Consider the following 54976-nt stretch of genomic DNA (forward strand, 5'->3'; position numbering starts at 1 on the left):
CTCGGGTTTGAATCGGATATCCCAGTTCCGCCTCATTTTGATTTTTTTCCGGCACGATCTGAGTTCATTCTTTTCTGCATGCTGTTTCAATAATATAAACAACGCCTCTCTGGAATCAAACACCTGAAAAATTTACACAATTACCCAAGTTCTTTGGTCGTACATTTGAGTACTTTAGCATGTCATATTGGAAACTCTATACCAACTTCGTTAGCCTAGGATTTACACTTATACACATAATTGAAATATGTATTGTCTTGTTTGTAAAATTTAATGTTTTGTCTTTTACAGCTGTTGTTGCCATAAGCGACCTTCAAACTACAGTATTTGAGCACAACGGAGATGTACATTTGTCATGGTGTCAACCATTGGAAAAAGTTGAAGATATCGAATACGCTGTCAAGATGAAACTGATGGATGAAGGTCAATGTGGGACTACCAAAGCCAAACAAACTCCAGAACAAGAACTTCGTAACGCCATCAAGGGGACTGACTTGCCTGACGTTATGTCTACTTTTAACTTGTATGCCTATTCCAAATACAGGTTTTTTGTAACGGCTACTAATACCGCATATGAAAGCGCAACTTTGTATATCGATACTATAACACCTGAAAGAAGTAAGTGATAAGAATGAGATGTTTATCCGATCTGGAAACCTTCATCACATCAAAAAATCACAAGACCCCACCCTCAAGCTAAATTTGAAAGTACACTGTTGCTGTAAGTCATATTTTACAGCCATTAAATGTGGTGGAGGGGACACTCGAATATGAAGTGACGTGCCTGTGGATACCGGAGTACGACACTACGGGTCTATCGGTGGGATTTTTTCCAAAAAATGAGGGTCATTCAGTGTGAGCTCCAAGAAAAGGGTGTCATTATGTGTGAGAACGCTAATAATTGGATGTCATTGATCATGTTGATCGTGAAAAATAACTTTCTGGGCCAAAATGTGCAACATTTTACGAGAATGTGCCATTTGAAGCTAAAATTGCTACAAAAGTGTTAAAATTGTTCAACCCAAATTTGCACATTTGGCGTAAATTTCTAAAAAAAAGGGGGGTCATTGGGTGTCTGATGAAAAAATTGGCAGATTTTAAGGGTATCTGATTATAACACAATGGAGTTTAGGTTTCTTGTTTTAATTATTTTTTGATGTATGTTGCTTTGAAGAACCAGAATCCGAGCCACAACATGTCGAACTCTCTGACGCAACAGAGACGAGTTTGTCATTCTCCTGGGATGTTCTGCCTTGTAAAGAAAGCAATGGTGATATCATTCGTTATGAATATGTGATTCAAGTACTGGAGGATTCTGGACAGTATAAGACTGTCTCTACTGGTGGTATTAATGTACCTACTTGCTTAGTTACTATCGGCAATCTGACATGTGGGAGAGATTACAGATTTGAGGTTGCAGGGACAAATAGTGCAGGGACAGGCCCATATGCAAAACTGGATGCAACTACGTTAACCAGACGTAAGTGAATATCTTTTTGTTAATAGTTACAATTTAATTTGATTTTTATAATTGAAATATTGTATAAAAACTAACTAGCGATGTCTTCCCATGTGAAAAAAATATTATGTCCTATAATGATTAACAATATATCACCCAAAATACTTAGTATATGAATTTGTAATCATAGTTCCCGCAACTATATATAATTACAAATACAAACATTTACATTTTAGTGAGTCCGATTATTCAGAATGGAAGTTCATGAAATTCAAATCACAGCACAACATGTCTCTGAATGTGCTATATTCTTCTAAGCAAGTGTTGGCATTCTGTGACAAAATCAAAAAAGTTAAATACTTAAGTGACATACAGATATTATGTGTTTGCGCAAATGTTTGTTATTCATTTTTGTTGTTTTTATATTTGTATTTTAGCACCCGGTGCTGTTCAATCTCTGAGTGCTTATGCAGCTACCCCATATGAATGCAACGTAACGTGGCAAATACCCGCTGACATTGGTTGTCCTGAAGGGATTCTGACTTACGATGTGAGATATGAGATCACTGGCTCGAATTCATGTGGGGGCGAAGACTATCCATCAGTTAATGAGACGCTAACAGGAATTCGAAATACATCTGTTATCATCCGTGGTTTTCAGCCTTTCCCAGTGTACGTTGTGTTCGTAATGGCAAGGAATGGGGAAGTTATTGGACAACCTGAAATGAAGACTTTACTGACTAACAAATCAGGTAACAAGCTTGCTTGTTCTTTCTCCTTATTCTGTCTCCCATTCATTCCATATGTGTTTCACCTTTTATTCTGTCTCCCATTCATTCCATATGTGTTTCACCTTTCCTTCATTGTTTCATTCTTATTTCTTTCTTTTCTAACATTCTTATTCTTTCTTTGTTTCTCATTTTTAGTTACTCATTACATCTTTAACATTGTTTAAAAGGGTGTTTTTAACTCTCTTACATTCTGTACATTTACAGAATATGTAGGGTATGTAGGGTGTAGAGTGTTTTAGAGTAATTAAAGTAGCCCCAACAATGCCCAAGAGCTATTTAGCACAAAGATATTCTTTGCTATTCTTCCTTACCTTCCCCTGTAAACATCAAAAAGCAAGACACAAGCACGGGAGAACATAAAATATAAATCTGTAATAATATTGTTTTCTAACAGCACCAGGTACAGTAAGAGAACTTCGTGTTAATGCACTTTCATCAAGTGATTTGAACATTACATGGAAAGCACCATCTTATCAAGGCTGCCCAATAGAGCTTATCACATATGATGTGAAATATTATGTCATCGACAAAGCTTCTTGTGCAAAAACAAAGTCTTTTGCGGCAAATAACGGAACAGTTACAGAGGTGATAACCACGAACGTCACTATAAGTGGTCTATATCCAAACTCTACGTATGCTGTAATAGTGACGGCGAAAACAGATGTTACAGGAAAGTCTGTTATGAAAAACGGATCTACCTTCGCTTCTGGTATGTTAAAAAGTGTGTTTGTTTAAACGGTCGTTCCACGAGGTGACACGCTTGTATCCTGATGAGATCAGGCTGAACTTATTATCTTTTAAAATCAAAAATGCCATCAGCTTGGACTTATTTAAGTCTTTTGATAAAAACGCGCTCGTTTCCTTAATTTTTGCTGCAATTGTTTTCTGTATTGGTGTTCTTTGCTCTTGTTGTTATGTTATAATCATACAGGGTGTGTCAAAAAAAGTGCAATAGAGAAAAGAATCCATTTTTATTTAAGAACCGATTTGAATCTTTTAGGTTTTATATATGATATATCCATCAGTGACCTTTGTGAAAAAAAACCAAGGAATTACCTTTACTTTAAAGATGTTTATCAAAAACATACACATTTGTAGGCGGGTTTTTCAAATGTCAAAATGAAATGCGCGCAAATTGAAGTGGCGTGAATAATAAAATATCCAGCAAGTTGGACATATTGGGATTAAAAAAACTGGAGTTGGGGTCGAGTTAGGTATGAAGGTCTTAAAGTAATGTTAGAAAGTATGTTTGAACAGAAAAAAGAAATGACAATAACGCAAAAGTCAACATTATTTAAGTTAAAGTCAGTTTCAGAACTGGTGCTTTTACCGTGCATGTGTGCTCTCATTCAAAATACATGGTATCACGTGGACAAATAACGAAATTTGGTATCGCAGCAAAAGGACTCATAAAAATTAAACGGTAGTCGCGATTCAATCCATATTTTCACAAAAGGTGACTATTGAGTGTGGCATTTATAGAATAGTTCAATAATGGGAAAGTTCGACTTGGTTCTTGCATAATATTGATTCTTTGCTCTATTGCATTTTTTTACTCACCCTGTATTTCTCCATACTTCTAGAAAAAAAAAAAATGAAGTGGGCAATTATATGTCATTTATCGCGTTCATTCTTGATTTCTTTTTTAAAGGACCCAGTGTTGTTGAAATGCTTCAAGGTGTGCCTTTCAGCTCCAGTATTTCATTATCATGGCATCCACCGTATGTCCAAGGTTGTCCGTTCGAGATATTATGGTACAGATTGAACTATAGACTAATTGGCAGTGGAACATGTGGGGTGGAAGACACATCTACACAAATTTCTGGATGGATGTTAGGTCATGAATACAATATCCAGAATTTGATTCCTTACTCAACATATATCATAACAGTCTGGAGTCACAATCGAGTATCAGTTGGCGACCTCAAGGAGAAAAGAATTACAACAGCTCAATCGGGTGAGAATGAAACTTATCAATATTTGCGATTTCATTTAATGTTAAATTTAAGTAATGATGCTATATATTTTGCACCAGAACATCACCTTACCTTAAGCTGAATGCCAACAAGTACAGTTTGAAGACATGGCGATCGTCAGCATGATTTGATGTTGATGCTACCGCTGTTGCTACTAATGATAATTAATAAAAAAATGAATAATAATTAATGAGAAAACCAGTCAGAAAAAGTGTTATTTTCCGAACACTCAAGGTAAACAAATTCTCAGCTTTGAGAAATATTTAAATCTATCATTACTAATTTAACATGTTTAATATGTGTTTACATTGTGCATTACATATAGAGCCAGGAGGGCCACCACGTGAAGTACGTTTAGTTTTAGCATCTTCAACATCACACTCTATGCAATTTAAATGGAAGCAGCCTTTATGCAAGGAAAGAAATGGCATCATCACTAATTATACCTACCTGTTAACAAATAGTAGAACAGCAGATCAAACGGGCACCATAGTTGAAACATCTTATAACTTCACTGACTTGACACCTTACGTCAACTATACATTTACTGTTGCTGCAAGTACTATCGTTGGTATGGGTCCTTACAGCGATGACGTGGTTGGTATGACAAAAGAAGATAGTGAGTATGATTTGGAAAGACCTATCTGTGAAAGAATTACATTGTGTTTTTGAAATGTGTTTTTCAAATGAATGATGAGATGATTTTTTAGGTCTTGTGTTTACTGAATTGTTGTATTGACTTTGAACATCCCAAATGTCATTAATTAACATGATTTGACAAACAGCATGTCAGCTGCATCTGTCCCGGAGCCTGTGTATTTCGTATTTTTCACATTTTATTTGTATTACGTATCATGATGAATATCCACTCCTGAAGTTTCATTCTTTGTGTAATTATTTTGATTTCAATAACAGAGCCACCACCACCTACAGACCTGGGTGTATTAGACAAATATACCACCAACACATCCATAACAGTGACGTGGAATGAACCAGATCCTCCCCACGGTATTATAGACAGATACCTTGTCAGATACTGGAAAGATGGCGGCAATTCATCAACCGTTATCGTGACAAGTACAATGGCTAAAATAGACAATCTTCAGCCATATGCAAATTATTCGTTCAAAGTATGAATTCCTAAGTTCTTTTAAATAATTTCTAACTGAGTCAAACAACCATACTCATGATACTGCAGACATACATACAATCAAGAAACAAACAAATTGGATTGTACCGTTTCACAGGAACACAATCTTTACGTTGTGAACCTATCGCAAATACGAGTATAATTTGCTCATTATAAAAGACTGTTTCTTATCATTTGTGCATTTAAAATATAACCAGGTTCGAGCCTTTACTGGAGCTGGAAAAGGACCCCTGAGCGTTGCTACTTCCGCCAAGACAAAGGAAGGAAGTAAGATCTTCATCGTATCATAGCTGAGAACAGTTTGGTTATTTATATTCAATTTATAACAAAAGTAGTAGAAATAAATATACGATTTTGGCGTTTTGGCATTTTGAAAGTATGAAACTAAAATATTACTAATGTACTTGATGCCCTTTTAAAATTCTTTACCACCACCACCACCACCACCACCACCACCACCACCACCACCACCACCACCACCACCACCACCACCACCACCACCACCACCACTACTAAACTATTATTATCTTTTGAAATAATTTTCTCAGGACCGTTGGCTCCATCCAAGTTAAAGATGGTGAACAGTACTAACACGTCAATAACAATAACATGGACTAAACCATACCCAACATTGGGAGTCGAGAAACACTATCAGATTATGATTTGGAATAAAGAGGCTAGATATGCAATCAATATGAATGATTTGAATGATACGAGAATAGTAAATGTCACCGAAGCTGTTTTGAAAGGATTAAAAGCTTACCGCAACTACTACGTGAAAGTAAGATTAAGGTTTATCATTTACATCACCTCTTCATCATCATCACCATCATCATCATCACCATCATCATCATCACCGTCATCATCATCATCATCATCATCATCATCATCATCATTATCATCATTATCATCATCATCATCATCATCATCATCATCATCATCATCATCATCATCATCATCATCAACATCATCATCACGCATTACAGTTGAACCATTAAATGGGAAATGGCGTCTTTTCCCCCTACAGGTCAGAGCTTTTACAACAATTGGAGCAGGGAATTGGAGTGATATCATTATTGCCGGTACTAAAGAAGGAAGTAGGTTAAACAAATTACTGAAGTTGATTCAGTTATTTATTTGCTATGTAGTCAAACAATAATACTTCAGTCTGTAGCATATGACTGCAAGACAACAAAAGTATAATCATTCCTTTGAATCGATGCTGCTGCAATCTGCAATCATTATGTGACTAAGAAAATGTAAACTGCTGCTATGAATGAACGTATGACATATACAAGACAAATCGATGTATCGCAACACACCCATTCTAGCAGTCAAGTTAGCTCATTCGATAAGGCATTCAACTATGGTGCAAGACGTTGCGGGTTCGAACTTACTGCTAATTGTCTCGTTGTAACCATACAAAACTCGGGGAGCTGATCCTGACTGCGAAGGTCTATTGTGGAATGTCTAGGGTGTGCGTTTCTTAGCTGCAAGTCCATGTGTTGTTGTTTAGTGGTTTAAGAAATGATATGGGGACGTTACGGTAGTGGTCAGCGACAACTTGTAAAGTGTGCTGATGCTTGTGGATCAACGTCTAGGCGTTGTGCCTGTGCGTAGCGCACTATAAATTACTGCACCATTTTCTTTTTTTGTTCTGTTTTTCCTTTGGTTTCATTTCTTAAAATTGAGTAAACAAAATACAGAAAACGGAAATGGGAATAGTTTTTATGAATACTTGAGCTTAGTACTTGTATATAATTTGTCAATCATTATTTCATATATTTCTAGTACCTACAGGCCCTGCTGTAAATGTTACATTGACAACGTCACTCAAACGAATGTTGGAATTTCAATGGGAACCCCCAAACCGGAATGAAAGAAATGGCATTATTATCGGTTACCAATACAATTTCGCAAATATGAGGACTGGACTGGCTGAAATCAATACTGTTAATGGAACTGAAAACGTATTTGAAGAACTAACACCATATGTGTATTACACATTTGAAGTTGGCGCAATGTCAAAAATCGGCATTGGACCGTATAGCCGTCCCGTTATCACAAGGACACTAGAAGCTGGTATGTTATATAATTTTTCATTATTCCGCGTTATGACGAATAACAGATTGTTATAAAAGGTTTCCTGTATAACCCTTAAAGTTCCTTGTTGTGTGTTTGGTAGGGGTGGGCAAAGTTGTATTACTACCAAAGATAGTCTAGATAGCGAATAGTCGAGCATGGGTAGTGAGCATTTCTAAACCGGCTTTGTACTAAGTCTGTACTACAAGAGTTTAGATAACGTCACCCTTTACAGTCACAATAATACAAAGGGACGGTTCATAGTAACCGAGGGCTCGTCAGTATGAAAAACTACAACAATAATATTCCTGATTTAAACAAAAATGCACCCGCTTACCTCACAGCCACAAAACAACAATTGTACATTCTCCATTTTAATGCCAAAATTTATAAACATTGTTAATTATATGTAATTGAAACGCATTATGCGCTTTGTGCAAAGTGTCATTTTTATATTTATTGTGCAAATTGTGCTTTCGACTCCAATCTTTCGTCTATTTTGCCTACATTATATTGTGTTTTGCAATAAAATCAACTCTTTAAACAGTTCCACCAGCACCAGAAGAATTGACAGCTTCTAACACTGACACTACGTCTATAACGATTCAATGGTTGGAGCCTGATCCACCTCATGGTGTCATCATTAGATATCATATCCAATATTGGATGACGAGTGATCTTATGAGTACGGCAATGTCTGCAATGAATGAAAATACCGCCTTTACCTTATCAGGGCTACAACCTAATGACGAATATTCATTTAGAGTAAGTGTATTTCAACATCACACATACCCAATGTAAAATCATGTTTTGATAAAGCGGCTTTTTTTGCTTATATTATTAGGTTTTTTATTGTTGTATTTATTTTTATTTTTATTTTAATCCGCTGTGACGTAATAAAACGATTTAAACTGTCATCACGCCCTTTAATAGCAAAATGCTTGCACATACACACTTCACATGTCTTAACAACACAGGTACAGGCTGAAACATCCGCCGGGAGAGGAAATTGGAGTTCGAACGTAACAGCTGAAGCCCAGGAAGGACGTGAGTACAAATGTTTAAATTGATATTTACGAATAATATTCAATACAGCCACATTTACCAATTAAATTAAAGAAACTTTACACAATTTTGATGGCATGTTGAGCTTCTTTACCAATAATGGTAATCTGGTGCAAAAAAAAAAAATCATTGCAAAATTTTGTTTCATCTTAATTTTCTTCTACGTTTCAGTACCAAGTGCTCCATCTGACTTACAAGCAACAGGATTTGGGAAAACATCTATTGTGTTAGAATGGAGGAAATCTACAAATCCAAATGGACTAATAAAGGATTATGCTGTAAGATTGTTTTTCACTAAATGCATTGAAGCTTTTCCTCATCTTCTCGTAATACACTCTCCTTTTTATTTTTTATGTAAGATTTTTCTAACAATAATCGAGAGCCCTGCTACGCTTGGTTAGTGGACTTTCGCGGTGGGCGGGGCACAGCGTGATCATCCATATCTTCGTTCCAGAAATTGTCATGCTAAACAAAACAAAATATAAGAGTATAATTTTTATTAATCTATAGGGCGAATCCACTAGTTCTTCCACGCATGGAGATTTTGTTCCGCCGTGATTCGATAAAGGCCGAACACTCATGCTAGGTATAACACACCACCTATACCTGTACGAACACCAACTGTACGATAGATACGTTCCTTTCACACTACGCATACGCATACGCATGCGCAACTGCCATTCATCAGCTGAAATGATTCATTTTTACGATTTGTGCATGCTCTTTAACCTCTTTAACGTTACCAACCCAACCTAAGCAAATTCAATATTGTGGCCGTCTTTGTTTTCAATACGCCGACTGAAGCTTGTCATATTCTTTCATCACATATATTCAACCTCTTACTCTCACGAAAGTTTTTTACAAATACCAAAAATAACTAAATATATTCAAGGATTTGAAATATAATCATATGAATAATAACTACACCAGCGTAGGCGTTTACTTTCTATTAGTACTCATCAGTTTTTTCATCTCACAAAGGTTTTGTTTTCGTCTCACTAGTGGGCGAAGTTTTTTTTTTCAAAAAACTCCCTAGCCCCCCCCCCTAATATCTAATGGTGCGTCCTTAAGGCTACATCGAAATGTACTGTTCTATACGTTAGAATAAAGCAACGGTGTCAAGTGGTAGAACATCCTCCTGAATATACTTACATATCTCAAGCATTTAATGTCCCTTATTATTTTAGATCAAATACCAAGCACTTGAAAAACCCTACGACGCATATTTCATCTCTGATGACAGATACATTACTTTAAAGGTTCCGACGACTGCTGCAGATGATGCCATACAATATTTAGTAGATGACTTGGAGCCATCCACAAAATATGAATTCAGAGTTTCAGGCAGGACGTCCGCTGAAGCGAGGAGAGGAAGCAATCATTGAGGTGTATACGAAAATATTTACTGGTAATGGGTAAACTTACCAAAAACAATAAATAAATAAATAAATAAATAAATAAATAAATAAATAAATAAATAAATAAATAAATAAATAAATAAATAAATAAATAACAATTTGAGCTAATTCTTTAACCCTATTAGATCACGTGGCTTAGCTTACGAAATGGGGGGGCAATATAATCCGTTTTACAGTTGTTCTGTATACTGTTCGAAATATGTAGCTATAAAAGCATTAACAGTATCAAAATGCAATTCTTTCTAGATATTAAACCACCTGGACCTCCTGTTCTCAAAACGTCAGGTCCGTCAGTTATTATTAATTTCGATGTTCTACCCACATACGTAAGGTAAGTTAAAGGAACAAAAACGTATATTAATGGTATTTTCTTTTTTAAATTACATTTTGTACTTTGGCAGATTGATTTTATCCATTAATCACATTAAATGATTACAAATAATGTACTTTTATGATTTAAGTGGCCACACAAATTTAGATGTTCTTTCAATTTAAATATATGTTAAAGCTCTTGCCATGTAGATTACAAAACTGAAAATTTTGTTTCAATCGGACATTCGGTTCTTGAGATATGGCCTGCATTTGAAGTGTCTTCTTAACTAATAAGACAAGGTGCCCCGCTGGTATCTTGGAGGCATTGTCTTTTTTAAAGACATTTCTTGTTTAAACTACATTTTGTACTTTCTTTTGCAGATTGATTTTATCCATTAATCAAATTAAATGATTACAAATAGTGTACTTTTATGTTTTAAGTGCCCACATGAACAATTATAACGTTCTCACTTACAAACGAGATGCAGCAGTAAACACAGTGACACTGCACACCGACATCGCCTGGCTAATAATTATTTGGTGTAGCAGAGACATTAAAATGAATACACGGGATCGATACACATGAATTGCTATGCACGATTTTGATATCAGACGAAAATCTTCGGATACTGGGTTACAAAATGATGAATATCTCCCGTAAATGAATTTTCTCAAGAAACCAGATGTGGTCTCATACACTTGAAAATACGTGTTGAACAGATATTATAGTCGTTAGCGTGCGCTTTGAAAATTGGCCGTGCGCTTTGAAGTCAAAATTTGACCAAAACTCTCAATTTTATATTGCGTTGGTCCTATATGGACTACAGCGCGCAGCAGGCTATAGCGGCACTCACTCAAGTGGAGAGAGTATAACCATTGACCGCAATGTCGTATACAAGCTTGCTCACAGAGCGAGAAATCAATTACCCCGTCTATACAGTAGCCTTAGTCAAGTCACTTCGCTAATAATATGCATCTCATAAGGTCCGAATAAAATGGTCATAGGTGGCTGTGGATTTAACCTACCATGGCGATTTCTACTATGAAGATATCGGGGCGATGTCACTGTGCACTGTGATGGCGTAAATGGTGTGGATATGATCGAGGAGCAGAAAGGGTAGCAGGATGACGCGACAACGTCATGTTACTTTAACTATATTTCCCTCACATATTCATTGTTTCTTTATAGCAACGTGTTTGTAGCCGTAGAATATGCACCGATTAGGAACAAAAGGCAAAACAGCGATTTGGATGGGACGTTAAATTCGTTCATAGTCGCCAATCTAACACGTAATGATATTGAGGAGGAAATGACGTTCACTCTTGGTGATAACAAGACTTACGGTGGTTACATCAATCATGTTCTTATTGCTGGTGCTACATATACTGTAAGGGTAGCTTATGCTAGCTGTACTCCTGTTGAGGTTAGTGCATAAAAAGAAATTCTGGACTATTGAGTACAAACAAGCCTAGTATTGGCTCAGAGTGTCTTGGGATAGGTCTTGACATTTTGAGAATATCTCATGACTATTTTTTTTAATGATAAAGCCTATATGGCTAGCACGCAGAGCATTAAATATTTTGTCAACAACCTTATACTAAAATGCCTTGTGGTTGTAACGAAAATAAGAGCCTTGTGAAACTGGAAATAACGTATCATTAACCTAACATTTCATTTCAGGAATGCGTGGTAGTATGGTCACCGATATCGATTATAACAGGTCAGAAAAAATAACAATTATATAGAAAATTTTCAGATTTCATCAGACCTGTTTGTCACCAAGATACCGCTAAAAGATGTTTAAAACTTAACAAACAAAATTGTTAAAAGCTATTGAGCTGGATTCATAACTGTCAGGAACATACATATATGCTATATTTGTTTCTTGTTGTTGAGTCGTAATACAAAGAGTCTATTTAGTTATTGGTGACATGATCTGATTCAATCACACCATTTTGACAGTTACGAGCTATCATGAATATGTACTTGATTGTTTTTGTTCCCTATATTTACATGTATCTCAAATTTAAAATTGCCACCTTTGGTCTGATTGGATCAGAGCGTGTTATTTATATTTATTTGTATTTATTTATTTATTTGTATTTATTTATTTATTTATTTATTTATTTATTTATTTATTTATTTATTTATTTATTTATTTATTTATTTATTTCTGTTCTAATAATATATTTATTTCTGTTCTAATAATATAACTGCTTATTCCCTTTGTTTGATTTTTACTAGCTCCTGATTGCACAAATGATCACTGTGGAGAAACACGGAAAGTTACAAATATTGGCGCAGCTGCTATTGTCGGTTCCTTGGGAGCAATTGCAGTTATTGTCATTGTAATCATCATTGTAGCTATCGTTATCTGTCGTAGGTAATAACCATAATGCAATATATCTTTAAACAATAAAAAAAGGAAGATGCTTCCTGGACCCGAGTTGCTTAATTTTTGCAAAAACGTGTTTTTAGCCGTGATTTTGAATGAGCTAAAACGTTTAGTCCTAAAATGCTCGTCTTTTCATATATTTTCAGAAGTCAAACATCTCCTTCAAAAAAGTCACCCACGCCAAATGAAACTTACGATGAAATCGATCCACAAATCGGACAGAAGTCTGGAGTACAGAATAAATCTGGGTTTGCGGTGAATCTCGCAATGGAAGGATTAAAAACACCTAAGCAATATGAAGGCGATGAGTCGTATTATGAAGACGTGAATACTAAGAGAGAATATGATTACCAAGGATTAAATACAGGAGACATGGAAACGGAACACGATTATCAAGGTTTGGGTGAAACAGAAAACAAGAAATATTCGGATTATCAAGGGTTGAGCCAAGAGGGCGTGGGTGAAGAGCATGAATATCAAGGTTTGGGGTAGACAACTGACAACAATCGTAAAAAGATAACCCTTTACGTTAATGTCCCCTGTTTTGAAAGTTTTAAATTCTTTCTTAGACGCGCAAAGAAATTTTACTGTTACTCTTCTAAGAGTGATTTTGAGAAGATTTGTTCTGCAAATTTGTGTAAGATCTGAAACCTTTTTTACCCACGTAGATATTGCTCTACTATATAGTATAAGAATTAGAAAATTAGTATGATTAAGACATTTTATTATCTAATGCAGACTAACTCTATTCATCCGACTACACTTAAGATTTTAATCATGAAAAAAAAAATGTTGTTCACATATTACCAAAGAACAGAATAGGACTTTGATTAGTGGTGCATATGCTATACGTACACTTATGTCACAATTGATGACAAATACAGCCCAATTTAATTGTTACGAGGTGGGCGTAAAACAAAACTTTCATAACACAAATGATTCTCTTCCTTACTGGTGATTAAAAGACTCTAATCCAATTCAACTTTTAATGGTTTAGGCAAATTTTCTTATTTTTAGTTGCAATTCCATACTCAGCATCTCGCTATCAGGTAACATTCAACATTAATAATACTCTTCTAGATGTATCTGATTGTACTTTTTGTGTTTTCATCGTAGGTAATTTTTCTTTTCAATTAGATGTTGCTTTTTACGATTTTATTGAATATTTAATTAGATTTTAGATTTAGATTCACAACATGAATATTTGCAAAGGTACGGAAGCTATCTTTTTAGACCTTAAAAAGGCATTTGATACTGTCAATCATGATAGTCTTAGTATGTATGGAGTAAATGTAGTGCTCTTTCCTGGTTTATTTCTTATCTTCGCGATAAAAATCAAGTTGTAAATATTAATTCTACTCTTACTGATTTCAAATTCATTCATGTCGGTATACCCCAAGGCCCAATATTGGGTCCTTTACTTTATCATTATCATGTGTTAATTCACTTCCTGATTGTATACAAAAATTAGCAATGTACGGTCATGAAACCAATCTCTTGAGCAGTGCATCTGATGCAAAATGGTTCACATTAAATATAAAGAAAACTAAATATATGGTTTTTGGTACAAATAGCAATCGGCAGAACTTTCCAAATATTATGGAGCAAGAGTGGAAAGAGCTGAAGCTTGTTAATATCTAGGTGTTGATTTAGATTAAATTAACTTGGACTCATCATATTAATCATGTTTATTGTATTATCCGTAGAGTTGAATATTATCTGCCTCCCTATTGACTGAATATGCTTGAAAGTGCTCTTTTGATTACGGTAGTATCGTTAGGTCTAATATTATGGATGTTAAGGTCTTATTGTAATAGTATACTCTTCAAAGTTCTCCATAACAGTCTTACTATAATTATCTAAAATGCTGGTATTAAAAACAGTACTCCGGTATTGATGATTCAATGGCAGCTCTTAACTGGACTCAACGTTGACTAAGGTGGAATCTACAGCTGCTTTTGTTAACATTTTGTGCTGAAAATGGATGGCACATATGTATTGGGCTCCTTTTTTTGTTTTAATTACGCGTATTAAGCTCATATTCATGGTACCCATGTACTCTTGTGCCATCTTGGTAGTTAACTTTTGTAAAAAGACTTTTCATTATATGGCATTGTGAAATGGGCTTTCTCGTGATAACCGTGCTCATTTGGATAACTAATTTTAAAGATTTTTTAGCTAATTATTAGTTTACGTTTTAAAATAACATTTAAATGTGGGGTTATATAAAGGTCATGAAAGCATTTAAAAAAAGTCTTATATGAAAAACACTACAAAATGTTATGCAAATTATTCTTCGGCAAACATATTTGTTTTATATTTTGTTAACACTTAAAGGAGTATTTCGTGATCCTAGCATCCTCTTTTTATGACATTTTTCATTACATATCCACGAAAAATGCATATTCCCAAAATTTCAGTTGATTCCGATTTTGCGTTTGCGAGTTATGCATGATTATGTGTATTACACTGCTCCATAGACAATACGTTGTAATTTCGTTCTGGTGCACCAGAACGAAATTCAAATTTCGCGATATCTTTGCTAAACGAATTAATCTGCAAGAAATATTTTGTACATAAACATTATGTAGCCAGAGTATCCCAGTGATATAAAAATCTCAACTTTTTTTGAGAAAAGTGGGGGGGATGAGGCTGTGGATCACGAAATGCCCTTTTAATAATGTTATGTTAGAATGTTTTGCATCATGTTTTACTCTCTAAATGTAAAAGAGTGAAATTTTCACTCCCTGTTGAGAGTGAACTGATTTTCACTCCTTCGGAGTAAAATTGGCTCCTATTCGAGTGACTTCCGTGATTGAGAGAGTAATATAATTCTCTCTAAAAAGATTGATAAGTTTTCACTCAATTAAGAGTGAATTACCACTTTTTTGGAGTGAGAGTCATTTCATTTCTACTCTTTTGAGATTGGGTTTCAGTGTTTTTAAGAGTGAAAAATCACTCTTTTGAGAGTGAAATATTTTCACTCTTTAGAAAGAGTGATCACTCTTCTAGGACTGGTCCCTAGAATCACTCTTTGTCACTCTTTTACATTAAGAGAGTATACCGTTTATATAACCCGACATACATGACAATCCATGTAAACATTTTCGTTAAAACGTTTTGTGTTTTGTATTGTTTAATCAACTTTTATGACTAATTCTATTACCCCACGACCCATTATTCAAAATCGCGCACTGTGATTTGTTGAAACGCGTCACGTGACAGACCATTAATTAGCGATAAAGTGTCAAGGGCAACGGACTTTATGTTCTTCTATTTTCACAGCGCACAGCAGAGCGCACAGCACACCTGCTTATGTAGGGGAGAATGGAATGTCAGGGGTGTGTTATTGTATGTGCATACCTGCTTATAGGGGAGAATGGAATGTTAGGTTGTGTTATTGGAATGTGCATACGCTTTGGCTACGCGTATGCGCTCCACCTTGAGGTAAACAACTTTAAATATTTGGGCAAAACATTTTTCTCTTTAAATCAATCTATTTTGTGGTAATAGAATAGAAATAAAGGGTGCAGCATTATCCTTTACACGCAAATAATGTGTCCTCGGCAGGAAAAACGTTTAAATAATGGGTTCGGCTTCGCCTCACCCATTGTTTATGTTTTTAATGCCTCGGACACATTATTTTCGTGTAAAGGATCATGCATTACCCTTTATTTCTTAAATATATAGTAACAAAACAATCCTTCATTGAATGCAATATTACGTTTCATGTATTATAATAAAAGTCAGAATTAATGAACTAGTTCGCGTCTGATGATCCTGTCAATCAAACTCCACACGTCCCATGACTGGTAGTCATTAGTAGCGCATAAAAAGGAGATTGATTTATCTGGTGCTTTAATCTGAGAAAATGAAGAATTGGCGGAATTGGCGGACGATATCGGTAGTTTTACAATGCTAAAGGCAACTGTTCTATGCAGTATTGACAAGTGCTTTCAGCAAAGTTTCCTATTACTAAGACCAAACTTCTGAGACTTTATTTATGGGTAAACGTGAACAAATAGCCATAGTGCACGCTGTCTTTCCGCTGCGTTCAGAAATTTCGATCTTCACGAAAATCGTAAACAACCATCTCTGAGTTTGATTGACAGGTGACGTCAGGCGCGAAGTAATATTTTTAATTCCGAGTTTTTCCAAGTAAATGGAAAGTGATTTTTAAAATGAAATAAAACAGCTTGTACAATCGCAAACTATATAGTTGGTTCCTTTGTTGCTCTTTATGCGTCTTCTTCAGGTACAGGCTTACCCAGCAAACACAACAATTGTTGTAAACTTTCTAAGCGTGTTATAAACGCGTTTTGGTTATGGTCAATACGTTTTAATAACATTTAAATATAAGGTCATAAAAACGCTTTTAAAACGTTTCATATGAAAAAAACACCCTAACAAAATGTTTAAAATTTTGTCAAATATTATTGTACCATTTTCGCAAAATATTGACTAAACTTGACTTAGCTGCACAGGACGTTGTGACCCATTGCCCTCTGCCGAGGAAGCTTCCTCCATTAGGTTCTGTCCGCTGCTTGTGTCTTTGCTTCTTGCATTTACGCCATGACCCCATTTATTTTTTATGTATTGTTTATAATTTTTATTGTTAGGGACCGTTCACAAACACTTGATGGGGGGGGCTGATGCAAAAATATTTCACCGCGAAATTTTTGTCGCCCCCCGTTTACAGACCTCAAAAATTTCAGACCCCCTTTTTGACATGAAAATTATTGGTCAATCCCATAGAAAAGCATATAAACTCAATTTTCCCAGGAAAATTTGTGGTCTTTTTTTCAGGCCCCCTTAGAAGGTTTTTTGCATCAGGCCCCTCTAATAAGTGTTTGTGAACGGTCCCTTACAGTCTGTATATCGTTGTGAATTCGGCAGAATACGAATACGCAAAATCAATGTTCTGAGTGAACGGCGTTAGAAAATGTTGATACCATTCCATTTGCCCTTCTTGAAATTGAGAACATTTATGATCAATCATTTGAAATGTATATTATCGAAGTAAATGTGCAGTATGGTGGAGGTGATGCGTTTTCCCGATGGTCAAATTGGCGATGAAATTTTCACCATTTTTAAGGGGAGGGGTTGAAAAAATGTCGAAAACGTTGGACGAGCCTTATCAAGAATTTAAAAAATCTTGATAAAAATCCACAACACACACACCCCTACACATAAAACATAGAAAATACAAAACAAATGGAAACAAAAACACATACACAAGTAGCCTATATAGAAAGAAAGGAATAACGAGAAATAACCTACACAGTTGCGCATTTCGCTAGACGCTTGCTTTTGCATCTGAATAGAAAGCAAGTTAGGAAGTGACGTGGTCTTTGGAGAAAACTGATAGTATTTTATTAACAAAACTTCCCTTTGTCAATTATTTGCTTTGGGAGTAGTGTAAAACACACACGGTCTCTTTAATAGCATCGTAGGCCTACTAATAAAAAAAAAATCACAAATCTGGTGAATACAGGCATCATGGAGTCGCTGTTATCGAATTTATTTCTGCTTTATACCATTCTTATGATCGTGCAGTCGAGTACAGGCAAAGGTAAGTGGAGGTTTAGTGACATGTAGTATATGTCTAATATACATGGAACAAAAATAACTATCATTATTTTGTGTTTTGATATTAACTAATAGTTGTTTCACATAAAAACCCAACAACCCCCCCCCCCCCAAAAAAACCAAACAAACAAACAACAACACTAAAAGCTCAATATCAGCTAGTTAAGATAATTTTAGCATCTCAAAAGTAGTTTCTTAAGGAAACGGGTCATATTTGTTATTTTGCATTTTGAGTGTTTCCATTGGCTCACGTGGGATCATGAATTAAAGTAAGTGACTGAATGGTTCTGTAATTATCGTTATTGTGTCAATATTCCCATAGTTTTATGAAATTATTTTAGAACGCACTAAATTAAAATTCCCTTTTGATTTCCTCTGCGACAAATTGATGTACATGCTTCCTAAAAAAGCACAAACAGTTTCTAGATATAAAACACTATATAAAATATCGTGTGTTGAGAGCCGGCTGTTCTTATTCGTTTTTATGGCCAATATGAGTTTCAAATAAAACCATGTGATTCGTGCTTGATTATTATTTTTCTAACATATAAGGCATAATGGTGTGATTGCCGGAGACATCCTTTAAAGCAATAATGTGTGATTTGCATAAAGAATAGATTCCTATTTAAATGTTTGTTTTCACTGATCACATTATCTCTTTTTAATTTCGAGCCAAACAAATGCAGTTAGCATCCTGGACAACCGATTATTTTGTTATGCAAGGCTCACTCAGTCATTTAATGAGGCAATACAAACGATCGAATTTGGTGTTGAAATGAGCTAAATTTTTAGTTACACCTTTTCGATGTAAAATTAATTTTCTCGGCCAAATGAAAAGCAATCATTTTCATTTTTTCAGTAAATGTCAGGATACTGTATTTTTTTTTTCAAATTCCAGTGTTAAACTTAGGCGTGAAATTTAGTCATTTAGTGTAAGATTTTTGATTTTGATAGGCTTAAACTCTGCCCGCGAGCCTTTTTTTTGGATCAACCTTTTAGCTTTTCAAAGTAAGATAGTTCGCTAATGAAGGATTTTTCCCAACTTTCTAACGCACATCACCGTGAGCGATATATCATAGTTTTGTCAGAATTTGCGTTTTCATTTCACCATTTTTACTGCCGGCTGACCATTTTTCAAAATCAACGCGTGAAATCTAAGGCTAATACTAGCATTGTGGATCGATATCACTGGGTTTAATAGGAATACCGGCATGGCTACAGTGTTGCTAGAACTTCGATATAGCAAAGAAATTCCCAGGCCTATAGCGCTCCTACTGATCATGTTTAACCAGAACACTCAATTGGGGATTTGGGCTACCAAATCGCTGGTCGGGCAATTTGCTTTCAATGGAAAATTGACCTGGAACAACAAAGGAAATATCGACTACTTCTGCTGGTTGCTCTCGAGATAAAAGTACTGAGTAAGACATTTTCGGAGCATGAAGGGAAAAAGGGTAAAACAAAAACGGAAATTCTGACAAAACTATAACATATAGACCCACACGATGTGCATTACAGGGTGGGAAATATCTTTCTTTAGCAAACTATATTAGTTTGAGACGCTAAAACATGAATTCCGTAAAAAGCTCGTGGGCGAATTCAAGGCCTATAAAAATCAAAAATATCACACTAAAAGACACAATTTGATGCTTAATTTTAACACCAGGATTTAAAAAAATGTATATCCAAGCACCAAGTTTTTAACTGACATTACTGAAGAAAAAAAAAATTGCTTTATATTTGACCGAGAAAATTAATTTCATAGCAAAAGGTGTATCTCTGAATTGTGCTGATTTTAACATGTATCGATCGACTTTTAGCGCGACTAAGCATTTCTAAAGAATCGGTTGTCCAGGTGGCTGACTGAATGAGGCATAACGAAGAAAATAGCGATTTCAATCCAGCGCCTACAATGCCTGTACTACACTCGCCGATGGTATTAGAGTCATGCGGTAGCATGACCAGCAAGTTTTAAAAAAAACGACTGATAAAGAAGAATAAACAGATGCACCGCAAGACTATATTTACACGGAACAAAACGCTATTGTTCTATGATATTTTTCGCTGGGTACAAAATATATCTAAAACCATGCTAAATCTTATTTTCTGTCCATAGTGTCATATTTTAATACCTCATTATTTCAAAAAGTTACACCAATCTTACAGTCAATGCGATTGTTTGATAATAAACAAACATTCTTGCTTTATTTCACGCGGTATTTCACAGCCAAAATTAGTGGCAAATCATAGCTAATCATACTGATATCCACAATCTTTCGACACTGCTGCAGCCATACATGGCTGTCACTGTCGCACCACTTTTTCAGATTCACTTTCAAATATACCCTAGCATTTTCCTGGATACCCTACATACAAATTCTGGGTCCCATTCGCCAACAAATCAAGTTTTTCACAATTCTTTTATTCTTTCCGGACCACAGCATACATTCATATTAATAAATACTCCACTTTCACACCTCGTTATATCGGGACGTCCCTGTGGCGAAGTGGTTAAGGCCGTGGACTTCTAATCCATGTATGATTTTTTGCTCAAGTTCGAAACTTCTCACCACTTTTTTTTTATGTTTTATTAACCAATTTATTGTCATAAATCAAGAATAACACCATTTCGAACATCCATTGCTATTGTGATATTATATATTTTTTTCATCAAACAAACATGTTTGATTTTTTATTCACATTTAGACCTAGGCCTAGGGCCTACTTTCACCATCCAGATGCTTTCACCATGCCTGACTATCATGACATCTTCGTCATTTAAAACCCATTTATCAGTGTCTCTGTTCACAGCTCTGACTGAAATTATATTTGGAATAAATATTATAAATTGTCACAAATTAATAATCACAAACCGCGAAAGATCGCAAACAACTGCCGCTGAATATTGATATTGAGAACCACAAACCGCGAAATTTGGATATCCAACTAGATCGCCCCGTAAGGCCTCGTATCCATAGGCTGTTCCCTTGTGGCATGTGCCGTTGTTCCGTGTTTACTTTTTTCCCATGTGACCTGCCACACAGACAACGAACCTTTGTTTTGCTTAGTGGCCGTATCCATAGGTTGTCTGTGTGGCAGGTCACATGGGAAAAAGTAAACACGGAACAAGGGCACACGCCACAAGGGAACAGCCTATGGATACGAGGCCTACGGCTACAAAGAATCACACACCACGGAATATGGATATCCAACAAGTTTAAATTATAAATTAAGCTCCGGAGGGCAGGGCTTGAAGGGAAATTAAAATCACAAACCGCGGAAGATCGCCTACAACCGCCGCTTAATAGGGATATCCAACTAGATTGCCCTGCAGGGCTACAAAGAACCACAAACCGCGAAATTTGGATATCCAACCAGATTTCTCGCAGGCCTATCTATTATAAAGAACCACAAACCCGCGAAATATGGATATCTAACAAATTAAGACTTCAAACCGCGAAAGATCGGCAACAACTGCCGCTCAATATTGATATCCAACTATATTGCCCCGCAGGGCTATAAAGAACCACAAATCGCGAAATTTGGATATGCAACTAGATTTCCCCACAGGGCTACAAAGAACAACAAACCAAGAAATATGGATATCCAACAAGCTTAAACTATAAATTAGCTCCCGATAGATGGCAAGGCTTGATGAAAACCACAAACCACGAAAGATCGCCGACAACCGCCACTTAATAGGAATATCCAACTAGGTTGCCCCGAAAGGCTACAAAGAACCAAAAACCGCGAAATTCGGATAGCCAAGTATATTGCCCCGCAGGGCTAAAAAGAACCACAAACATTAAAACACGATTATCTTGCCTAGTCAGGGCATTTAGACGCTTATGCGCATTTACCAGTTCCGACTTGAAGTAGGCCTAAATCGGACTTACTCTCTGTGTCTCTCTGGCATTGTCAACATTGGGTGTGTGTTGTTCATATTTACATTTTCTTTACATAATTATTTACGTTGCCTTGAATAATTAAAGTATATTAAAATGTATATTGATCATTGTGTATGCCTCATTACATTACAGTCACGCGTGACGATCAAGTTTTAAACGACTGATAAAGTTTTGTTTAATTTTTTATTGTCATGAATCAAGAATAGCAACTTCAAACATCTGTTTTTCGTTTTATTAGTTTTATGGAGCACTTCGTAACCTGATGACTTTCCAAGCTTGGAGCTGCTTGGCTACATTCATAAAAAAAAAGAAATCTACCAAAAAACGTTGACAACGTAAAGAAATCAGCAAGTTTAAAAAACCCACCTCGGCTCACTTTTTGAAACTTGGTCCCATTTTGAATACCAACAGCAAATCAGTGTTTTTATTTTATTTCAACAGAATATAGCGTTTCCAACAAGATTACAAGCCTACTTGTTATTCGTTTAATTCAATCATTAATCATGATTATTATAAAACAAAACACAATAGGATATTGGCTTACCATGCAAGAACAAGATAATAACCTTTCAGGTCGTTCCAGAAAGCTTACAAATTAATATCGCATCTGCACATTAAAGATACATAACACTTCTGGAAATGTTTTAGATTTATATAAATATGATAAAGTTTAAATCAGTACCTTTTACAAATGGGACCAAGTTTCAAAAAGTGAGCCGAGGTGGGTTTTTTAAACTTGCTGATTTCTTTACGTTGTCAACGTTTTTTTGGTATTATAATACTGCACGGAGCATCGCGCTCGACGTCTGTACGCATAAGCTGACATCCACGGGACATGTTAGCAAGCACTCGATCGATGAACTCTGAATAAAACCGAGTCTCCCCGGTTTTAATATAAAAAGTTAAACTTTACTGTTATTAAAGCACTTCAGGCTTAGTCTTTTAAGCTGTATTTTAGTACACCACTGGGCATTATTATTATGCAAAAAGTAGAAATCCGAGTAAAATTGAGGGCGTCGCCGTGAAGCAAATCACACATCAGGCGGTGATGGAAGCGATATCGCCAATTTTGAGGTCGCCATTGGATTAACACATAATCATGAAATCTTCACAAACAATTCTAAATTTGTTATGTGGTGTCAAAGCAAAATTATCTTACTCTAAAACCATCGGGGTTCTACAAAGTACCCCACTGCAAGTATGTTAATTTTCCATTTGTAATTGCTAACCGTGTATTTTGAATGGGGCTGTCAGCCCTGTATCTTCGCCAGCCTCGTACGTCACGTGCTGCGCTTCCTATGCCGCCTGTCACACATTATGGCTTTAAATGTGCTGCATGTTTACAATATTAAATCAATAGTTTTCAATAATTGGGATAAAGTTGTGAATATTAAATTTTCTACAACTTTTATTTATGACAGATGAAGCAGATTGTCGACTAGATGATCAACATGAAGGTAAAAACTGATATTTTCATATATTGAAGGTTACAGACTCAAGTTGCATTTTAGACAAAAAATTTTTCACAAAAGTGAAACAAGCCAATTGAGCGCAACTCTATATAATTATTCTCTTATTTTTAATTTTAGGCAATTTGGACTAAATTGGTAAAAAAATGGGGAAAAGTTGCATGCCAGAACATACATTTTATTCTGGGTTTGATTATCACAGAAGTCATAGTTCAAATCCGCTGGTCTCACTGAAATGTGACGATTGACTATTTTCATATAAATATCCAAAATACAAAGCAAAACTATTAGTTCACAAAATTGTGCATGCAATACGAAAAACAATTTGTTTAAGGTTCTTAGTTATCTCAAGCTATTTTTAAAAAATTTAATTATGTTTGCAAACACACCCACACCTCTGACTCCCCACATACCACCTACCACTCATCCCCACAAGCAATCCCCACCACCGCCTGAACCCAACCCGTACACACCAATCCCACCCACGTGTCGACCCCGATATTATTTTATCACATTTTATTCCCTATTATAGGCATTGATCTGATCACGGGTATCGATGTTGGCCGTAACCAATCCAATCTTCATTTTGAATGGAAACCTTCGTCCAACATGTCCAATGGAATCATACAGTATCGAGTAGGATACAAGATAAAACGTCCACGTAAATCAATTGTTCAATATAATTGGTCCCCTTGGTCTGATAAATCAGAGATCAATATAAATGTGACTCGATTTGATAAGAGTACATTACTGGAAGTTGCACTTACAATAAAAGCTAAGAAAATGGAAGAAGGTAACCGCAGAATCAGACGGACTGAGGCTAGATACTCCTTTGCTGTAGGGGAATCTAAGGGTAAGAGCTCTATTTTTCATGGATAACCAGTGATAACATGATGCAAATAATATATACGAAGTTGTAAATTGGCTGGTAAATTGGCTCCACATTTCCCTCAGTTCATTTATCAGTGATACTGTCTAACCCGGGCTTTGATCCGCCTTCACCAAATTCTTTACGGGAAATAAAGACACATAGGCCATTGTCATGGACCACGGTTTTTACACGGTTTTTGAAAGGCAATCAATCCACAAAGGCACGAAAAGTGTTGCGTCAAAAACTAGGAATTATCGTCAAATTTTTTAAATTTTGTCGGTTTCCATTGTTAAAATTTCCGGCATTTTGACAGAATCCCGAAAATTTTTACGTTATCAAATTTCCGGAATGAAAATTATTCATATTTACTGACAGCAATCGTGGTTTTTAGTGAAACCATGCGGGAATTCTTCCTACTCGTGTGTGTTACCAAACTTACCTATCTACCAAAGGAGTTGCATTTTCGGACTTCGAGGGCTGTTCCGTAATTGCTCATAACATTTATATTATATCGCGAATTTAAAAAATACTGTGCAAAGATGGGTCAGCGAGCCCTAAACCACAGATGTCTTTTGCAAAACAGTTTTAAAATTAAATTACGAATAGTTTGCACCAACTAGGAGCTTGAACTTGTCAACCCTGTTACCTAGATAATAAAACATCCATGATTATGGCAAACCTATATTGGAGTACTTGTACATGACTATTTTCGCCAAATTTGACTCATAAATGTATATGATGTAATTGTTGTTGTAAGTACTTTTGTATGGCGTAATCAGGTTAATCTCGCCAAAGATATCGAGGACTAAATTCACTAGATTTTTCAAAGACCACGAGCCTAGTGGTTTGCTATACACTTGGATATCTTAATATCTCGAGTTTGAATCCCAGTTTCGCCTATTTTAGATTTTTTTCCTGACGCGATCCGAGTTCGTTCTTTTCTGCATGCTGTTTCTGTTATAAACAACGCCCTTCTGGAATCAAACATCTGAAAAACCATTTACTAACCTTAACGCGGCTGTGTACTCTAGACATTGTTTCTTACGCGAAATTGAGTTTTCTTGATAAGTTTGTACTTTGCTTTTTCTTTTTTTTTTATAAATACAAGGAATGAAAATCCAGATTTGTAAACTCCAACTGCAATATTTTAAGGATTTTATTTCACTATTCCACTCGTGTTTGAAATTGAAAAGGAAAGAAAATCTTTGTTGTACCAGCCATAGACATACCACCTAGACCTGTAACTGCCCATCCCTAACCATGGCAGTAGGTGAAGCCACGTATCCAAGGTGATTTTGGTCGGGTGGTCGGACGCGGAGAAATAAGCGTTCATGTCTGGAACGAAAAACGCGATCGTTTGCGTGATTGCTGCGCCGTTATCACCCGCGTCAAATGTAACATGTTCTGTAGACGCGAACATGTCTGCTTGTTTGCGTCCGGGTTGCGTCCTTGTCAAAATCGTTGCTAAGCAGTGTTGACTTCACTACGCGAACCAAAGTCATAGGTCTAGGTACTTGTTTGTCTGGGGTACCAGCAGGGTACACGCGCGCAACAACGCATCGCGTTGCGTATCGCGCAATTTGTTAACGCACAAATACGCTACGCATACGCGACGCTTATCTGCATGCGCGGCGCATCTTATGGAAACACCACGGAAGCACTGATTTCACAAAAGCCTAGTGGTCAAATGGCTGATGTGGGTTTTTTCAAGTGGCGATTTAAATATCAAGTTGTGAATGGATTTCGCTCTAACTTCTCAAGGGGCCGTGGGTTTACCCGATGTTCATGTTATGTAAGGTAGAAAAACTTCACCGGCCATTATTTCAATGTTCATTTTCTCGGCGATTTAGGTAGACGATAACTCAAAAGCAAATATGATCATCGTAAGAAGCATGATCCACGCAAGAAACGGTTTTCCCATTTTTGTTTATATTTTGGTCTATTTCCGATTTTAGGCATCATTTTGTGCAAATAGGCGTTTGTGAATTTTAAAAAGTTCATTTTGATGCCTTATATGGTCAATATCTCAAAAAATAAGGCAAATATCAAAAAACTGAAAAAAAAAAGTTTTTGGAATGGGGCCTCAAGATTGAGATAAAAACAAAATAAAATATTTTGGAAAGAGTGTTTTTTTGTTATGATTTTCTACGAAATCTATATTTATATTAAGATTCATTGATGTACTTGTATACTTTTATATGTCTTGCGCGAATAATTACAAAGTTATTGCACTTTTACTACATGCATGTCTGAGAGTACACAGCTACCTTAAGTGCCAGTTATTAGTTGTACACTCGAGTACTTTAGCATGTCATATTGGAAACTCTAAGTCTGGGCGATGTGGTACACCGATTAGCCTAGGATTTACACTTATACACATAATTGAAAACATGTTTTGGCTTGCTTGTAAAATTCAAAGTTTTGTATTTTACAGCTGTTGTTGCCATAAGCGACCTTCAAACTACAGTATCTGAACACAAAGGAGATGTTCATTTGTCATGGTGTCAACCATTGGAAAAAGTTGAAGACATCATCGAATACGCTGTCAAGGTGAAACTGATGGATGAAGGTCAATGTGGGACTACCAATGCCAAACAAACTCAAGAAAAAGAACTTCGCAAGGCAATCAATGGGACTGACTTGCCTGCCGTTTTGTCTACTTTTGACTGGTATGCCTATTCCAAATACAGGTTCATTGTAACGGCAAATACCGCAGATGAAAGCGCAACTTTGTATATCGATACTATAACACCCGAAAGAGGTAAGTGATAAGAATGAGATTTGGGGATTTTTGGGATTCTTCATCACATCAAAAAATCACAAGACCTCACCCTCAAGCTAAATTTGAAAGTACACCGTTACTGTAAGTCATATTTTACAACCCCTAAATGTGGGGGAGGGGGCACTCGAATATGAAAGTGACGTGCCTGTGGATACCGGAGTACGACACTACGGATCTATCGGTGGGATTTTTCGTCCAAAAATGAGGGTCATTCGGTGTGGGCTCCAAGAATAGGGTGTCATTATGTGTGGAAACGCTAATAATTGGATGTCATTGATCATGTTGATCGTGAAAAATAACTTTCTGGGCCAAAATGTGCAACATTTTACGAAAATGTGCTATTTGAAGCTAAAATTGCTACAAAAGTGTCAAAATTGTTCAACCCAAATTTGCACATTTGGCGTAAATTTCTAAATTAAAAAAGGGGTGTCATTGGGTGTATGATGAAAAAATTGGCAGATTTAAGGGTATCTGATTATAACACAATGGAGTTTAGGTTTCTTGTTTTAATTATTTTATGATGTATGTTGCTTTGAAGAACCAGAATCCAAGCCACAACATGTCAAACTCTCTGACGCAACAGATACGAGTTTGTCATTCTCCTGGGATGTTCTGCCTTGTGAAGGAAGGCGTGGCAATATCATTCGTTATGAATATGTGATTCAAGTAATGCAGGATTCTGGACAGTATAAAGAATTCTCTGTTGGTGATATTAATGTACATACTTGCCTAGTTACTATCGGCAATCTGACATGTGGGAGAGATTACAGATTTAAGGTTGCAGGGACAAATAGTGCAGGGACAGGCCCATATGCAAAACTGGATGCAACTACGTTAACCAGACGTAAGTGAATATTTTTTTTGTTAATATTCATAATTTATTTTGATTTTTATAATTGAAATATTTTATAAAAACTAACCAGCGATGTCTTCCCATGTGAAAAAAAATATTATATCCTATAATGATCAACACAACTATAATTACAAATACAAACATTTTAGTGAGTCCGATTATTCAGAATGGAAGTCATGAAATTCAAATCACCACAACATGTCTCTGAAACTGCCATTTAAGCGTATATTCCCCAAGTGTTGGCATTCTGTGAAAAATTAAAAAAGTAAAATACTTCAGGGACATAGTGATATTATGTGTTTGCGCAAATGTTTGTTATTCATTTTTGTTGTTTTTATATTTGTATTTTTAATAGCACCCGATGCTGTTCAATCTCTGAGTGCGTATGCAACCACCCCATATGAATGCTACGTTACGTGGCAAATGCCTGCTGATATTGGTTGTCCCGAGGGAATTCTGACATACGATGTGAGATATGAGATCAATGGCTCGAATTCATGTGGGGACGAAGACTATCCGTCAGTTAATGAGACGATAACAGGAATTCGAAATACATCTGTTATCATCCGTGGTTTTCAGCCTTTCCCAGTGTACGTTGTGTTCGTAATGGCAAGGAATGGGGAAGTTATTGGACAACCTGAAATGAAGACTTTACTGACTAACAAATCAGGTAATAAGCTTGCTTGTTCTTTCTCCTTATTCTGTCTCCCATTCATTCCATCTGTGTTTCATTCTTTCTTTCTTCCTTTCTTTCTTTCTTTCTTTCTTTCTTTCTTTCTTTCTTTCTTTCTTTCTTTCTTTCTTTCTTTCTTTCTTTCTTTCTTTCTTTCTTTTTCTTTCTTTCTTTCTTTCTTTCTTTTCTCTCTCTTTCTTTCTTTCTTTCTTTCTTCCTTCCTTCCTTCCTTCCTTCCTTCCTTTCTTTCTTTCTTTCTTTCTTTCTTTCTTTCTTTCTTTCTTTCTTTCTTTTTCTTTCTTTCTTTCTTTCTTTCTTTCTTTCTTTTTTTTCTTTCTTTCTTTCTTTCTTTCTTTCTTTCTTTCTTTCTTTCTTTCTTTCTTTCTTTCTTTCTTTTTTGTAAATATCCAATGCTCATTTTTGAATTTCACTTTATTACATTTAGAGAATAATGAATGTTTTACCGTAATTAAAGCAGCCCAAGAGCTAGCCTTGGTAGACTGCAAGTACTGCTGTCTCATATATGATATGTGTACATGGGGCCTGAAGGTTAATGTCATGACCTTGGAGAGCAGCATAGATATTCACATTAATTTGCTCAAATACAGCTGCATGTCTTGTTATCTTTATGATTATTATTAATGATGAGGATCTATTTAGTACTCTCTCAAAGTACAAATCTGTTCTTTGATATCCTTTTTTACCTCCCCCTGTATAAAACAAAAAGCAAGACACAATCGTGCAAAGAACATAAACATAAATCTGTATTTTTTCTAACAGCACCAGGTACAGTAAGAGAACTTCGTGTTAATGCACTTTCACCAAGTGATTTGAACATAAAATGGAAAGCACCATCTTATCAAGGCTGCCCAGGAGAGCGTATCACCTATGATGTGAAGTATTATGTAATCGACAAAGCTCCTTGTGCAAAAGCAGAGTCTTCTAAGGCAAACAACGGAACATTTACAGGAAAATTGGTTACGAACGTCACTATAAGTGGTCTATATCCAAACTCTACGTATGCTGTTATAGTGACGGCGAAAACAGATGTTACAGGAAAGTCTGTTATGAAAAATGGGTCTACCTTCACATCTGGTATGTTATAAAAAGTTTATTTGTTTAAATGGTCGCTCCATGAGGTGAAACCCTTGGGTCCTAAAGGGAACAGGTTCAAACCAAAATATTCAAGCCAAGCTAAGCATACTGACCTATGTGGACAGAAAAGAGAGAAACATATTTGAAGATTACTTGTTATTAAAAGCAAAACACAAGCACGCAAAGAACATACGTAAAACATAAATATATATTATTTTCTAACAGCACCCGGTACAGTAAGAAGACTTTGTGTTAATGCACTTTCACCGAGTGATTTGAACATAAAATGGAATGCACCATCTTACCAAGGCTGCCCAGGAGAGCGTATCGCCTATGATGTGCAGTATTATGTTATCGACAAAGCTCCTTGTGCAAAAGCAGAGTCTTCTGAGGCAAACAACGGAACATTTACAGGAATACTGGACAAGAACGTCACTATAAGTGGTCTATATCCAAACTCTACGTATGCTGTAATAGTGATGGCGAAAACAGATGTTACAGGAAAGTCTGCTATGATAAACGGATCTACCTTCATTTCTGGTATGTTAAAAAAGTTTGTTTAAACAGTCGCTCCATGAGGTGACCCGCTTGGGTGTTGATGAGACAAGACTTAATTTAATATTAAAGCCAGACTTATGTGGAAAGAAAAGAGAAAAACATATTTGAGAATGTCTTGTTATTAAAAGCAATTCACAAGCACGCAAAGAACTTACTCGTAAAACATAAATATGTATTATTTTCTAACAGCACCAGATGCGGTAAGGGAAATTCGTGTTAATGCACTTTCCACAAGTGATCTGAAGATTACATGGACAGCGCCGTCTCATAAAGGCTGTCCTATAGAGCGTATCACCTATGATGTGAAGTATTATGTCATCGACAAAGCTTCTTGTGCAAAGGCAGAGTCTTCTGAAGCAAGCAATGGAACATTGAGAGGAATACTGGACAAGAACGTCACTATAAGAGGTCTATATCAAAATTCGACGTATGCTATAATAGTGATGGCGAAAACAGATGTCACAGGAAAGTCTGTCATGAGAAACGGATCTACCTTTGCTTCTGGTATGTTAAAACAGTGTGTTTGTTTAAACGGTTGCTCCATGAGGTGACACGCTTGGGTCCTGATGAGACCAGGCTTATATATAACTAAATATTTAAGCCAGGCTAAGCGACACATACGGTGACGATTAAGAAAAGAAGGCCACTCCCAACAAATCAAGTGAACAATGTATTATCAGCCTTTGGGTCAAGAGAAAGAAAATTCGTAATCCAATCAGGGATATGATCCAATCTCAATACCTCGGAATGGGCTTTTCCAGAAAATAAGTGCACACCCCCTATAGAGGAGTAACTTTTCAATCAAAGAAAGGTCGGGATTTCTAAGTCTTCTTTCTTAAAACGATTGGTTGCCAATGTCACTTGAAAAAGCCTGGAAATCCAATTAAATGAAGGAAAAATCACGGAATGTCCCAAATGAGCTCTCAAGTTGAGGATTTCTGACTTTGAACTATTTTTCTGCTGGAATTTTTCGCCTTTTGACACTTTTAAAAGTCTGGATTTACAAAAATCGCGACTGGACAAAAAGTGTGCATTTATTTTCTGGAATAGCCCAATAAGTCCATTGAGGCTTCATTTAAGGGGGCCGAATGCAATTGTTGGGCGGTCGAACCCATTAAAACAAGTCAGGCATTCATGACATAAATATCTGTATTGATCTTCTTGCTTTACCGCTGCAGTTTTCAATCATTTTCTTGACAGCTTTAGCTTCCACCGTTTGTCTTAAGCACAATAAGGGCAATTATAACTCAGTGAATCAGTTACTAACTTGTTCATGTGTTCAATCCAGCTTTCCAGAATGTTACCTTCGTCTGAGGCAATTAGTCTTAAAATATGTGTCATGCTAGAAGCATTTTGGTTTTTTATTATTTATATGATAGTTTTCCAATTGAACGTTGGTAACAAGGGACTTATTTGTATGTAGTGTGAGGCTCATGAGTTCTATGGAATTCTCAATTTGAGCGATTTGGAAATGATACTTTACCCCCGGACTTGACCGCTCAATAGTTAAAAGTAGGAGATGAAGCATGCCTGGTTACTAAAGTAATTCTACAGAGTTCAACAAGACATCAGGAGACTTTTGGGACACTTTGTATTTACACGGTATAAAACGTGTAAATTTAAATTTAAATTTCATGGCCAATTACCGTTGAATAATTATTATTATGAAGTGGGTAATGAATCCGTTGTCATCCGTTAACTGATGAATATAATTTTAACGAGAGGATCACATTCCTAGGACACTTTAATTTGTGTTTCATTATCTTCGTTTTCCTCTCGTCATTTATTGCGTTCATTTATTTCCTTTCTTAAGGACCCAGTGTTGTTGAAATGCTGCAAGGTATACCTTTCAGCTCCGGTATTTCATTAACATGGCATCCACCGTATGACCAAGGTTGTCCTTTCCGAAGCATGTGGTACAAAGTAAGCCATAGATTAGTCAGCAGAGGAACATGTGGGTGGAAGACACATCTTCAAAAGAAACTGGATGGATTTCAGGTCATGATTACAATATCACGAATTTGTTTCCTTACTCAACATATATCGTGGTAATTTGGAGTCACAATTACGTATTAGTTGGAGACCCCGAGGAGAAAAGAATTACAACAGCTCAATCGGGTGAGAATGAAACCTAACGATATTTCCGATTTCATTTAATATTAAAGTTTAAGTAATGATGCTTTTAAGCTTAAAAGCTGGATGCCAACAGGTACAGTTTGAAGACATGGCGATCATCATCATAATTTGATGTTGATGCTTCCGCTGCTGCAAATGATAGTTAATAAAAAATGAATAATAATTAATAAGGAACCAGGAAAAATGCTATTTTCCGAACTTTCATGTTAAACAAATTCTCAGCTTTGAGAAATTATTGAAAATATCAAATTAAGATTTAATTTAAATTTGGTCAACCAGACATACCTATTTTTGACGGACGAACCGACGTTGCGACTGAAACCTTCAGTCTTCTGCTGGGATGGGTTGTAATGCAAACGACCTTGTGTACCGGACACCTCCGGTATAGATGACAATCGGCGAGGAATGTCCTTTATGATTCTGTCCCAGCCGAGTGAAAGTTTGGCCCGGACGCCTCCTCCGCGGTTGGAACAGAATCATAAAGGACAATCCTCACCGATTGTCATCTATACCGGAACTGTCCGGTACTAGTGCAGTGGTCTTCTCACTCGCTTCTCACCACTGTGACCCGGGTTCAATTCCCCGCGGTGCCACATGTGAGTTTGGTTGCCGATCCATGCTCGTCCTCGCAGGTTTTTCTCCGGGTGCTCTGGTTTTCCTCCTGCTTCTAAAATCGGACCTCTTCCCATATGCCTGTCCCATCATATCTGGAGGCATCCCTTGAATTAAGTAGCCTCTGAGCACTATTGGATTTAGTCTGGCCGAATGTTATAAATAAATACTGAAGGTCTTTTGCATCACAATCCAGCTGAAGACTGAAGGTTTCAGTCGCTACGTCGGTTCGTCCGTCAAAAATAGGTATTTCTGGTTGACCAGATTTAAATTAAATCTTAATTTCAACATACCCAGATGAATGAAAGTCTGCACAGTTTTATTGAAATTATCATGACTAATTGTGTGTTATACATTGCACATTACATATAGAGCCAGAAGGGCCGCCACATGAAGTAAGTTTAGTTTTAGCATCTTCGACATCACGATCTTTACAATTTCAATGGAATCAGCCTTCTTGTAACGAAACAAATGGCATTATTAATAATTATACCTACCGGTTAACAAATAGTAGAACAGCAGAGCAAACGGGTACCACAGTTGAAACATCTTATAACTTCACTGACTTGATACCCTACGTCAACTATACTTTTGCTGTTGCTGCAAGTACTATCGTTGGTATGGGTCCTTACAGCGATGACGTGGTTGGTATGACAAAAGAAGATAGTAAGTATGATTTGGAAAGACATATCTGTGAAATAAATAAATTGTGTTTTTGAAATTTTGTAACTTGATGGTATTCATGGTATTAATGCATTTGTTTAATTCATGTTTTCAATTTGATCATTCCGAACTTCTTTAACCTGACATCACCAGTGTGTCCCGGAAGCGTGTTTATTTATGCAAGCACAATGGGCCGCAATACGCTAACACTAACCCCCAACACTAAACCCTAATCCTATACCATTCCCCTAGCCCTAGCCCAAGCCCTAACGGTTAGTGGTATTGCGGCCCATCACGATTGCAGAAAGAAATTAAGTGTCCTGAAACCTGTGTATTTCGTATTTGTCAAATTTGCTGTAAACTTGTATTACGTATGAATACAAACCCCTGAAGTTTTATTCTTTGTGTATTTTTTTAAATTACAATAACAGAGCCACCGCCACCTATAAACCTGCTTGTGTTAGACAAATATACCACTAACACATCCATAACAGTGACGTGGAATGAACCAGAGCCTCCCCACGGTATTATAGACAGATACCTTGTCAGATACTGGAAAAATGGCGGCAATTCATCAACCGTTATCGCGACAAGTACAATGGCTACAATACACAATCTTCAGCCATATGCAAATTATTCGTTCAAGGTATGAATTCCTTAGTTCTTTTGACTAATTTCTAATTGAGTCAAACAACCATACTGCAAACATCCAATCAAAAAACAAACACATTAGATTGCACCGTTTCAAATGAACACAATTTTTACGTTGTGGACCTTATGTAAAATCTTTTAAGCTAGACATATCGCAAATATAGTGGTAAGTCTTTCGCTCATTATAAAAGACTGTTTCTTTATCATTTGTGCATTTGGGATATATCCAGGTTCGAGCATTTACTGGAGCTGGAAAGGGACCCCTGAGCGTTGCTACTTCCGCCAAGACAAAGGAAGGAAGTAAGTTCTTCATCGTATCATAAATGAGAACATTTTAGTTATTATTATTTTATCTATTTTGAAAGTATGAAACTAAAATATTATAAATGTGTTTGCTGCGCCCTTTTAAAATTATTCGTTAATGTTGAGACTCAAAAACAAGCATATTAATAGAAATATTTGATTGTGAACAAGTATACCATCACCACCATCACCACCACCACCACCACCACCACCACCACCACCACCACCACCACCACCACCACCACCACCACCACCACCACCACCACCACCACCACCACCACCACCACCACCATCACCACCACCACCACCACCACCACCATCACCACCACCACCACCTCCATCACCACCACTAATTAAACTATTATTTTTTTTCAAATAATTTTCTCAGGACCGTTGGCTCCATCGAATTTAAAAATGGTGAACAGTACTAACACGTCAATAACAATAACATGGACTAAACCATACCCAACTCTAGGAGTCGAGAAACATTATCAGATTATGATTTGGAATAAAGAGGATAGACTTACAATCAATATGAAGGATTCAAATGAGACCAGAATAGAAAATGTCACCGAAGCTGTGTTGGAAGGATTGCAAGCAAACCGCGACTACTACGTGAAAGTAAGATATAAAACATCCAGAGGTTTATCATTTACAGCCCATCTTCTTCATCATTATTATTTTTACAGAAGGTACGTCGACGACATTGTTGGAGTCATGAATGGACCTCGTGAATCTCTGGAGGAATTTATTCAATATATGTGCTCCTTTCCTACATCCCTCAAATCCACCTGGACAATATCAGATACTTCCGTCAATTTCTTGGATCTCACCATTAGCATCAACTCTGACAAGCTTGCTACCACGGTTTATTACAAGCCCACAGACTCGCACATCTTTCTTTTGTATTCTTCCAGCCACCTCAACAAATGCAAGCAATCCATTCCTTACGCCCTGTTCAGACGCCGTCGCCGCATAAGCAGTAATGACAGTGACTTTGCGAACAAACTAAAAGCGCAGCTACCCTCCCAACATCATCTGCAGAACGCATTAGCCAAACAGATAGAGACACAGCACTAGAACCATCTGCTTCTAAAGAAGATAATATGGACAGAATCCCTCTGGTCATGAACTATCATCCTAGCAATATTCCCATCCGGCACACCATCTTCAGAAACTTCAACATTCTGCAAACCCATTCCAGCACCAAAGACATCTTCAGCAAACCTCCCATTACGGCATACCGTCGCGAACGCAACATCAGATATCATGTGGTTCATACCTCAGACCTTCAACCCACACCTGACACCAATCCTAGTAAGAGACTACGATGTAAGTGCTGCACCTATGTACTTCAGGTCCCTCATGTCACAGGACCTAACGTCGTCAAAAACCACATCACCTCCAGATTCACCTGCACAACTTTAAAATTTGATTAATGCCATTATTTGCAAACCATGCCACAAGGTCTACATTGGTGAAACAAAAACTCCTCTGTCTGTTCGCTTTTCTGCACATCGTAGGTCAATTGAGAACAATGAACCCGGTAAACCAGTAACTGCACATTAATTTTTAACAGCCAGAACCACAGTTTGGAAGATGTTAGCATCACCGGTATATTATCCACCACTGACAACACAGACAAGGAACGTCATACAGCTGAACAATCCACAAACTACAGACTATTAAACCGCCAGGACTCAATACCAAGTTTGATCTTTTAAATTACAATTGGCTCTTTTGTTAACATTCCATGTTTTTAACCATATTAAGCTGTTTTGCATTTGTTTGTGTATTTGACATGTGACATGTTTCTTCCTTTGTACCTGTAGAAGTGTCTTTACCCGAAATATTCTACTCTGTAAATTTTCAGCACTTCTGCGACACCCATAGGCAACTACTATTATTACTATCATTATCATTATTATTATTATTATTATTATTATTATTATTATTATTATTATTATTATTATTATTATTATTATTATTATTATTATTATTATCATTATTATTTATTATTATTATATATTATTAATATTATTATTATTATTGTTGTTATTATTATTATTTATCATCACGCATTACATCATCATCATCCCCTACAGGTCAGAGCTTTTACAACAATTGGAGCAGGGAATTGGACCGATATCATTATTGCCGGTACTAAAGAAGGAAGTAGGTTCAACAAATTACCGAAGTTGATTCAGTTTAATTCATTTTTTGCTATGTGGTCAAGTAGTACTATTTCAGTATGTAATATATGACCGCAATACAACAAAAGTATAAACATTCTATTGCATCGATGTTGCTGCAATTATTAATATTATGTGACCAAGAAAATATATAATGCTTTTATGATGACTGAGCGTATGAAATCTACAGGACAAATCGATGTATCACAACATACCCTTTCTGTTTTTTCCTTCGATTTTCATTTATTAAAATTCAGTAAACAGATACAGAAAACGGGAATAGTAATAGTTTATGCAAATACTTGAGCTTAGTACTTGTATTTAATTTGTCAATCGTTTTTTCATATATTTCTAGTACCTACAGGCCCTCCTGTAAATGTTACTTTGAGAACGTCACTCAAACGAATGTTGGCATTTCAATGGGGACTCCCAAACCGGAATGAAAGAAGTGGCATTATTATTGGTTACCAGTACAGATTCACAAATATGAGGACAGGACTGCCTGAAATGAACACTGTTAATGGAACCGAAAAGGCATTTGAAGGATTAACACCATATGTGAATTACACATTTGAAGTTGGCGCAATGACAAAAATCGGCATTGGTCCGTATAGCCGTGCAGTTATCGCAAGGACACTAGAAGCTAGTATGTTATTTAATGATAATTTTTGGCATAAATGTAACCCTCCAGGGTAACCCTTTACGTGCCTTACACGAATAGTAATGGGAATTGCAAACCCGGTTTTGCACTGCAAGCTTTCCTAACGATACCCTTTACACAGTCTTGAACTCAGTATAATACAAAGGGACGGTTTGTGCTTATGTGGGGTTCGTCAGTATACGAAAACGATGATAATAATCATAATAATAGTCTTGGTGTAAATAAATCTCATCCACATACTCCACAGCTATGAGCTACTCGAAAACAATTGTGCATTCCTTTTTTTAAATGCAGATATTGATAAACAATGTCAATGGTATTAAGTGGTGCATAAAGTTGAGAATGTCGTTTCTCGCTGTATACATTGTATAAACTCATAATAATTATATAAATTCCTTTTCTTCCATCTTATAAATCACCAGGAAAACAAAATAACAATATATAAAGTTTATTTATTTTTAGCGTTGCCAAGGTAGCTGCGCGTGAGTGCAATGGAAAAATGGACTATTGCACTCCGCGGAGTGCAATAGCCTTTTTCTAAATAATGGTAAAAATAATCAATAGTAATTGACCAATCAAATGATAAGAATCTTTGTATGAGTTATATAAAACTGAAAAGGGTTCTTGCAGCTGTGGTACTAATACACAGATTGGTCCGTGGTCAAACTGACTCCTACATAAAGTTCTACAAGTCACCCGACAAATTTATTAAGGTTATGTACTGTATTTCCATTGCTGCTCTTTAGAGTAATCTATTTGTAACCGTGTTTAATCACGTAGCTATATTGAATGTTATGCTTAAGGATACGATACATGATTTACCGACAAGTGGCTCATTTCGGAATGCGATCATGAATTTTGAATTAAAAAAAAAGTTTCCACAGGCTTCGTTGGGATTCGAACCAGCGATTCGGAACTTCCTTTGATTACGCGTCTAGCGCTTTACCGCTCGTCCACGGTGGCAGTTGAGCGGAGGAGTGTAATGATAAATGATAAATCTCATAATGCCATCTTTAGCCTTTTGTTTACTAAAAAAGACGCGTTTTGTAAAGATAGATTAGCCGTTTTATGCATAAAGAGCACGAACGTTTGGGAAAGGTTTCAAACAAATAATAAAGACACTGATGTGATGATGAAATTGCGTAAGTCGGGAAATATCTGCGTCGCAATGTTTTGTTTTGGTTTTAGGAATGTGACCTTAATATTTACGACTTCATGACATTATCATTCGAAATCAACAAAAGATATTTAAGCAGTATATGGCCTCATTCTTTCTCTAGAATGTTTTGTACATGTATGTGAAATAGCTTCAACAATGGTTCGCTGCATAATGGTAAAAACAGCCTTGACCTAAAAAAGGGCGAGAGGTACCATATTTACCGATTCAGGCTAGATTTAAAATTGATATAAAACGTTTGTTTTTTGATCGATTACAAAAATTAATTTTTGTCATATACAGACATTGTGTCTGGCGTGAATTACACTACAGTTTTTTATTCTTATGGCTCTTTAACTTCTTCAAATAATTTTTTAAATGATAGAGTGAATCCCCTGGCCCTCTATAATTACGCACAAAAGATCGAGTCCCCTTAAGTAATGTAGACCATAGAATGACTGATTTAATTTATATGATTCTAAATACAATACAGGACCACCAGCTCCTGACAACATTACCTTCGTTTACGCTAATAGTACATCTGTAACAATAGCATGGCCAGAACCAAACCCACCTCGTGGAATAATAACTAAGTATGATATTGAATACTGGAAGAAAACAAAAAATGATTCAGCCAATTGGACTAATAATGTTACCGTGACAAGTGTGTTCACCCACACTACCATCGATGAGCTCGACAGTGACACTAATTATACGATTAAGGTATTTATCTCGCAACATAACGTAGAATTGCAAAAGAGACGAAAGGCAGATACCGTTCACAAATATTTTGGAGTTTGAACAACTATATTACTGATACAGGCGGCTGTACAAATATGTATTATTGTAAAACAATTCTCTTGTAATTTTTGTGGAGGGTGTCTACCTTTCGTCTCTGTCGTCATAAAACAACAATACTCATGTAGGCATATAATATGCTTGTAGATGGAATTATACGGTATGTTATTATTAATGATGAATCTAGTACTATATAATTACTTCATACATGGCACCATGAGAACAACAAAAAGAATATTACTCTAAATATAATGGAACAAAATCCTTTTACTTTCCCCCTCAATATTCAGGTCAGAGCTCACACAATAACAGGAGAAGGAACATGGAGTAAAAACATCACAATCAATACACAAGAAGGAAGTAAGTGTTCTTGTTCGTGATGTAAGTTAAACAAATTACTGAAGTTGATTCAGTTTCATTTAGTTTTTGCTATGTGGTCAAACAAAATACAATCATTCTTTTGGATCGATGTTGCAATCTGCAAGTGACTAAGAAAATATGCAATGCTGTTATGAATGACTGAGCGTATGGAATCTACAGGACAAATCGATGTATCACAACATAACTTTTTCTGTTTTTCCTTTGATTTTCATTTCTTAAAATTGAGTAAACAAAATACAGAAAACGGGAATCGGAATAGTTTATGTGAATACTTGATCTAGTACTTGTATCTACTTTGTCAATTGTTATTTCAAATATTTCTAGTACCTGCCGGCCCTCCTGTAAATGTTACATTGACAACGTCACTGAAACGAAAGTTGGCATTTCAATGGGCACCCCCAAGGCGGAATGAAAGAAATGGCATTATTATCGGCTATCAGTACAAGTTCACAAATATGAGGACTGGGCTGGCTGACATCAATACCGTTAATGGAACCGAAAACGCATTTGAAGAACTAACACCATTTGTGAATTACACGCTGGAAGTTGGCGCAATGACAAAAATCGGCATTGGTCCATACAGCCGTCCAGTTATCACAAGGACACTAGAAGCTAGTATGTTATATAATGTTTCATTATTTGTGCGTACTGACGAATACATGATTGTTATAAACGGTTCCTGTATAACCCTTGAAGTTCCGTATCGTGTGTGAACCCGACACCCTCAAATATGGGGGTCAAAGCTGTATTACTACCAAAGATATTCTAGATAGCGAATAGTCGAGCATGGGTAGTGAGCATTTCTAAACCGGCTTTGTACTAAGTCGGTACTACAAGAGTTTAGATAACGTCACCCTTTACAGGCACAATAATACAAAAGGACGGTTCATAGTAACCGAGGGCTCGTCAGTTTTAAAAAACTATAACAATAATATTCCGGATTTAAACAAAAATGCACCCGCTTACCACACAGCCACAAAAGAACAATCGTGCAGGTCATTTTTTCCATTTTAATACCGAAATTAATAAATGTTAATTATATATATTACGTGATTGAAACGCATGACGCACTTTGTGCAAAGTGTCATTTTTATATTAATTTTATTGTGCAAATTGTGCTTTCGACTCAAATCTTTCGTCTATTTTGCCTACATTGTATTGTGTTTTGCAATAAAATCAACAGTTCCACCAGCACCTGAAGAGTTGGCAGCTTCTAACACTGACATTACATCAATAACAATTCAGTGGTTGGAGCCTGATCCTCCTCATGGTGTCATCATTCGATATCATATCCAATATTGGATGACGAGTGAATCTATGAGCACGGCAATGTCTGCAATGAATGACGCACCTACTTTTACCTTATCAGGGCTGCAACCTAATGACGAATATTCATTTAGAGTAAGTGTATTTCAACATCACACATACCCAATGTAAAATCATGTTTTGATAAAGCGGCTATTTTGCTTATATTATTAGGTTTTTTATTGTTGTATTTATTTTTTATTTTAATCCGCTGTAACGTAATAAAACGATTTAAACTGCCATCACGCCCTTTAATAGCAAAATGCTTGCACATACACACTTCACATGTCTTAACAACACAGGTACAGGCTGAAACATCCACCGGGAGAGGAAATTGGAGTTCGAACGTAACAGCTGAAGCCCAGGAAGGACGTGAGTACAAATGCTTAAATTGATATTTACGAATAGTTTAAAATAACTACAAATACTATTCAATACAGCTACATTTACCAATTAAATTAAAGAACTAAATCGAAACTCAACACAGTGTTGATGGCATATTGAGCTTCTTTGCCAATAACGGTAAGCTGGTGGAAAAAAGATCATTGCAAAATTTTGTTTTTTCATAATTTTCTTCTACGTTTCAGTACCAAGTGCTCCATCTGACTTACAAGCAATAGGATTTGGGAAAACATCTATTGTGTTAGAATGGAGGAAATGTACAAATCCAAATGGACTAATACAGGATTATGCTGTAAGATTGTTTTCCACTAAAGACATTGAAGTTATTCTTTGTCTTCTCCTTGTCATACACCCTCCTTTTTAGCCTAACATTGGCCTTACTAGATATTTTATTTACTAGTTACTTGTTCGGGTTTATTTTACTCGGGGGTCACTGGACCTTCTATGATATTGCTCTGATCAAGAGCTACTATAAATCATTACAATCAAAATGCATGTTTGTGTACCTCTGTGATCTTCTGTTGTATGAGTTGAACATCAAAACAATGCTAAATCAAAATGTACTAGTTGTTAACGATAGAATGAAGCAACTGTGTCAGGTGGTAGATCATCCTCCTGAACATACTCACATACAGGGTGAGTAAAAAAAGTGCAATAAAGAGAAGAATCCATTTTTATTTAAGAACCGAGTTGAACCTTTTAGGTTTTAAAACATTTTATAAATGATATATTCATTAGTGACATTGTGTGAAAAAGGAATGTGATCAAGGAATTAGCATGTACTGTTTTGTTTTTATAACACATTTTATAGCGACATCCAATTTTAATGTTTGTCCAAGAGATATCTAAAAATTGAATGTCAGCCCACTCTGTGTAAGGTAGATTTGGAACAACTGTCATTTTCTTAACATCATTGGCATTGAAATAAAATGGAGCACCCAAAGTGTTATTGCCCTTAGTCTTGTTTAAGGAGAAGAAACATATATTTGTTGTTATTTTCATTTTACCTTTACTTTAAAGATGTTTACTCTCTATCAAAAACATACAAATTTTTCAAATGTCAAAATGAAATGCGCGCAAATTGAAATGGAGTGAATTATAAAATATCCAGTAAGTTGGACATATTGGGATTTAAAAAAGAATGTAGTTAGAGTCGAGTGGGGTATGAAGGACTTCAAATAATGTTAGAAAGTATGTTTGAACAGAAAAAAGAAATTAAAATAACGCAATAATCAACCTTATTTAAATTAAAATCAGTTTCAGAGCTGGTGCCTTGATCGTGCATTGTGTGCTCTCATTCAAAATACATGGTACCTCGTGGACAATAATGAAATTGTGTATCGCAGCAAAAGGATTCATAAAAATTAAACGGTAATTGTGATTCACTTCATTTTTTCACAGAAGGTGACTATTGAGTGTGGCATTTATAAAAAAACTTTCAATAATGGGAAAGTTCAACGTGGTTCTTACATAAATATCGATTCTTTGCTCTATTGCACTTTTTTGACTCACTCTGTATCTCAAACATTATTTTAGATCAAATACCAAGCACTTGAAAAAGCCTACAATGCATATTTCATCTCTGATGACAGCTACATCACTTTAAAGGTTCCGACGACTGCTGCAGATGATGTCATACAATATTTAGTAGATGACTTGGAGCCATCCACAAAATATGAATTCAGAGTTTCAGGCAGGACGTCTGCTGGGCGAGGAGAGGAAGCGATTATTGAGGTGTATACGAAAATATTTACTGGTAATTGCATATGGTAAACCTACCAAAAAGAATAAATAAATAAATGAATAAATAAATAGATAAATCAAAACACATAATGAGCTCATTCTTTAACCCTATTAGATCACGTGGTTCATGGAGGGGAGGGGGTTAATCCGTTTTACAGTTGTTCTGTATACTGTTTGAAATCTGTAGCTATAAAAGCATTAACATTATCAAAATGCAATTCTTTCTAGATATTATACCACCTGGACCTCCTGTTCTCAAAACGTCAGGTCCATCAGTGATCATTAAATTCGATGTTCTACCTACATACGTAAGGTAAATTAGAGGAATTCAAAACGCATATTGTGTTCTTTTCTTTTTAAACTACATTTTATACAAATATCCTTTGCAGATTGATTTCATTCGTTGATCAAATAAATGCAAATAATGTACTTTTATCATTTAAAATGACAAAACGAAAAACTAAAATGTCCTCACTTACAAACGAGATGCAGCAGTAAACACAGTGACAATGTAAAGGGGGTAAATGTTGTGGATATGTTCGAGGAAGAGGAAGGGCAGCAGGATGACGCGACAACGTCATATCTTTTGCTATATTTCCCTCACATATTCATTATTTCTTTATAGCAATGTGTTTGTAGCCGTAGAATATGTACCGAGTAGGAACAAAAGACAGAACAGCAATTTGGATGGGGCTTCAAATTCTTTTATAGTCGCTAATCTAACACGAAATGATATCGAGGAGGGAATGACGTTTACTCTTGGTGATAACAAGACGTATGGTGGTTACATCAATCATGTTCTTATTGCTGGTGCTACGTATACTGTAAGGGTAGCTTATGCTAGCTGTACTCCTGTTGAGGTTAGTGCATAAAAAGAAACCCTGGAATATTACCCTCGATTGAAATGAGTACAAACAAAGAAAGCGATTCAGCTCCAGATAAAATTTGTAGCCGCATCCATCCACCTAGCAGCAAGAAGTTGGTGATGTTGCCTTTTTAGGAGGTGTTCTACCGACATAAATATCCAGATCCAGATCCAGAACAAGCCTAGTATTGGCTCAGAGGCTCGTGAGATAGCTCTTGACATTTTGAGAATATCTCGTGAATATTTTTATGATGAAACCTATATGGCTAGCACGTAGAGCATTAAACATTTTGTCAACAACCTTATACTTATATGCCATGTGGTAACGAAAATAAGAGCCTTGCGAAACTGAAAATAACATATCATAATTAATTTAATATTTCATTTCAGGAATGCGTGGTAGTATGGTCCCCGATATCGATTATAACAGGTCAGAAAAAGTAATTTTGAAAATTACGAGCTATTATGAATATGTACTTGATTGTTTTTGCTCCCTTTATTTACACGTATCTCAAATTTATAATTACCACCTTTGGTCTGATTGGATCAGAGTGTGTTATTTGTATTTATTTGTATTTATTTATTTATTTGCTTACTTATTTATTTCTGTTCTAATAATAACTGCTTATTTCACTTGATTTTTCCCAGTTCCTGATTGCACTAATGATCATTGTGGAGAAACATGGATAATTGCACATATTGGCGCAGCTGCTATTGGCGGTTCCTTGGGAGCAATTGCAATTATTGTCATTGTAATCATCATTGTAGCTATCGTCATCTGTCATAGGTAATAACCATAATGCAATACCGTAAAACCCCGTCTATAAGCATATAGTGTGCGTCTGATGAAAGCTACATTAATCCAGTCACCATTATGGAGTTTGAGCAAATAAATTACGGATCCAAGCATATACAAACAAGTATTATTTTAAGACCGATCTATTGTATTGGTATATTAACGCTTGCTTCGAATTAATTAAGCTTTTATAATTCGAATTAATTAAGCTTTTATAAAAAACACTATATATGCTTGTAGACGGGGTTTTACGGTATATCTTTACTTAATAAAAAGAGAAAGATGCTTCCTAGACCTGAATTGCTAATTTTTTTATACAAAAACGTGTCTTTAACCGTGATTTTGTATGAGCTAAAACGTTTAGTCTCAACTGCTCGACTTTTCATGTCTTTTCAGAAGTCAAACATCTCCTTCAAAAAAGTCACCCACGCCAAATGAAACTTACGATGAAATCGATCCACAAATCGGACAGAAGTCTGGAATACAGAGCAAATCTGGGTATAAAGTGAATCTCGCTATGGAAGGATTACAAACACCTAAGCAATATGAAGGCGATGAGTCGTATTATGAAGACGTGAATACTAAGAGAGAATCTGATTACCAAGGATTAAATACAGGGGACATGGAAACGGAACACGATTATCAAGGTTTGGGTGAAACAGAAAAGAAGAAAGAGTCGGATTATCAAGGTTTGAGTGAGGCGAGCGTGGGCGAAGAACATGTATATCAAGGTTTGGTGTAGAAAAGTGACATCGATCGTAAAAAGAGAACCCCTTACGTTAATGTTAACTGATTTGAAAGTTTTAAATTCTTTCTTAGACGCGCAAAGAATTTTTACTGTTACTTTTCTAAGAGTGATTTTGAGAAGGTTTGTTCAAACCGACTACAAATTAGTGTATGATCTGAATCCGTCACTACCTAGATGTTCAAAGATTTGTTCCCACTGTCCTACTATATAGTGTAAGAATTAGTACGAATAAACCTGCATTGCAGTGTGTGGAAAATCCAATTTTCAGCCATATTTGTCCCATTCGTTCAAACGAAAGAATAAAATTCTGCAGGATTAAAGAGACAAATCGAGAAAATTGTAAAATCGAAAAAAAACCCCATGCAGTAATTAAAGACAGAGATGAAAAGAATTTATCGCGTCTGATGTCACTGTCAATTACGATCCTTGATTAACACAGGTTAATAGCGCGTAAAAGGAAGACCGATCTATCTGGTGCTGATCGGAGAAAAGGAACAGCAGCATATGGCGAAAAATTGCGTACTTTTACAAGGCAAAAAGCAGCTTTTCTAGGCATTGTTGACATGGTGCCTTCGCCAAAGAAAATTTGCTACTATAAAGACCTAACTTTTGAGATGGTTTGCATGTTTGAAAGGGCAAAATGAACAATAAGGCGACCGGTAATATAGCGCCGCGTTCAGCAAGTCATCATCACGACACTTGTAAACAAACCGTGCTCGAGTTTGATTGACAGATGACGTCAGACGCGATAAATTCTTTTTATCTCTGTCTTTAATTATAAGGGAAAGGAAATAAATGGACTGAATGATTTTGCTATAATAACCGTTCAGTTTCTCTGTTCGTCAATTTCCCTAATGCCAACGTCTTATGTATATAATATTATGAATCATGTAACATCAGGGCTAAATACGTTACAATCACAGCAGATGCAAAAACGTTATGAGCATGTTTTGATATGGTTAGAACGTCTTAATAATATATAAATCTCGGATTATTTAAATGAACACGTTTTTTTTTAAACGTTTTATATGACAAAATACTAATACAACAGCATTTAGAAAATGAAAATGTTATTGTAAAATATTAATTGGCAAACATTTTTGTAAAATATTTTTTCAACTTTTAAATAACATTATTTAAGAATGTTTTGCAGCACCTTTACAAAAATATTTACGGCTCGTATATACGGTATGTTATTAAAATGTTTTATACCATTATATTCTTTATAATAACCAGAGATTTAAACGTGTTCTGTAAAACATTTTTTGTTTGCTGGGATGTATCTATATGGGAGCTAAAATGTAATTTAAAAGTAAAATGTTTTAATATTGTGAGTTTAGTACGAATAAATACACAATTGTTTATTTTCGATGCAACTTTATTTCTTTCAATATATAAATCATTTATTCGCTATTTAGATGCGATTGCTCAAGTTTCGATTTTTCTTTTTCACACGATTAGCTGTAAAGTGTAAAACAAATGCAGATATTGAAAAGTAATATGATTTTAAAAAGAAATCTTTGTGATAAAAACAAATTGGAAACCAAAAAACGTGAAACTTGCATTAGTACTTTAAGACATTTTATTATCTAAAGCAAACTAGCAATCTGACTCTATTCATTTGACCGCACTTAAGATTTTAATAATGAAAAAAATGTTGTTCACATATTAATTGTAACGAGGTGGGCGTAAAAAAACCTTTCATAACACAAATGATTTCTTCCTCACTGTTAATTAAAATACTCTAATCCAATTCAACTTTCAATGGTTTAGCCATAGGCAAATTTGTTTCTTTTTTAGTTGCAATTTTCATACTCAGAATCTCGCTATCAGGTACCATTCAACATTAGTAATACTCTTTTAGATCTGACTGTACTTTTTGTGTCGTCATCGTAAGTAATTTTTCTTCTAAATTAGATGTCGTTTTTTGCGATTTTATTGAATATTTAATTACATTTTAGATTTAGATTTACAATATGAATATTTGTAAAGGTACTGAAGCTATCTTTTTAGACCTTAAAAAGGCATTTGATACTGTCAATCATGATAGTCTTAGTATGTATGGAGTAAATGTAGTGCTCTTTCCTGGTTTATTTCTTATCTTCGAGATAGAAATCAAGTTGTTAATATTAATTCTACTCTTACTGATTCCAAATTCATTCATGTCGGTATACCCCAAGGTCCAATATTGGGTCCTTTACTTTATCAATATCAAGTGTTTATTCACTTTCTGATTGTATGCAAATTAGCAATGTACGGTCATGAAACTAATCTCTTGTGCAGTGCATCTGGTGCAAATTGGGTTCACATTAAATATAATTACTAAAAACTAAATATATGATTTTTGGTACAAATGACAATCGGCAGAACTTTCAAAATATATGGAGCTATGTAGTGGAAAGAGCTAAAGCTTGTAAATATCTGCGTGTTGATTTTGATCAAAATATCTTTCTTGGACTCATCATATTAAAGGAGTATTTCGTGATCCTAGCATCCTCTTTTTATGATATTTTTCAGTAAATATCCACGAAAAAAGCTTTATTTCCAAAATTTTAGTTGATTCCGATGTTGCGTTTGCGAGTTATACATGATTATGTGTTGCTACTCCATAGATATTGTGTTGTAAATTCGCTGGTATACCAGAACGAAATTCAAATTCCACGATATCTTTGCTAAACGAATTAGTCTGCAAGACGTTTTTCGTACATAAACATTTTGTAGCCAGAGGTTTCCAGTGACATAAAAATCTCATAAAAAATCCTTCATTGAATAAAATATTACGTTTGATGTATTATAATAAAAGCCAGAATTAAAGAAACTAGGTCGCATCTGATGATCACGTCCCATGACTGGTAGTCATTAGTAGCGCATAAAAAGGAGATTGATTTATCTGGTGCCTTAAGGGGGTACTACACCCTGGCCAATTTTGTGCCTATTTTTGCATTTTTCTCAAAAATTATAGCGCATTGGTGAGAAGTAAGATATGTATATTATAGGGGCAAGGACTACAACTACTGCACTGAAAATTCAGCAACTCAAGGCAAGTAGTATTTGATTTATTGATCAAATATTGGTTTTCCCTCATTTTTGACTGTAACTCCACAACTGTTGTCTGTGCTGAAATAAAATTTCCAGTGCAGTAGTTGTAGTCCTTGCCCCTATAATATGCATATCTTACTTGTCACCAATGTGCTACAATTTTTGAGAAAAATGCAAAAATAGGCACAAAATTGGGCAGGGGTGTAGTACCCCCTTAATCGGAGAAAAAGAAGAATTGGCGGAATTGGCGGACGATATCGGTATTTTTACAATGCTAAAGGCAACTGTTCTAGGCAGTATTGACAAGTTCTTTCAGCAAAGGAAGTTTCCTATTACTAAGACCAAACTTCATTTATGGTTGAAGGTGAAAAATTACCCGCTGCGTTCAGAAATTTCGATCATCACGATAAATTGTAAACAACCGTCTCTGAGTTTGATTGACAGTGACGTCAGAGGCGAACTAGTATCTTTAATTCCGAATTTTTCCAAGTAATTGGAAACTGATTTTTAAAATAAAACAAAACAGCCTGTACAATCGCAAACTAGTTGGTTCTTTGGGTGCTCTTTATTTATGTGTCTTCTTTAGGTACAGGCTTACCCAGCAAACACAAAATTGAAACTTTCTAAGCGTGTTATAAACGCGTTTTGGTTATTGTCAATACGTTTTATTTATATAAGCTAGGTCATAAAAATAGTTTTAAAACGTTTTATATAAAAAAAACACCCGAACAAAAATTTTTTAATTTTGTCAAAATGCTATTGCAAAATTGTACCTTTTTCGCAAAATATAGACTTGACTTGACCACATCCAATTTGGTCATATAGAACTATCAGTGCCTTATTACGTACCGATGACTCTTAACATCACTCCCCGGAGATGTAATAAATTGTATCAAGCATAATAATTAACAGTTGCATAGTGTTATTGTTTTTCATTAAATTAAACACTAATGCACTGAACAAATTTTCAGGGTACGATAAAAAAACACCAAGTAATCCTCCTCCATTAGGTTCTGTCCGCTGCTTGTGTCTTTGCTTCTTGTCGGGTCATTCCCAGGTCCCTCTGAATTTGATCCTTCCATTTGGTTGGTGGACGATCCGATGGTCTTTTCTTGGTCATTAATTATAGGCTTGGTGGTGAAGCCGATGTTGAAACATCCTGAAGATATACCCAGCCTGGCAAATAACATCGTTCATGGAGGTAGTGATGTTGAGACTTTGTATGATGGAATTGTTGTGGATTTAAATAGGGAAACTACAAGCAGTGCCTTATGGCATCGCATTTCAAAAACATCCAGTCTGTGTCGATAGGATTTACGTAACGCCGAGATTCTGACCCATAGATGGCAAAAGGGAGGATGAGCGACTGGTAGATCCTTATTTTCAGCGATCTAGTGATGTCATGGTTAGACCATATGGTATTTTGCAATCTACCAAATGCCCAGGCTGCCAACTTTGCGCGACGTTTAATATCCGCTTCTACTGGGGGCACACTACTACGCAGAAAGACAAAGTTATTTACTTTGTAAATGGCATGTGGGCAATGAGAGCATGATATCTCTTGGATCGTCAGATATGATCTTGCATTTTGTTGGGTTAATTTTCATTTCCCAGCTGCTGCATGCTGTTTTTCTAATTCATTAGTGGAGAGTGTTGTGTCATCTGCAAATCGGATGCTGTTAATGTACATGTCACCCATCTGCACACCCGAACCTAGATTTTAGATGTCCTTCATGACAAACTCCAGATGTAGATTGAAGAGGCATAGTGAGAGAAGACTTCCCTGTCTAACACCAACTAGGGCTTCAAACTAATCGGTGATCTTTCCATTTACCACAACTGAGCATTTGGTTTGCTCGTACATTCTTGCAATGAGGTTCACTAGTTTGGTGTCTACTCCAACTGATCGCAGACATTTCCAAAGGGCCGCCCCATATGGTGTCAAATGCTGCTTTGAAGTCTACGAAGTTCCAGTGTATTGAAATGCGTCTTTCTCTAGCCTTTTCAAAGATTTGGCGTACTCTAAATACAGCATCTGAGGTGCCTCTGGAACAACTGAACCCACACTGTTACTCTCTCAGATGGTTATCCACAGTATGTTGTATTCGGTTAAGAACCATTCTACAGAATACTTTTCCCGGGATTGACAGGAGTGTAATAGCTCTGTAGTTGGCTGGGTCCAGTTTGTCGCCCTTTTTGTATACAGGGGTTATTAGACCTTTACTCCAGTCTTCAGGGATTTTTCCTTCAACCCAGGCGGTGTTGATGATCTTCAACAACATTTGTTTCAACATGGGTCCTCCTGCTTTCAACACTTCTGCTGAAATCTTATCCCAACCACACGCTTTGTTGTTTTAAGCTTCTTGATGGCCTCTTCAACTTCATCTATTGAACAGGGTTGACAGTCTCCGGGATGGAGTAAGTATATTACAGTCTCTGTGGAATTCTGTATTCAGATGTTTACTGAAGTATTCCTCCCAGCACTCCATTACTTCCTCTGGGGCTGTTTTCAGTGAACCATGTTTGTCTTTGGCTGCAGTTTAAATTTTGGTTTTATCACCTGCTAGCTTTGTGACTTTCTTGAAGAGATCATGGCTTATGTTCTTTGCATGGGCTTCTTCCATTTCTTGAACGTCTTTTTCAAGAAGTTTTCTTTTCCACTGCTTCACTTGATATTTGACCCTTTTGTTCAGCTTTCGATAGCAGTTCTTGTTTGGAGCTGAGGGGTTGTTTAACATCAAGACTCTGGCTTTTCTTTTCAAGTGGCACATTTTCCTGACTTCTTCAGGCAATCCCTTCACTTGGAGAGCCCTTTTTAATACCAACTGATTCTTCAGTAATTTTGTTTGTGCTATCTCTGAACTTAGCCCACAAGTCTTCTACATCAGTATCCTCCAGTTGAAGCAGGGGTTCAAAAGTGCCACCAATCTTGGCTCTGAACTCTTCTGTAATCAGGGGGTTGGTAAGTCTACTGACGTCATACCTTTGTGGAGTTGTTTTCAGGCGTTTGGTTCTGACTGGTGCTGACACCACTTTAGCGATCACTAGATTGTGATCTGAGCCCACATCAGCTGAGCAGTATGATCGGCAATTCTGGATTGTACTTAGGTTCTCCTGTTGAGTTATGACGAAGTCAATCATATTTTTGTATTTCCCACAAAGTGAAGTCCATGCTACTTTTCTACAGGCTTTATGCTGGAAGTGGGTGTTACAGACTGTCAACTTGTGGATCATGCAGTATTCCAACAGTTTCTCCCCTCTGCTGTTGATCTTACCAATACTTTTCCCGGGATCTCTGTAGTTGGCTGGGCCCAGTTTGTCGCCCGTTTTGTACACATGGATTATTAGACCTTTACTCCAATCTTCAGTGATTTTGACGATCTTCAACAACATTTGTTTCAATATGGGTCCTCCTTCTTTGAACGCTTCTGCTGAGATCTTATCCTAACCACAAGCTTTGATGTTTTAAGCTTCTTGGTGTCCTCCTCGGGCTATGGAAAAGGGCAAACTTGCTGTAGCGGATTTGACAGGCTCCGAGATGGAGTTAAGTATATTACATTCTCTGTGTAATGCTGTATTCAGATGTTTACTGAAGCATTCCTCCCATCACTTCATTATTTCCTCTTGGGCTGTTTTCAATGAACCATTGTTTGTGTTTGGTTTTTCTTTTCAAGTGGCACATTTTCATGACTTCACTCAATCCTTTCACTTGGCGAGCCCTCCTAATACCAACTGAATCATCTGTTTGTTTATGGTGCCTCTGAATTTAGCCCATATGTCTTCTACATCAGTATCCTCCAGTTGAAGCAGGAGTTCCAAAATACTCTCAACCTTGGCTCTGAACTCTTCTGCAATCAGGGTTTGGTAAGTCTACTAACGTCATAGCATTTTAGAGATGTTTGGTACTGACTGCTATGGATGGCGAATACCTTCTAAAGACGCTTAAGATAATACGCCTAACCTTACACGCCCAAGATGCAATCGCAGACGTCTAAGATGCAATCTTGGATGTCTAAGAATTTCGCGGTAGAATTAAATCAACGAATCACAGGACCAGAAATCCCAAGCAGCCAATAATCTTAAGCGTATTCAATTATTGACCAATAAAATTTCAGACACGTAAGATTTAACACACCTAAGATTTCTTACACGTCTAGTGCAGTGCAGTGCAGTGATGTATAGTGCGCTACGCACAGGCACAACGCCTAGACGTTGATCCACAAGCCTCAGCACACTTTACAGGTGGTCGTTGACCACTACGGCGCTACATCATTCCATAAACCATAAAACAACAAATCAGGGACTTTACTGCTTCAAGAGCGCACACCCTAGACATTCCACAAATAACCTTCGCAATCAGCTCCCCGAGTTTCGTACGGGTTACAACAAGACAAATTAGCAGTAAGTTCTTTGTCCAGGGGAATTTCAAGCTAACTCAATATTTCCACGAGAGCGTTCTAGGCACCGCCAGGGTTCGAACCCGCAACCTCTCGCACCATAGTCGACTAAGATTGATAATTGTAGTGATGAACGGTAGCTTGCAAAAACACCTTGAAGATTACTAGCAGCTCATACTACAGATACCATGCGCAGTGATCGATCATTAAACGGCGGGATAATCAGTTCCGTTCAGTTATAAATTAGGAAGAAAATCACAAATACTAATTGATTCGATTGGTTTGCAATTTAAAGCTGACACTTTTAAGTAAACAATATAAAATAATACAGAGAAATGACATAATTTCAATACAGTTAAAACGTACTAGTAAACACTTCGTTAATTTTTTATTTTGTTTGTTAGTTTATTTGCCATGATAATTATTGTAGCAATATTCATTCATAAAACAATTATTATACCCATAAAAGGAGATGCTACGACCACGTGATCACAAATAATTAAATATTCACGTGTTCGTTCACCCGACACTTTTCGAACACTATCGTTACCAGTGCTCACCATAGAGGTCGGTCAGTGGTCCTCACTTGCAAGCATAATCCGATGACCGTGCTTTGCAGTCGAAGGACTGGTGGATCAAGTCTACGTCCGTCGTACATTTTGATCGAATTTGCGATACTGTCCATCACTAATCATGGTAAATGGTCAATCTTGGACATTAAGAACAATTTTAGGCGTGTAAAATCTGAGGTGTCAGCACAGCGTTTGAACCTGAACCAGGACAAGCACAAAGTATAACGTTTTGATGTTAGCCAAGATATTACTGATTCTATTGTATATCACGTTTACGCCATGATCCCATTTTTTTAAATGAAAACAAAAATGCAAGTGGTAATCATGAAAATCGATATTACGCAATGCGCGAAAGTGCCCAACTCGTTTTATGGACGAATTGAGCATAGCGTTTGAGCCCGTAAAGACTAGTAAAGAAACCTATTAAGTTTTTCTGTTAGCCAAGATGCTACTGATTCTACTGCATATAACATTGTTGTTTGTTATGATCTCTTTTTTGTTTTTATTCTGAAAAGCGAATTTGCAATTGTATAATTTTATTGTTACAGTCTGTATATAGTTGTGAATTCGGTAGAGTACGAATACGCAAAATCGCTGTTCTGAGTAAACGGTGTTTGAAAATGTTGGTACCATTCTATTTGTCTTTCTTAAAATTAAGAACATTTATGATCAATCATTTGAAGTAAATGTGCAGTATGGTGGAGGTGATGCGTTTTCCCGATGGTCAAATTGGCGATGAAATTTTCACCATTTTTAATGTATCTCGAGGAGGAGGGGTTGAAAAAATGTCGAAAACATTGGACGAGTCCTTAAATTCTTGATAAAAACCCACACCACACACCCTTACACACATAAAAACCAGGAAAACCCAAACAAATGGAAACAAAAACACATACACAAGTAGAAAGAAAGGAATAACAAGAAATAACATACACTGCAAAAAATATTTTATTCAACATCGAGTCACAACTCAACAAATGAGTAAAAAATTACTCAACATTGAGCTCATATGGGTCACAACTCAACAAATGAGTAAAAATAAATAAATTACTCAACATTGAGCTCATATTCATAAATATTACCCATCATTGAGGGTAATATCTATTAAA

The 54976-nt window shown here is 36.2% G+C and overlaps 4 protein-coding genes across 4 annotated transcripts; all 4 read left to right on the forward strand.

Moving 5' to 3' along the window:
• Positions 1–404: 404 nt before the first annotated feature.
• On the forward strand, positions 405–45853 carry LOC140161605 (phosphatidylinositol phosphatase PTPRQ-like). Its single transcript, XM_072184929.1, has 23 exons — positions 405–618; positions 1175–1480; positions 1897–2211; positions 2645–2959; positions 3902–4207; positions 4552–4845; positions 5142–5356; positions 34740–34809; positions 35201–35433; positions 36918–36987; positions 37360–37650; positions 39315–39544; positions 39910–39979; positions 40325–40615; positions 41184–41401; positions 41608–41677; positions 41893–41999; positions 43244–43463; positions 43679–43763; positions 44076–44310; positions 44706–44745; positions 44964–45102; positions 45508–45853. Exons 1-23 carry the CDS (start codon positions 405–407, stop codon positions 45851–45853), a joined length of 4680 nt encoding a protein of 1559 aa, XP_072041030.1.
• Positions 5951–9916, forward strand: LOC140168238 (tyrosine-protein phosphatase Lar-like). The gene is made up of 7 exons (XM_072191576.1): positions 5951–6157; positions 6404–6473; positions 7168–7458; positions 8006–8223; positions 8436–8505; positions 8695–8801; positions 9711–9916. The coding sequence occupies exons 1-7, from the start codon at positions 5951–5953 to the stop codon at positions 9906–9908; spliced, it is 1161 nt and encodes a 386-aa protein (XP_072047677.1). The 3' UTR covers positions 9909–9916.
• LOC140168249 (uncharacterized) lies at positions 10172–14978 on the forward strand. The gene is made up of 5 exons (XM_072191588.1): positions 10172–10272; positions 11443–11677; positions 11935–11974; positions 12499–12637; positions 12796–14978. The coding sequence occupies exons 1-5, from the start codon at positions 10172–10174 to the stop codon at positions 13139–13141; spliced, it is 861 nt and encodes a 286-aa protein (XP_072047689.1). The 3' UTR covers positions 13142–14978.
• LOC140168258 (ephrin type-A receptor 3-like) lies at positions 27195–29900 on the forward strand. The gene is made up of 4 exons (XM_072191596.1): positions 27195–27247; positions 27807–28112; positions 28477–28791; positions 29575–29900. The coding sequence occupies exons 2-4, from the start codon at positions 27938–27940 to the stop codon at positions 29898–29900; spliced, it is 816 nt and encodes a 271-aa protein (XP_072047697.1). The 5' UTR covers positions 27195–27247; positions 27807–27937.
• Positions 45854–54976: the final 9123 nt, after the last annotated feature.

The sequence above is a fragment of the Amphiura filiformis genome, chromosome 1 (genome assembly GCF_039555335.1).
Source record: "Amphiura filiformis chromosome 1, Afil_fr2py, whole genome shotgun sequence".
NCBI classification, from domain to species: domain Eukaryota; kingdom Metazoa; phylum Echinodermata; class Ophiuroidea; order Amphilepidida; family Amphiuridae; genus Amphiura; species Amphiura filiformis.

Bases quoted from the DNA above. Each gene is read 5' to 3' on its own strand.
- LOC140161605 (XM_072184929.1), top strand. From the start codon at position 405: ATGAAACTGATGGATGAAGGTCAATGTGGGACTACCAAAGCCAAACAA. The intron at 1,481-1,896 runs GTAAGTGAATAT...TTTGTATTTTAG, and splicing joins TGCAACTACGTTAACCAGAC to CACCCGGTGCTGTTCAATCT. The intron at 2,212-2,644 runs GTAACAAGCTTG...GTTTTCTAACAG, and splicing joins TTTACTGACTAACAAATCAG to CACCAGGTACAGTAAGAGAA.
- LOC140168258 (XM_072191596.1), top strand. From the start codon at position 27,938: ATGCAGGATTCTGGACAGTATAAAGAATTCTCTGTTGGTGATATTAAT. The intron at 28,113-28,476 runs GTAAGTGAATAT...TATTTTTAATAG, and splicing joins TGCAACTACGTTAACCAGAC to CACCCGATGCTGTTCAATCT. The intron at 28,792-29,574 runs GTAATAAGCTTG...TTTTTCTAACAG, and splicing joins TTTACTGACTAACAAATCAG to CACCAGGTACAGTAAGAGAA.
- LOC140168238 (XM_072191576.1), top strand. From the start codon at position 5,951: ATGGTGAACAGTACTAACACGTCAATAACAATAACATGGACTAAACCA. The intron at 6,158-6,403 runs GTAAGATTAAGG...TTCCCCCTACAG, and splicing joins ACCGCAACTACTACGTGAAA to GTCAGAGCTTTTACAACAAT. The intron at 8,802-9,710 runs GTAAGATTGTTT...TTATTATTTTAG, and splicing joins GACTAATAAAGGATTATGCT to ATCAAATACCAAGCACTTGA.
- LOC140168249 (XM_072191588.1), top strand. From the start codon at position 10,172: ATGCAATTCTTTCTAGATATTAAACCACCTGGACCTCCTGTTCTCAAA. The intron at 11,975-12,498 runs GTCAGAAAAAAT...GATTTTTACTAG, and splicing joins ACCGATATCGATTATAACAG to CTCCTGATTGCACAAATGAT. The intron at 12,638-12,795 runs GTAATAACCATA...ATATATTTTCAG, and splicing joins GCTATCGTTATCTGTCGTAG to AAGTCAAACATCTCCTTCAA.